General features: G+C 50.7%; 3 protein-coding genes across 5 annotated transcripts in view; 1 reads left to right on the plus strand and 2 right to left on the minus strand.

Moving 5' to 3' along the window:
- The first annotated feature begins 6,981 nt into the window (after window positions 1–6,981).
- On the plus strand, window positions 6,982–8,636 carry GP9 (glycoprotein IX platelet). Of its 3 annotated transcripts, none has more exons than XM_025885745.2 (4): window positions 6,982–7,081; window positions 7,780–7,874; window positions 7,971–8,516; window positions 8,557–8,636. In XM_025885745.2, the coding sequence occupies exon 3, from the start codon at window positions 7,982–7,984 to the stop codon at window positions 8,513–8,515; it is 534 nt and encodes a 177-aa protein (XP_025741530.1). In that variant the 5' UTR covers window positions 6,982–7,081; window positions 7,780–7,874; window positions 7,971–7,981; the 3' UTR covers window position 8,516; window positions 8,557–8,636. The 3 variants fall into 3 exon arrangements, with proteins under 3 accessions (XP_025741530.1, XP_025741532.1, XP_025741531.1); XM_025885747.2 differs by having other exon boundaries at window positions 7,847–7,874; XM_025885746.2 differs by lacking the exon at window positions 7,780–7,874.
- An 11,644-nt stretch (window positions 8,637–20,280) lies between these two features.
- On the minus strand, window positions 20,281–56,267 carry RAB43 (RAB43, member RAS oncogene family). The gene is made up of 3 exons (XM_025885736.2): window positions 55,923–56,267; window positions 26,637–26,820; window positions 20,281–24,491 (listed from the first exon to the last, which is right to left on the minus strand). The coding sequence occupies exons 1-3, from the start codon at window positions 56,124–56,126 to the stop codon at window positions 24,241–24,243; spliced, it is 639 nt and encodes a 212-aa protein (XP_025741521.1). The 5' UTR covers window positions 56,127–56,267; the 3' UTR covers window positions 20,281–24,240.
- Window positions 56,268–62,807: 6,540 nt separating this feature from the next.
- The window catches only part of ISY1 (ISY1 splicing factor homolog), a 24,702-nt gene continuing 17,382 nt past the window's right edge, over window positions 62,808–70,127 (minus strand). Inside the window, exons 8-11 of the mRNA XM_025885734.2 lie at window positions 68,511–68,633; window positions 67,357–67,481; window positions 63,910–63,996; window positions 62,808–63,547 (exon numbers count right to left, since the gene is read on the minus strand). Coding sequence (XP_025741519.1) covers window positions 63,440–63,547; window positions 63,910–63,996; window positions 67,357–67,481; window positions 68,511–68,633 — 443 coding nt within the window. The 3' untranslated portion in view covers window positions 62,808–63,439. The remainder of the gene's footprint in view (window positions 63,548–63,909; window positions 63,997–67,356; window positions 67,482–68,510; window positions 68,634–70,127) is intronic.

Raw genomic sequence — 70,127 nt, forward strand, 5'->3', positions numbered from 1 at the left:
TTGAGAAAGTGAAAGATGCTAACCTTAAAAATAAAACCACCGGTTACCTTGCCAGCAAAAATGGGTTTATTCGGGAATAGAGAACTAGGCCCCAGACAAGCAACGCCCTGGAAAAACCATAACCCAGCCCACAGAATAAAGGAGAAGTGGGCTCTTTTATAGAGGAAGCGGACGGGGAGCTGGGAGGGGCTGTTAGAAACAAAAAGTCCATTGGAGGAACCTGGGAGGTCAAAGTGTGGCGGTTTTTCATTGGCTGAGTTGTGGTGGTCGCTCCTCGGCTGGGCTGTTGCAGGGCCGGGAGAGGGCGGCCAGAAACCTTCCTTCCACTTACTGGGATAGTAAAGCAGCATCCAAGTGCAAGGTCCCTCTCTTCCTGCCGGGTCTGCAATCGACCACGAGTGGTAGGGCATGAGAGCTCCCCCTGCCGGCCTCCCCGCTCCGTTCTTTTTTTTTTTTTTTTAAAGATTTTATTTATTTATTTGACAGAGACAGCGAGAGCAGGAACACAAGCAGGAGGAGTGGGAGAGGGAGAAACAGTCTTCCCGCTGAGCAGGGAGCCCAATGTGGGACTCGATCCCAGGACTCTGGGATCATGACCTGAGCCGAAGGCGGACGCTTAACGACTGAGCCACCCAGGCGCCCTCCCCGCTCCGTTCTAAACAAGATTTCCTTTCATTGGTTTTCACAAAGCGGATAGATAGAATGCGCAGCACTGGAGCCGGGTTTGCCCTTCATATTGGTTTTCTCTTGCTGCTGTAAGAAATTACCGCAAACGTAGAGGCTTACAGCAACGCTCATTCCTTATCTCACACTTTTCAAGGGGCAGAAGTATAGGCACAATGTGGATCTGGGTTCTCTGCTTAAGGTCTCAAGAGGCTGAAATCATGGTGCGCGCAGGGCCGTGTTCCTTCCCAGAGGCTCCGAGGAAGAATGCACTTGCTGGCTCACTGCAGCCGTCCGCAGCATCCCGCTCCTGCTTTCTTTTCAAAGCAGCAATCACGCATCAAGTCCTTCCTGTTGTCGAATACCGACCTCTGTGCTCTGGAACCGACATATGACACGAAGACTGAGTTTGGGCATCAAGAGGAAGGACGGTTTTATTACTTTGCCAGGCAAAGGAGGCTGCAGCCGGCTAAAGCCTTCCAAACTGCAGACCCGCCAGGGGTAAAAGGCTGAGGGGTTTTATAGGAAAGTACAGGATCTGGGAGGTTTTGATAGGAATCCGGTACGTTCGGCCCGCCACGTTTGTCATGTCTCCAACGTGCTCTCACACCTGGCACTGGCACGCGCCACCCGAGTCTCCTTACTAAGTATCCATACCAAGTTCCTGGACCAAAGGATTCTACAGAAAAACAAGTGAAGGGGAGGGGGAGGCTCAAGAATGCGGAAGAGAAACATTTTTTCAGTTTGAAGTCAGGCCTTCCTGAAGCGTTAGTGTGTCCGTCTTCGTTTCCATCCACCTTTCCGTTTCTACAGAGGTTCCATTCTCACGCTCCAGACCTCTCCAACTTCCCTTTCTGCTGCGTCTCTCTTACTTCCTCTTCTGCCAGCAGCCACAGAACGTTCTCTGCACTTAAGGGCTCACACGTTTAGATCAGGTCCTCCTGGAAAGCCGCCCTTTTTAGAGGTCAGCTGTGCCGCAGCGCACAGCACAACCACAGCAGTGATATCTCATCACATTCAGCAGTTCTGGGGATTAGGGTGCAGGATCTTGGGAGGCATTCCTGGGAATTGCGCCCACCCGTAGCAGCAGGACATTTTTGTGCCGAAGCAGGTGGGAAGGCAGAATGTGTGAGGACACACCTACACTACAGGCAGATTGGCCGGTTTGCCCTCAGAGGCACATGGGCTGCTGTAACAGAAACCTGAAAAGACAAGGTTCAACAAGATAAAATTTCTCTCTCTCTCTCTCTCTCTCTCTCTCTCTGGAAAAAGTCCAAGTAGCCATGCTTGAGCTAGATGGCAGTTCCAGAACCATCAAGGACCCAGGCTCCTTCTATCTTTTTGCTCTACCATCCCCAAGTCAGGGCTACACCCCAAGAACCAAGATGGCTTTCCCAGCCCCCTGCAGCCAGTGGGAAGCGGAACCGATCACTTCTTCCTCTTTTCCTATTAGCCTACGCTTGGTCACACGACTACATCTTAAGGCAAAGGAGGCTGGGAAATGTAGTCTTTAGCTTGAGGGCCACATGTCCAGCTAAAATTCTATTTGTGTGAAAGAAGGGAAGAGTGGACACCGAAGGACAGTGGTCATCCCCGAATCAGCTTGTGAGGCCATGACGCTGAAAATATACAAGTACAGTGATAAGACCACTGGCCCAGAGATCTCAGTGAGGTTGGAGAAGGACCAAAGTGGGTATGCTCGAGGACTTGTGCTGGAATGGGGAGGTGTAGTCAAGAGGTGGGGTGCTTGCACGAAGGCTTCGAGGCAGAGCAGTTGCTGATGATGGCCAGTCTGGGGTAGGACTGTGAGGGTGAGTGGCTGGGGGGGACCCGAGGGCAGGAGCACAGTTCAGGAGAGGCCAATGGACTGTGAGGCCAGGGTGACCAAGGGTCATCCACATGAATGCTGGAATTACAGAGAGGGAGGACAATGTTCATGGTGGACAGAAAGGCTTGTGCCCAGGGGTCACCCACAAGAGGAGTGACCAGGATGGGGAGCAGCAGGCGGGAGCAGGTGGCCTGGCAGACAACATGCATATCAAAAGAGCTGAGGTTTGCGTGAGGAAGAGAAATCACAGGGAGCAGCAAGAAGAGGCAAGAGGACAAGGTCCTGGGGGAGAGCTGGGCCCCATTCTAGATGTGGAGGAGGATGTCAGAGGAGAAAGGAGGGGTGAGGGTTGCTTGACAGAGGTGGAAGACAGGGCCAGAGGAGGGGACATTGAGTGAGCAGAGAACCACCCCAAAGGGGAGAAGTCCGCAGATATGCAGAAGGCAGTTGGCCAACTTGGCAGCTGATGGGATATGGCAGTGGGGGAGAGAGGACATCCCTAATGGTGCCCCAGGTTTCCAGCTGGGTGACTGGGTGGATGCAGCTGGCCCTCCCTAAGGCGGAGAACACTGAGGAGGGCTGGCTTTTGGGGGAAAGGCACCCAGGTTTAGGTCATGGTGGGTATGAGCCTCCTGTAGGACACTCAGAGGGCATGTCCAGGGAGAACAGGATGCCCAGGTCTGGGCTGGCGTTGGAGATGGGTGGGCAAGCGGGTGCAGCTGGACTGGAAGCCAAGAGAGAACATACCTGACTGAGATAGGACTTGGAGCCCGCTGGAAGTATCCACTGTATCTGGGCTAGTTGTGAACTGAAGGGCTGAGGGGAGTGGGCAGGGAGCATGCTGTGGTGTTCAAAACATGCACACATGCGTGCACACACACAAGATTTTTCCGGAATAAAGGAGATCATAAGCATGTTTACAGACTGAGAAGAGGGAGGGGGCCCAGACAGAATGGGCCTCCACATATAGGGAGTGGGAGGTGACCTAGTAAGTAGCCTGAAGGGGCAGGAAAGGAGAATGTCTCAGTTTCTCCACAGGGAAAATGGTGTAGGATAATGGGCCAGCCAACTTGGGCAGCCCTGGAAGGAGGAGCCTCCCCACCTCAGGAAGCCCAAAGAGCTGCCCCTCTCCCACCCTCTGCCCCCACAAAGGCCTGTCTGACTGAGATAAGGAGAGCAAGGCATGCTCTTTATGGCCAGAGATTCCTTAAATAAAAGCTGCCATATCCATACAATGGAACCATGGCAAACACGGGTGGCATATGTGGGTGTATTCACAGGTGGAAAAAGGAGGTTCCAGAAGAGCATGGGCCCCAAATGACCTGATTTGGGGTAAGAAAAAAAAATACACACAGGAAAAAAATAAAAGGCAGTCTTGCTTGATACTGGAAATGAGGGAAAATTTTATTGTCTTCTTCCTGCTCATCTGAACATTCAGTTTTTCCACAACAAAAATGAGTTCCCATGTGTGCTGTTTTTTGTTTGGTTGGTTCTTTTTTTTTAAGTTGTACGTGCTAAAAATAAGAGGGAAATCTCAGAGGCCCAAAAGGAAGAGTATGTGCCCAACTAGGTCAGGTCAGGTCAGGAAACACAGCCTGGGGGCTGGGGGACCGCCACTCACCAGGACTCCTTCCCCACCTGCTGTAAAGGCATGAAGGCAGATGAAGATGAGACAAGGCCAGGCGTCCACAAGTGGGAGAAGGGAAGGTCCATGGAGGCTGAGGTTCCTGGTCTGGGGTCCAGGTTCTGATGAGAGTGTTCACCAAGTACCTGCCAGGTACTGGAGCAAGCTGTCTTCACAGCAGGCATGACTCCAGAGGACCAAATGACACCTTCCCTCCCCACCCTGCTCTGGGCCAGGGATCAGAAGGTTGCGGAGGCTGGCCCTTTGGGCACACCGGGCAGCCTCCCTGGGCTTCACAGGAAAGTGAATGCGCAGCTCCTTCCCAGAGGGCAGAGCTGGGCCGAGCGGAGGGCGAGAACACAAGCCCCGCTGGGCCTGGCAGGAGCGATCCCGGCCTCCCGGCCACAGGGGAGGACAGAGGCTGGCCTGAGAGGGGCTCACGATAAGAAATAAGGAGGCCCACATTCGCAAGTCATCCTGAGCAAGGATAGTTTATCACAGTTTGTTTTACCAAAATGGGGTATCACTTTACTCTCTCGTGCATTTCACTCTTGTCACTCAACAACACAACGGATATTTCCCCAACACAATTCATGCAGTTTTATTTCATTTAACATAATGTCCGTATAATACCCTGTGGTGTGCAGGCACCAGTAACTATTCCTTTTGTTTCCAGCTTTTTGCTTTGCTGTTAGCAACGCTGCAATACACATCTTTGGGTACTTAAAAAACCAAGCCAAACCCAATCCCAGGTGACCGAGGAGCAGCGGGCCCTTGACGGGGCCACGGGGCCACGGTGGCAAGGGAGCCTCTCAGCGAGTCAGTGAGCGACCTGCTGGCATCTGCACAATGAGGAGCTGGGTTGGAAGAGGACCAGGGTCCTCCCTGCTGATGGAGTCTTTCCGGGGCAAAGCGTCAACTCCCTCCGGCAATCACCCGGCACAGAGTAAGGAAGGACCTGCGAGGTGCGGCCGCTGACCTAGTCCCCATGGCTTGACCACGGACACAGCCCTCGGGGAGCTGCTGTGCTGTCGCGGAAAGCAGATGACAAATATACAGATGAACAGGAGCGTGCCTCGAAGGGGGCTCCGAGTTGCAAGATGCTAAAAAAGTAAAACACCCATACTCTGTATGAACGCAAGGCATGCTCCTATGGGTCTAGGGTAGTGTGTAAATGGGGTGTTTAAAGCACCCCTCAGGGACGCCTGGGTGGCTCAGTCGGTAAGCGTCTGCCTTCAGCTCAGGTCATCTCAGGGTGCTGGGATCAAGCCCCGAGTCGGGCTCCCTGCTCAGCAGGGAGTCTGCTTCTTCCTTACCCTCTGCCCCTCCCCCTGCTTGTGCTCTCTCTCGCTCTCTCCCCCTCTCATTCTCTCTCTCAAATAAATAAATAAAATCTTAAAAAAAAAGCCCCCCTCAGGCCTCTGCCCTTGACTTCTGCTGCTGTCACTGTGGGTGTGGCGCCCAGGTGCCCTCCATCCTGGCCAGGGTACCACCTGGCGCTGCTCAAGCATCAGGGGATCCTCAGCCGGCAGCATCGCGGGGGGCCCAGGACCCTCTTGTCAGGTTTGGCGTCCAGGGCTGACACTGGCCATGACCACAGGAATGGCCCAGGGGACCCCTTCCTCTCCTCAGTGGCCCCTCACTCTGGGCTCCTCTCCCGGGGCCCTCTAGCAAGGGCTCTGTTTACTTCAGTTGCTAGAACCCCTCTACTTGTTCCCAAAGCACTGCTATACCCCAGGGGTTCCCCCACTTCAGTAGCCCCCCTCACACTCTCCACGGGCACGAATTGTGCCATCTCTGCAAGCCCTTTTCTGACTGATTTGATATTTCATGAGTGCAATTTTTATAACTTATTATAAAATGACTACATGAATGTTCTAATTTTATAATATACTTTTGTATAATATTTTACTGTTAGGCTTGATTTTTATTAATGTTTTTTTAATATAAAAAATAAATAAACTGAAAATCCATTTCTCTTTTAAAGGGAACTCTTTATCACTAACATAAATGGAAAATTGATGTCACTCCCTTAGGTAAAATGTAGCTATAGAAGTAAATATAATGCAAATTAAAAAAACAATCTTAGGGGGCCTGGGTGGCTCAGTCGTTGGGCGTCTGCCTTCGGCTCAGGTCATGATCCCAGAGTCCTGGGATCGAGCCCCGCATCGGGCTCCCTGCTCGGCGGGAAACCTGCTTCTCCCTCTTTCCCTGCCTGTGTTCCCTCTCTCGCTGTCTCTCTCTGTCAAATAAATAAGTAAAGTCTTTAAAAAAAAATCTTAAATTCTAGCTAGAGACCAATGACTGATGGAGACCAAGCCACAGGCCCTCAGCCTCCTGTGAAAGGAAAGGATCAGGAGGTTTAGAAGGTGCTAAAGATGCAGTGGCACCGAAAAGGGACTTTCTCCTTGACCTATTCAGAAGAACCACAGAAATTTTAAAACGATGTCATTCTCCCCCCATAGGATTCTCAGCCCACAGGAGCCGCCCCACCTACACCCTGCGTATGCAAGCAGGACAGGGACGATTGCTTCCATTTTACAGATGAGGAAGCCTCAGATTTGGAGGAACAACCAGCAGAGCCGCTCAGCTCCAAGGCCTCCCCTTCCTGGAAGCCTTCCCCACCTCCTGGGACCTGGTGAGGGGCCGCCTTGGTTTTCCCACAGACCCCATACTGAGGCCCAGCGAGGCACTGGTGGTCCACAGGGATGCACTGTGGGACCCCCTTCTGTAAACAGAGGTTGACCTACCATTCAGGGCCCAAGTCCCCGGGACCCTGAGGGCCCGCTGCCTCCGGAGACGGCCCCCCAGGGCTGCACGTGGGGGATAAGCCCGGCTATTTTCATCATTTCCTTCCTCCCACTCAAGTAGCGGCCACCACCGACTGCCTCGCAGAGAGCTGCCACCTCAGCCTCAAGCAGGACAGTTCAGGCCACAGAAAGGGGTGCCGGCTGCAGGCCTCACAAGTAAGTGGCCCTCTTATTACCCAGCACCACCTCCCACAGCGCACCACCACCCGGGTGGGACGGCCAGCCACCAGGCCCACCCCTGTCCCACCTTCAGCTTTCCCCTCCAGAAGATGGGGTTGGGTGGGGGCACTGGCTCTGAGACACTGGCGTCTTGGTTCATTCAACTAATATTCACAGCCTGCCATGGGCCAGGCCCTGGCGGGGAGAGCCTGTGTTAGGAAGGGGAAGCAATCGTAGGAAAGTCGGCAAACCAGGCAAGAGCCTGGAGCTCATGAGGCCTGGGTTGGAGTCGGTTCTCTGACACAGACCGCTGGGTGACCCTGCACGAGTCACTCTCTGTCTCCAGGCCTCAATTTCCCCAACTCTGAGTATTGGCCTAGATGCGTGTCTTTCCAGAGGGAACCCCTTCTGGGCTGCCTCCTGTTCCCCACCTCAGCACCTTCATTCTGCTGTCTTCCACATCGAGTCTCACCTAAGGGTTCACTGGGCCGCAGGCGAGCTGTGGGAGTCGATGGGAAGAGGTGTGGTCTGTGAAGTCCACACCACTGGCCTGACCCCAGGCTTGGGTGTGGGGGCTGGGAGCAGCTTGGGGGCCAGGGGCCAGGACTAGGAAGCCTCTAGCCGGCATCTGCACCCCTCCCCACCGAGAAGGGGCTGGACCTCCTGGCCCCTTCCTAAGAGCGTTCTGTGTCCAGGGAGGCTCAGCTAGGCCTGGGTTGGGCACACTTCACTTCCTGCCGTCTTCACTACCCCATTTCACAGAGGAGAAGGCTGAGGCCTGAGAAGGGAGGTGAGTTGTCCTTTGTCCCAGGTCAGTCCCACCGGCCATTGGCAGGGGGTGCGGACTGCCAGGCCCTCCCTCACCTCACGGCCACTCTCCCCACAGCCAGCCTGCCAATGCCTGCCTGGGGGGCCCTGTTGCTGCTCTGGGCTGCCGCAGAGGCCACCAAGGAGTGCCCTGCAGAGTGCACCTGCCAGGCCCTGGAAACCATGGGGCTGTGGGTAGACTGCCGGGGGCGGGGACTCACGGCCCTGCCCGCCCTGCCGGCCCACACCCGCCACCTCCTGCTGGCCAATAACAGCCTTAGCTCCGTGCCCCCTGGCGCCTTCGACCACCTGCCCCAGCTGCAGGTCCTCAACGTGACGCAGAACCCCTGGCACTGCGACTGCAGCCTCACCTACCTGCGTCTCTGGCTGGAGGACCGCACGCCCGAGGCCTTGCTGCACGTCCGCTGCGCCAGCCCCGAGCTCGCCACCGCCCGCCCGCTGGGCCAGCTGACAGGCTTCGAGCTGGGCAGCTGTGGCTGGCGGCTCCGGGCGTCCTGGACCTACCCGGGGCTCTGGTGGGATGTGCTGCTGGTTGTCGTGGCCACGCTGGGCCTGGCTCTCCTGGCTGGCCTGCTGTGCACTGCTACAGAGATCCTCGACTGAGGCCTGGGCTCAGGCCTGGTCCTTCCGGGCCAGGCCCTGAGCCCCTCCCCAGACCCCGCCAGGCCTGGGCACAGCCCGAGCCACCAGTAACTCAAAATAAACTGGCTGCTCAACCATTTTATCCAAGCTCAGATTTTTGGGTTTTTTCCTCTCAGCACCCACGTCTGGCTCTTTCTGCAAAACTGGGTCTGTTTTGTTATAACCAGATACCAACTGGGCCTTCTCTGTCCCCCCGGTTCCTAGTAAAATGGGCTGTCCCACCTCCTCCACACCAGCCTCCCCCAGTCCCCCAAGTCTGTGGACATCCTGAGCCCTTCCTCCTTGCCCGACAGGTCCCAAGACTCCGGGCTTCACGCTCTCCTCTGTCCTGGGCCCTTCTTCCCGCATGCGCCACTCCGGAGGGCCCAGGCAAACTTCACACTAGCGTTCAGCTCCCCTCCCAATTCCGCAGAAAGCGTGCTCTCCCAACACAGCAGTGAGCAGAGCAGGAGACACGGAATACCCTGGGTTGGGGGGAGAAGAGCCATTTCCATCTCTCTGACAGACATACCTTGAGAGGCACACCACTGTTTCCAAAACGGCCTTTGGCCACGAAGACACCGGCTCACCTGGCCCCATCCTTTCTCATCTTCTCTTACAAGCTCTCTGTCCCTTTCCTCCTCTCTAGCCCTCTTCTTCCGAAACAAAACAACAAATTCTTCCCTTTCTCATGGAAACAACTCCGGGTGCTGACATCAGACACCTGCAAACTGGAGTCCCACTTCCACCCCCAGCAATGGCCACCAAATTCTTCCAACAAGACACCTCTCTCCCTCAGAGGAATTCTGGTGCCAGCTGTTAAACTAATAAACTGTCCTCCACCGCATGAGAGAATACTTCCAGGTCTGTTCCTGGTCACCCCAAATCCAGATATAATTACACCGAGGTCCTTCCCTCGAGGAGGTCCGTGCGGTGGACCTGTGGCTCGGAGGGTGGCACAGGAAAGATCAGGTGGGCATAGAGCACTGCTGGAGGACACTGAGCCACAGAGGTGAGGCTGCAGCCGGGGGCCCAAACTCAGGGGAGGGGAGGGGCTGTAGGGAGAGGTGGAGCCTGCGGCAAACCAGAGAGCCTGTGTTCCACCTAATGCTGCCCTGTGGAGGTGGGGACCCAAGCACCCAGTCTTCCCATTCTTCCAGGGGGGTTGGAAATCTACATCTGTGTGTGAAATCTCTGACTCAAGTGTTGGCAACTAAATAAAAAAAAAAAAATGTCGCGGAAATATCAACAGCACACATAAAACGTAGTAATCGGCTGGATGGAGTCCACAGGCTGGGAATGTGTGATTTCTGCAGTCGGAGCCAGCAGCTACAGGGCTGCCTCGCGAGAAGGGGAAGAGCTGGCATCTCCTCACCAGGCCCTTCGTATGTGCACGGCCCCGCGTGAAGCACCGGCCGTGGGTCATTCTTCTGTACCCCGTGAGGAAGGCACTGCTCCCCCACACTGGGCGGAGGACACAGGCCCAGGACCCCTGACAGTCACTTCGCAGGCATGATCCCAGACAGCTCCCCCTTCACACTTGGAAAGTGCCCCCTTGAAAGCTTCTGAAACTAGGGTCCTTCAGCCCACCAGTCTCCGTGTGGGGTGCCCCTATATTCTGCTCCTGCTCCTTCCTGAGGCCAACACATGCAGCCACAGGTCTGGGCCCAAGAGCGCTCATAAGCCTTGACTCTGCTGGCTGAGGGGCTGGTCCCGTGAGAAGCTGCCAGGAGCCACATCACCGATGCGGAGGACGACAGCGCTGCGGGCAGAGGGGAGCGGAGGGACTGCCAGCGGCCGGGCAGGGATCGCCCCCGGTGGATGGCGGATTCAGACGGGAATCCCCAGGGAAACAGGTGCACTGGGAGATTCAATTAGCCTCCTCCATTGTCCCCACGGTCTTTGTCCCAGGCCAGCAAAATGGCCACCACAGAGCCATGTACCCAGTCCCCACTGCGCCACAGCCACCAAACCAGCAACCACAGATCCCGCCGCCACCACCACCGACCATCCCCCGCTGGCCGCCGCTGTCCCCTGCAGGACCGCAGGTCCCCACCACCCCCGATGGCCAGGAGCACCACCCCCAGCACCGCCACCGTTGGCGCCCACGTGGCCTGCTCGCCGGCCTCACACTCATCCATCCTCTCCTCTGCAGCCACAGAACAGCAGTCCTGTGAGGCGACCCCGCCCCCCAGCCCCCTACCACCTCTGTCACCACTAGCACCAGACAACCGCAGACCGTTGCCCCATTATAAGCAAAATGCCATCTCTGCCACCGCCGTCCCACGGTCTCCGTGACCTCATCCTCATGACCATCTCCCTCACGAGCATTTTCAAAATCAAGCTGCACGTGCAGAATTTGTCAAGGCGACTTGGACCGGCTGCTGTGACCTCCCCCACCTTCCCGGCAGCTGACCCCCTCCACTGGCTGCCGTGGCGGGCCATTCCCCAGCAGGCCTTCTGCTCCACTCCAGGCTCCTGCTGAGCCCGGCTCCCGGCGCCTGCTCACGGCCCTCTGCTGGCCCTCTGCGCTCCTCTGGCCAGAGGAGCAGAGAGCGAGGGGGGGAAGCACGATGTTCACGGCCCGGCCTAGCAGTGGTAGCGATGGCTTTTGCAAGCAGCCGTCGTCTGGAACCAGGAGCCGGCCCTGCCCTGACCGCGGGGAGCCCTGGCACCCACCACAGCAAGCAGGGGGCCATCTGGCCACCATCGGCCCCGCGAGGTCTAGGTGAAGCTGATGGCGCTGGATCGGAAGGTGGACCCGCTGTCAAGAGGGCATTTGTAAAGGGTGGGCCCTGGGGGGCACATGCTGAGTCTTGGCCCTGAGCCACAGCCACACCCAGCCGCTAACACAGTGCCCGTCTCACGTGTTTTGCATATACACTCAGCCACACCTCCTGTGAGTGCATGTGTGCGCGCAGTCTCCCAGCCAGGACCCTCACCATCTCCAGCCCCTGCGGATACACGTCAAACCAGATGAGAGCTAATTCCTTGTCAAGCGAAGAATGCACTCCATCTCTTGAAAAGGACCTGAGCCCGCCCTGTGTGTGTGTCCGAAATGGCAGAGAGCAGAACGTGGAAGCCTCTGTCCTCACCCAGCTCTGCCCCAGCGAGGGAACAGTGAGTCCGTGGCCTGGGGAATCTTCAGAGAACAGCGTCTGACTCGACAGACACCCCTGGCCTCTGATTGGCAGCTTTCTAAACAGCTTTGGAGATGGAATCCTCATTTTCAATCACTACAGGTAATAAGCAGGGATGACTTATACCATAAGTATAAGTTCGCTTTGCGAAGTGTCTCAAAATCTTGGGAAAGTCTTATTTTTTTAGCTAGATCTCTAGGAAAGTGGGTTAAATTCAGAGAGGAAAGCTAAACTGTATTACCTTCTTAATTTAAAAAATTAAAATACCTCAGGGTTGTCAGGGCAACAACACAGAAGTATCCAGATGGAGTCCCTGATGGCCCCGGGGGTCCTGTTTTTGTTCAGACTGTTACAGGGAATGTAGATAAAATCCTATTCCTTTCTTTTAGGTCTGCGTATCCCTACTAAGCAGGAAACAAGTAAGGTTTACAAAGACATCATGAAATGACAAGTGAGGCTCTGAGGTTCAGCCAACCTGCTGACAAGTGAGGCTCTGAGGTTCAGCCAACCAGTCGGCCCCCTGAAGCATTCGTTATCGAATGCTTCAGGGGGCCGACTGGTGAGTAAAAGCAAAAGCAAGAATACGTGCATTTGATGCTTTCGGTTCTAAAATAACTCCCTGCACCTGAATCACAACCTGAGTAACTAGTCCTTACTTTGAGTCCAGAAAGTGTGAATTATCTTATAGAGTTTTTTAACCAAGTCTTTGTATATTTATGTAGTATCCTTCAACAAACGCGGATCATTTTATTCTGTAACTGAAGCCACCCATTCATTTTGTCTTTAAAAAGTCTGGAGTGGAGACTCGAGGGAGGGAGGGAATGGGGAGCTTTTTGACAAGTGTCGAGTTTTAGTTTTGCAAGAACTAAGATGAAAAAGTTCTGGAGGTGGATGGTGGTGATGATTGCACAACCACTTAACACTACTCAACTGGACACTTAAAAATGCTTAAGATGGTAAATTTTATGTATATTTTATCACATTTTTTTAAAAAAGTCTAGGGTGATGGTTTTCAAACCTTTTTAGCAGTAAGACCTTTTTTCCCCCACAAAGCCCTAGACAGTACTTGGTATATGAAATAAAGTGGCTCAATCTGGTTGGACGGGGGCTAACTGCCGCCCTTCCCTCCTTCTCCATCCCTGCCCTTTGTGGGCGATTGAAAAGCTTCAAGACTCTTAAAAAGCCCACTTATGACATACAGATCTAGAGTTTTAGTGGGGTATTAAAATTCAGTTTAAAAAAACAAGTATGACAAAGTGTCACTGAGAATATAAGGTCTGAAAAATGGAAAGAGGTACCCATTTGTGAACAGCAAGATTCAGTCTTCCCTTTATTCTCTAAATTCAATTTCATCCCAATCAAAATGTTGGCTATAGAACCTAACAAATAAGGGATGAGACCGACACCACCTGAAACTCCTTATCAATCCTCATGAGGGATTTAAGCAGAAAGCCAGATAAAGCCAGGACAGCAGCTTGGAGAGGCGTCGGTGGTGCCTACAGAACCTTCCCCAGACTCTGCTTACACTGGGCATACTGCCCGAGTGGGATAGTCTCCTCTCCCTGCCCCAAGCCCCACTGAAATTACTAGGGGATTGTAAAAAAGGGATAAATCCACAAGGACCAGGTTAGTGGAGGAGACAACAGCAGGAAAGTGATGCCCACAAGCTTATATAAGACAGAGAGTTGGGCAAAGGATCCACAGCTGTCTGAGCAGCTGAGAGAAGCCACCCCCACCCCCCGCCAACCTGCAGAGGGAGCCCAAGGAGGGGCAGCCCCGTGGCTTCACAGAAGCCCCCAGAGGCTCCACGCTCCCTTTATGCAATTGGGATATGACTTTTATTCAGAAAGAAACAAGAATTTTTTAAGGTCTGCAAGATGATAACACTTTACATGATTTTCAATCACAATAACAAAATTCAAATATAACAAATCAGCCCAACAACACTAACGACACAGTGCTCCTTCAAGCAGCAAGGGCATACTAAAGCCATCATACAGATCCTAAATATATTTCTATTATGCCTAGTTTACAAGCTCTTGTACAAAAGCAATCGGAATAGTTCACATCCAAAAAAACACACAGAACCTTTAAAATAGAATTTATCCTTTTATTAAGCGACTTTGTAAAAAAAAACAGGATATTTAAAAAGTAAGACTTTTTCATAGCACCAACCACTTTGTATTTTAAAAAGTGAACACGCAAACAGGAATTTGCTTTCATTGCTAGGTTGTGCAGATTTTAACAAGATCAGATCATGGGGGAGGCTAGGGGTTGAGAACCAAGCACTGGCTGAAAATTGGGCTCAGAGCACTTGGAACCCACAGGTGTCCTCCCCAACTTCCATCTTGACATGACCACCACTTTGCCCCAACCCTGCAGAAGAGAGGAGATGTGCTTTCAGAGACACGGAGAAGAGAGACTCCAAGCCTGGGACAGTAGGCAGGGCAGTGAGGTTCTGCCATCACCACCCGCCCCCAGAAGGAGACAGAAGATCCTTACTGCACAAACAGAAAGGCCTGAGAGAAAAGACCTTCAGGCACAGACATCTGAGGACCCTTCCCTAGTGGAAAGGCCAGATTGGCCCCAATTACCTTATAGGAAGAAGCCCACCAATCATAGGACCCATGCATCCAGCCAGGCTCCCCAGAAGCTTTCAATATAGGAGACAGTCAGGGGTAACCAGGCTGAGAAAAGCTCCCAGCATGTTCAAAACAAACAACAGGAAAAAAGGAACACTGAGCAAAGAACAGGAGAAAACTTAAAAACTTGTTTTGGAAACAGCAAAACACCCACTGGCTCCTTGGAGTAATGAATGACTCTAGGTCTGGGGCAGAAAATGCACAATATATGCCAGAAAGCAAAGAAGCACTCAAGACCAATGGGTCATGGCAAAGAACTCAGGAGCCTGCTTGAAAGGAGTCTCAGTGTCCAGAGATGGAATAATTGGAGCATTAAAAAGAATGATGGGCTTCAATGGATTAACCCACTAACTATGTTCCTTTGTAGAAGCACACACACACATATTCAGTATGTTTTTATCTTTTTTTAAGATTTTATTTATTTAGGGGCACGTGGGTGGCTCAGTCGTTAGGCGTCTGCCTTCGGCTCAGGTCATGGTCCCAGGGTCCTGGGATCGAGCCCCACATCAGGCTCCCTGCTCGGGGGGAAGCCTGCTTCTCCCTCTCCCACTCCCCCTGCTTGTGTTCCCTCTCTCACTGTGTCTCTCTCTGTCAAGTAAACTTTATTTATTTACTTGACAGAGAGATAGAGAGAGAGCACAAGTAGGCAGAGAGGCAGGCAGAGGGAAGGGAGAAGCAGGCTCCCTGCTGAGCAGGGAGCCCGACGCGGGTCTCGAGCCCAGGACCCTGAGATCATGACCCAAGCCGAAGGCAGCTGCTTAACTGACTGAGCCACCCAGGTGCCCCACATATTTGATATGTTTTAATCCATCGAAGCCATTATACTTTTGTTGGCTCAAATAATCCCAGCTAGTGTATATGGGAGGGATGACTTTAACATGAAGGATGAGCAGAAGGAGTTAGAGGGTGCCATTTTTGCGACCCCCTGATGAGATGACTGATTCAGGCAGTGATGGTTAACAGATGGTAAAAGCATTAGGTGAAAGGCTGATGAAAAACCTTATAAGAAGGCCCAAGGTGGGCACCACCTGACCCCCTCAGATCAATCCCAACACATTAAAAGTGGGACGCCCTGCCACTATGTGCTTCCTGGCATGAGCAAAAGGTAAAAATCACACCATCCCTATTCTTGCCAAGAATCCAATCGAACCACCAGTTTCTAGGAAGTACAGGGGAGAGAAAAACATGCTAAAGAACACCATCAGGGCGTAATCAGCCAAACCCGAAACCTGAGAGGGGATGCTACAGGCAAATGACCCAGTTTCATCAACAAGTAAGTGGCATGAAAAAAAATAAAAGAAGGGAATACTATTCTAGATTAAAAGAGACTTAAAAAGAGATACACACCCAAATCTGATAACCATGAACAACAACCAAAAACAAAATTAAAAGACTTTTTTTTTGAGCACTTGGTGAATTTGCACATGGACAGATCCAGGATGACTTGGAGGAATTATGATTACTTTTATTAGGTGGGATAATGGCATTAAGGTTCTGCTTGCCTGCTTGCTTTTAGATTCATAGTGACCAATTTGGACGAAATGCCTCCTGTCTGTGATTTGCATTAAAATACTCCAGTTGGAAAGGGGGGAGGGGTAGATGTGGCCAATGTGGCAAGACTATGAGGGTTGTTGAAGGTGGTCAGTGGGTACACAGGGCTGGGCTGCACTCTCTGCCTTTGTGGGTATTTGGAAACTCTCAGAATTAAAGCAAATATCATGTATCACATATGTGATTTTTAAGTAAAAAAAACAAACAAAAAACCCCCCACCAAATAAGTAAGAAAATCCATGACCAATTATCAATCCACCATGCCAAAGTTCTCCCTGAAACTGCTGAACGAGGTTATAAGTGATGAAAACTGAGTAAAATAATTTCCAAAAACCCTTATCAGATGTATTACTTATTTCCCACATGAGCATGTATCTGTATGTATGTGTGGATGTCTATGGCTCGATAGAGATCTGTAGTTACACACGCTTATGTAATATATATCAACAGGATATATATAAAATACGCTATATATTACTCAAAAAGCAGCATAGTTCCATTTTTAAAGATTTGTAAAAGAGAGAAAAGAAGGAGGAAGTTCTTCATAGCTCCGTTTTAACACAATCACCCTTAACATTTTCATGTCCAGACCCTATTGATATTATGTTAATCATAACACTTCTTGACTTGGGTATTCTGAATCCTTCGATGAATATAGCATCACATTTTTTAATGTTATGTTGTTTTCATGACTCTTCTGAAGTGTACTGTGTCTTTCTATGACAAACGTAGTAGATGTTGATCATAGAAGACCAGAAGTGTAGAAAGGCAAAAGGAAGACCCAGCCCTTCACTGAGAGATTGTCCTTCACCTACAACGCTCAGACATACTGTCTAAAATACTCTTCAGCGAGGAATGGCTGCCTCCCAGTTTCCCCTTGTACAGAAATAAGGCTGTCGTGGATATTCCTATGCATCGAGGTTTTATTATTCTTAAGATTCATTCCTTCAGCTAGATCACCATATGGTTTCTGTTATTTTCAGAAATGTCCACTTAGAACCGGGTCCCTTTTGTCGAATGTATACCTGAGTACATAGCAGGCTGTCAGTCCAGCCACAGTCCATCCCACTAAATCCAAAGGTCCGTCCCAGGATTTCAGGGGGTTAAGGAACAACTGTGGAGCTCAACATCCAGGGCTCAAATCTTCTCTCTGCTGTTCACTGGATGTGCATTTGAGGCGAGGCCTTAAACTACATAGAAACCTTTCAATAAATTTCAGACTCTGCCATCTTAAGAGGCTGTAAACAGTATTCCAATAGAAGTTTCAAGATTCCAGATTCGGAAGGTGGGCAGGCTTCCCCTAACTGTCTACTCACCCCCCCCCCCCGGACAATGGGCCACATTTGGGTGCAGATGTGAATATAGGTTTTTTTCTGACTAAAGGGTCTACAGCTTACAGTGGTCAGAGATCCAGAAAAGATCAAGAATCCCTGTCACACACGATAAGCTCAAATGTTACCGGATGGGGTTGGAGTTTGCTGGATGAATGTTGGGTGTTAGGTGGGCCCAGGTGACCCCCCGGGTTCTGACTCTGTCAGAGTCAGAGCCTTGCCAAGGAGCCAGCCACCAGCCCTTTGCCCTTGATGTCCACAGATCGAGTGGGTGCCTCTGCGGAGGATGGAAAACACACTTCAGGGGTAAATGGGCAAGAACCTTCAGGCCTTCTTTTTTAGGAAGAACCTAAAAACTTCTGAGACATGAAGGCCTGCCCAGGGGCCACCTGCGTGGAGTGGGCAGGCTGTGTAGACCAGTGTTCCTCAAACTGTAACATGCACCCAGATCCTTTGGGGATCTTACTCCAATCCAGATTTTGAATCAGGAGCTCTGGGGTGGACACTGAGATCCTGCATTTCTAACCAGCTCCTGGATGACGCTGGGCTGTGAGCAGAAGGCTGGAGCATGCCGGCCCCACTTACCAGCTTTCAGGAGCTAACTCGCCAGCCCCATGACTGCCCTCTCTCCTGGCCTCCTTTGCCAGGTCCATGTCTCCTGATGTCCCCTCAGCTTTGCACACAGACCCTGCAGCTCCCTCGTAGGTGCTGTTGACACGTGCTGATGAGTAAGCAGCTTTGAACTGGGAACCTCTATGTCTGCAGCGTGGTCCCTGGGAACCATACTGAGGCGACGGTCGCCTCGGGATGCCAGGTGCAGAGTCACCGCTGGGGACAGAGGCCCGAAGCACACAGCCCAGGTGTGGGAGGGATGGGACCCGTCCCAGGCTCCCTCTCAGAGCTGAGAGCTGAGGTGGGCGGGCAGCGCTGTCCTCACCAAAGCCCCGAGTGGCCTGGGTCAGAGCACACAGGGATGCCCAGGAAGCACCGGTCGGGGCCAAGCCTGAGCCGACAGCAGAGACGGGACACAGCAGTCTCTGGAGCTGTGTGTGGGGGGGGGGGGGGCTCCACACACTCTGGAGGGCTCCTGGGAGCGTCTGGGGGTCAGCATCAGGACCCGGTGGTTGTCCTTTGGGGCCGGGCCCCAACTCGGACTGTATGTCAACAGGAGGCCCTGCTTGGAGAAGCCCAGGACACAGCGGGGAGCTGGGCTCTTCGGGTGGGTCTGGGGGTCTGCCTGTCAGGGGAGCAGCGGGTCAGGGAACGCAGAGCCCCGTGTGGCTGGGGGTGGCGAGTGTCAGGGGAGAGCGTGGCCAGGCCGTGGACGGCGCTGACGGGCCCCTTGAGGGAGCCTGAGGGCAGGGGGGAGCCGGGCAGAGCCAAGCAAGGGGGTGACCCAGTCAGCGTGTGACCTGCTTTAGGAAGCCGGTTAGCCGGTGTGGAGCCGGATGTGGAGACAGGAGGCAGGAGCAGTTGGAGGCTGGCTGGCGTGGGGTGTGGGGAGTGGCCGCACGGGAGAGGTGACAAGAGGGTGAGGAGAGATGTGACTGGGGTGGGGCCACCCTGCATCCTGGCTTCCCTGAAGGAAGGGCTGGCGCAGTCCCTCCTCAGCCCAGCCCCTGGGTGAATGTGTGCAGGGAGCAGGGGGGAGGCGGGGTTGCGGCTTTGGGAGCCCCTAGGGGAGGGGCAGGGCCAGGCTCAGCTCTGGGACCTAGGCCCCTGGCCTCAGTTTCCCTGTTTTAAAGCCCAGGACTTCGTCCCAGGGCCTCTGGCAGTGCCACGGTGTGGGCAGAGGCAAGAGAGGACCCTCATCACAGCCTCCGTGGGGGCGTGTGCGGGCCCGGCTCAGACCACCCACTTAGGGGTTTTTCTTCCAAGGGGCACATGCAGGCTTGGGGGCTGCCCTGCATTCAAGGACAGCAGGAAATTCAAACCGCAGGCATTTCTTCTCCCTGGAAAAGGTGATCGGAAGGGCCTGGAGCGTGGCCCCTCTGGAAGGTCCAGGCTCCAGGCCTTCATCATTCAGTCAGTGGAATTACCAGGATTCTAACCTCTGGGACAGAGCCAGAAACAGGAGCCCCTGCTCCAGCCCTGCAGTGTACAAAGCCTCTCCCAGCTGGGATCTTGCAGTGGCTTGCCGGGACGGAGGCAGGACAGGAATTAGTGTCCCCTATCCGAGGAAACCGAGGCTGGTGGAAAACCAAGACCGAGGGCCCAAGGTCACGCAACTAGTCACAGCAGACCTGGGATTTGGATGGAGGTTGGTCTGACATCCACGATGTCAGTTCGTGTCAGAGCAGGGCGTGGCAGACAGAGTACAGCATGATCCGGCCATGGTAAGCAGCTGTGCCGTGCAATCCTCATCTGGCCCCCATGTCAGCAGAGGCCCCCTTCTGAGAATGACCAGGAACAGACCCCAGAGTACCTGGGTGGGCTACGGATTCGTGCACTTCCTGGTGCCAGGGGCCCAATCAGGCACTATTGCCTATTATGTGCCTAAAACCGTTCTCTGCCCTGGGAATACAGCAGTGAGCAGGACCAGTCTGGCCCTCGTGGGGGCTCTCCTGACTTGGAATAAAAGCTCTAACTTGTTATGGCTTCAAGGCTGGGGCAAGGAACTCCCAACCCCTGAGCCTATTGGCTCATCTGCAAAGAACAAGGATAGTAACACCTTCCCACAGGGTTATAGATGAGAGATCCCAGGCCGGGTGCCCCTGGTCATCAGTGAATCATACTCAACCTGCCTCAACTCAAACCCAACTGAAGGAAGCTAAGGCCCAGAGAAGTGCAGTAACTTGTCCAAGGTCACACGGGTATATCCCTGGCAGTGAGGACCCAATCCAAGCTCCTTCCTGCCCCTTAGGCACTGACTGCTTCTCAGATCCCACATTGGTCTGGGGCAGAGAAGTCTTAACAGGGCTCCCGGCAACAGAAGGGCAGTGGGCAGTGTGTAGGCCCGCCCACCCACTCTGGGCCTCGAGACTAGTCGGGGAAGCCAGCTGGGCAGGTGGAACCGCCTGTGGAGACATGGCCACCTGGGCCAGCCCTGGGCTCAAAGGTGAGAGAACCAGTCTTGGGCACCATTGTCTCTTTGCAGAAATCTGTTTAATGGTTTAGGAATGTGTACACTCTGGCTCTGCTGTTTCCATAAAGGCAACTTTTCCATGTTTCAAAAAATAGATTTGCTATAAAGATTTATGTATCATAAATAGGTAATGTGAAAAATCCCCAAATGCAAATGGCATCACTGGACTTGGCTGAGGCCCTCCCCACAGCCAAACGGTCCAGGCCAGCAGGGTGCAGCGGGTCCCTGAGGCCCCACCCCTGGCAGCCCTCCTAGGAAAGAGTAACTGAATTCAATATGAATTAGGAGCTTCCTCTAGCTCCATGCCTGCTGCAGCCTGATGTCCTTGAACCCCGCTTCCAGGACAGGAACCCACCTCTCCGGCTTGGGAATCACAATCCGTGTCCCTTGCCTGCCCCGCTGCTAAAACACCAGCCTTCTGGTTCTTTAGCCCGTGTCATACCGGCCCCACTCAGGCCACAGACAGTGCTCTCCCTGGGCCTGCTTGCTGCCAGGACACTTCCTGGCCCTGTCCCCCGCCTCCTCTCCCACACCCTGGCCCCTGACCCCACCTGTTCCTGCTCTTGGGTAATTTATAAACAGAGGAAGAGATTAGGCTCTCTGGCCCCAGAAGCCCTGGGCCTGCTGCGGGAGAAAACAGAGGTGGGTCGTGTTCTGTCTCAGCACTTCCCCATTTTCTCTTAACCCGAGTTTGGGTCCCCAAGTGACAGAAGACAGAGACTCAGGAGACAGTGAGGGCCCCGCCCGACCCGGCCCTACAGACAGGCAGCCCAGCTGGCATGCGGTCAACCCCCCACACCAGCGTCAGGCCCTGAGCACTAGCATTTGAATTTGGGGCCGAAGCTGGGAAATGGGTCTGTTTGAGCCTTGTAGGAAATGGCTCCCGCTGAGGAAGAGGGGGACAAAGAACTCATTCTTGCCAGGGGGTACTAGGAGCAAGGGGCTAGCTTGGGATGGGGCCAGTTCTCAGGGGTGTCCAGGTGGGTCATCTGTGGGACTCTAAACGACAGGAATAAAGGCTGGGTGAGTGCGGGGGAGGGTGGGAAGGGGGCAGCCTGGACAGAGGGTGCTCCGGGGGGACAAGGTGCTGGGGAGAAGCCAGGGCAGAGCTGTGGAGGCCTTGGACATCCAGACTGAGCATGGACCGTACCCCGAGGACCCCAGGCACCCTGGAAGGTGAGGGGGCAGCATCAGTGTGACCTTTTGCCACTGCCACGCTGACTGCAGCGGGAGGGGGCCTCGGTCTGCACAGGCTAGAAGCCCAGGGGCCAAGGAGGTCCAGGAGGCGTCCAGGGGAGCAGCGTGGAGGTGGGACCCCAGCACTGCGGTAGGGTGGAGAGAGAGAGAGAGGAGCCTAAGACAACCCCTGGATTTCTAAGCTAAAATCCCTGGTTGCCGTGGTACCTGGAGGATGGGGTGGCAGGAGGCCACTCAGCCCAGTGTTCTGGACACCTTGGAACTGAGAAAGACAGGAAAGGGAAGTGTTTCGTGGTTGCTGGGCGAGCTAAAGGCTGCCAGTGGGCAGAAACCTCCCTGGTCCTGGCTGGGCTGGCTGCTCCCTTCTCTTCTCTGCCAAGCCTCTGCAAGGTTTCAGGCCTCCAACCCCGGGGTCTGGAGGAGGAGGGGGGTGGTTTGGAGTCCAAACCCCTGTCACCAGCCAGCTGCCTGTTGCTGTGCCTGCCCTGGATCCTCAGGGCAGCCCAGGGCGTCCCTGTGAAGGAGATGGAATGAAATGGCCTCCCGCATTCCCTAGCCATCCCAGCCCTAAGGCAGAGAAGGACAACAGGTAACAATGGGTAGGGCTCAGTGGGAACTGAGGCTGCAAGTCAATCACGGGGGGCGGGGGGCGGTTAGGCCCAGGCCTGTGCCCCAAGACCCCCTGCATCCCCGCCACCGCCCCCCAAAGCAGCAGATCTCTGCAAGGTCAGGCTTCATGAGGTTTCTCTTCCAGCTTGGGCCCAGGTTGAATGCTCAGCTCTGCCCAAACATCAGCCCCCAGCAGAGGTCATGGGGCTGGAGGACCCTTGCCCTTGGCCCAAATGTGCCTCAGTCATAGGCACGTTCTACTTTGCAGGTAGAGCCCAGGCACTGCAGTGGAGGGGCCCGGCAGACACCAGTTCTCCCTGCCAGCAGCTGGGCCCCAGGCCCCACTCACCCCATCCCACCGGCAAGGCCAGTGAGGAAGGAAGCCAAGTGGCCTTCTTGCTCCCAGGTCCCACCCCACCCGGCCACCAGTGGGCTGCTTCCCCTCAGTGCAGGCCCCTGCTCAGTAGCTCCTGGTCCAACCAGGTCAACATCCTTCCTCTCCAGAACCAGGCTCAGCTGTCCCAGGGCTGCCTCCCTGCCCAAAACGGAGTCCCCAGCCCTGCCTGTCTCGGTCTCAGCCAGGGAAGCCCTCCGTGTCCGACCCTGCTTCACCAGACGCCAGCGATTCTAGAGCAGCTGGATAAAGTCCAGACCCACAGACCCCTGCTGTGGGTCTGGCTGCTGCAGAAGGTCTGGCTTCTGGCTCTGCAGACGGGCCTGCCTGGGCGAGGGTGTGATGCAGGCCAAAGGGTGGGAAGTACAAGGCAAGGGAAGTTAGCTGGAGGCCTGTGGCCCACCGCTGGGCCCAGGGCTGGGCCAGGGGCGCTCCCTGGGCTCCACCTTCATGGTGTGGCCTTGCCCATGGCTCTGACAGCAGTGTATTTCCTGGGGCCCCACACGGAGGGGGGCCTAAGGAGCTAGACTGGGCTGACACGGAGGGCCTGGGTGGTACAGGAAGATCACCTGCCTCCCCCAGCTCCATCCCTGTGATCCCCTGAACTACCCCCAGAGGACGGTGCGCTTCCAAGAGCCCCGGTGATGCCAGCCCCCACCTGCCTTCTAACCTCAGCACGCAGCACACGCCGAGGCCGTTAAGGGCAGGTGGGCCCAGGAGGATGAAACGGCCAGACCCAGGACTGCTGGGGCCTTGCCTTCTTCTTTCGGGAAACCGTAAGCTAGACTGGAAGCAGTGGGGGAGCTGCTGCTCTGAAGGTGGCAGGAGGGGCTTCTGCACAGGTCAGACCAGGTGTCCTGAGGGTCCCTTTCAGGACCTTAGCCTCAGGGACACCAGCTTTTACTTTTCCCTTAAATGTCCACATTCCTATCTCATTCCCCAAGCCCCCCAAATTCTGAGAGTAGATGCTGAAGAATCAGCTGGTTTTGCAACCTGAGTGGCAAAACTTTGGGCCCCAGGCCAGCAGACAGTCCCTGCTTGGCTGTGGGCCATGACCCCATACCTGTGCTGATGAAAACAAGAAGCTACACGGGAAACCAGAAAACTTGAGAGGTCTTGCTAAGGCAGCAAGCCAAGCCCCAAGCTATCTGCGAGCTTAGAGCTGGCAGTGAAGAAAGGAAGAAGGCTCCTCGCCAGGAAGGAGTTAGGGCTTCCCCGGGGCTGTGCTCAGGAACCGAGTCTGTCGGGCTAGTTGCTCTCACTCTCTGGGGCTATGCACAGAGGCCCTGGAATGACCCGGAAGAACCCAAGGCACCAGCCACATCCCTGGAGGGCAGCAACCTGCCGCCACAGCCACAGCAAGACGCAAGGTGTGAAATGGTCAGAACCAGTACTTGCGGCGCAGGGGAGGCACATCCTGGCCCCTCTCCCGCTGTGGTCCACCCAGGCAGGCCCGGGCCAGTCCTGGACCGTGAACGACGCAGAGGGGACAGCCACCGGCTGGCAGGATGGGCCCCACACTCTACACCCTGTATGACACCAGGTCTCCCTCAGAAGGTACCCCACTTCTTCCTTCCTCGAAGGTAGCTTTCCCATCAAGTACCCAGGCCACGGAATGGATAATTCCAGGACTTTATCCAGCTGCTCTAGAATCGCTGGCGCCATGGATGGCCAGCTCTGGAGGGGTGGGCCCGACAGGCCAGAGAGAGAGAGAGAGAGGAGGTGGGGCGGCCCCTGCCTGCCTGCCCTGCACCCTGGTCAGCAGCCACAACCCCAGCTCTCTCCGATGTCCTTGCTATCCAGCTGGATGTGGTCGGTGCCCTTCTCACTGAGCAGAGGGCCGCCGTGCCTGACCACCAGCTCCGTGGCCACCCTCACGAAGGCCTCCTCCACGTTGCTCGAGTCCTTGGCAGACGTCTCGATGGCGCACAGGATATCGTAGCGCTCCGCCAGGCTCTGCGCCTCGGCCAGGGGGACCTCACGGAGCTCGCCCAGGTCCGACTTGTTCCCTGCAGGGAAAGGCCGGGTGCGGCTTGGTGAGGCCCGCAGGCGCCAGCAAGCCCTGGCCTACCTGGCAGGGCCAAGCTGAGAGATGCCCTGCCCGCCACCAACGAACACCATTTGGCATGGCTAGCTCTCTTTTTAAGGAAAAAAAAATAAAAAGACCTTTTTAAATTTTAAAGTGCTTATTCTAACCTTTCGTCCCTGCTTTTTTTTTTCTCTCTTTATTCTCTATGCCAGAGGCTCGTGTATTTTATTGCTTCTTCCCAACAAGTGGGAGCAGTAGAGTTTGGCCAAGAGTACTTTAGAGCTGCAAGCAACTTCAGCTCCCTTTCACTTGCTGTGTGACCCTCGGTAAGTCACTTCACCCCTGAGTCTCGCTCCCCCATCTCTGATGCCACCTTCGGCATAGGGGGGCTGGCTGGGCAGGAAGCTGGCCCACGGTGGCGTGAACAGGGAGAACTAGCGTGGCGAGGTCTGTTCTTTGCTAACATCTTGTTATGCTTATTATTTATTCTCTCCTATTTTCCTCTGGAATTCTTTTATTCACTGTGAGATCATGGTTTTCGATTATTTTGCTCTTCTGCGCAGAAGAGCACAGACTACCAGCTGACCTGAGAGCACACTTCTGGCTTCTTCTACAAGGTGTCAGACGTTTCATTATGTTCCCAAAAAATCTGGTCAACGGCTCCTTGACCTAATTTCTAGAAGAATTCTTCTAAGTCTCTAAATGGTTGACTTTTGTAGTGTGACTATAATAGGGAGGACAGAAAAAAAGATAACCGTCTAGAAAGATCTAAACTGTCTTTGGTAGTCTTAAATGATGCAGTAACCAATTGCAACGTGGGGAGCTTATTTGGATCCTGCTTTCAACAAACTGAAAAAAAAAGTATGTGTGATATTTAGGAGCAATGATAAATCTGAACGCTGATCAGCTACTTGATTATATTAAGAATTTTCAGATGCGAAAATGGTCTTGTTAGGTACTTTTTAAGTGTCTGTATCTTTTATAGATTCATGCTGGAATATTTACAGATGAATTAGTTACGGTGCTGGGATTCGCCCCAAAGCAAGACAAGGGAGGGGAAGAGATGAGGCTAGAGAAACTGGCCAGGAGTGGCTCAGAGCTGAAGCTGGGGCATGAAGATCCAGGGTTCACTGCACTATTCTATTTTTTGTATTTGTATAAAATGCTCTATGGCAGAATGTTTTACTCTAAATGTCCTGGATAAAAGGGAAGTGTAAGGCCGGGTAAGGCGAACTCCACTCCTGCCGGGGGAGTCCAGCTTCGCTAAGCACTTCCCCATCCTGGGCCAGGCAGGCTGGGTAGAACCAAGCACCACCCTTTCCCCAGCTGGAGCTATGTCCAGGCCCCATCTGTACAATCTCGTCTTGGAAGAATCAGCCTGAGGGCTGGAATGAGGACTCCAGGGACCACACAAATGGTCCAAAGCGTCTTAAGCCCAGGTCTGGGAAGCCGATTTAGGAGGAAAAGGGAAAATGGAGATAAGAGCAACAATGGTTCTCAAAGTGGGGTCTCTGGGCCACAAACATGGTGCCTCCTGGGAACCTGTGAGAAATGCACATTCACGGGCCCCACCCAGCCCTCCTGAATCAGACATGGTGCCTGGCATCTGTGCTTTCACAAACTTCAGAGTGATGGGGAAGCACACAGATGGTTGAGAAGCCCTGCTCTGCAGTGTGGTGTGACAGCAAGTCACCGAATGACAATCGGCAGGGCTCAAGTTTCCTATTTATATGCTCACAGGCTGTGTGGACTGGGATAAATTACTTTTCTGAGCCTGAGCTCCAGCCCCTGACAAACAAGGAGTAGCCAGGGTTATGGGAACTAAATCCAACGACCCAGTGAAGGTTTAACCAGTGTTACCACTGTGGGGATACACGGTAACTACAAAGCTCCCTTTCTTCCTCCCTCTAATTCCAATTTTGAATATAATTGTGTAAGTGATTGGCGGGATCATATTTGGAAGATCACAGTTCAAGTTCTGGCTCCCTTCCTGCCTGGCCAAGTTCAGCCTCTCTCTGTGCTCCACTTGCCTTCTGTTTAAAAAGGAGAGAGACTAGGACAGACAGAGAGACAGATCGTGGCCCTAAGGAACCCTGCTGGGCCTGCCCCATCCCCCCCAGCTCACCGATCAGCAGCTGCACGATGTTAGAGCCTGCGTACTTCCTCACGTCCTCGATCCAGTGAGGCACTGACAGAAAGGAGCTCCTCTTCGTGATGTCGTACGCGAGGATGGCCCCGTTGGCACTGCGGTAGTAGCTCTGGGTGATGGTGCGGAATCGCTCCTGGCCAGCCGTGTCCCAGATCTGCAGCTAAAGAAATAGGGGGCCTCCCGTGAACCTGGTGGTGTGACCAAGCACAGGGGATAGGCAAGGGCAATCCCACAGACCCACGCCCAAAGTGCTGGTTCCACTGCGCAGGCCACCAGCCTGCACCTTGGCAGGAATCACACAAGAGGGGCTAGAAGGTGGACAGAGAAAGAAGTACTTCTGCACCCTTAGGAAAAAACTCAGTGACCCAACTCTGAGGGGGACAGGAGGATGCAGAGGGAAGGTGGGGAGCCCTCATCTCTGCTCGCTAGAGTCCCCAGCGAAAGGTGGCAAGGGGACATTCTGCACTGCAGCAGGACGTACACTTGACCCAGGGTCCTCCTTGTGCCCTCTCTCCCCTACACACTGGGCTCACTGCTGGGAACAGTGAACCAGAAGAGCTCCAGCAGCTCACAGTTCCAGGTGTGCTATGATGCTGGCTGTGTGTACATGTCCTGTGCCTTCCCCTCTCTGGGCCTGTAAATGCACCGCTATACCCAGCTGTGTGGAAGGTTCCTCCAGCATTCGGGTTCCTCTACTCCTGCCTCAGTGATGCCTGGGAAGATGCTCACAACCTGGTGATGAGGGGGCCTGGGTTGTGGCAGTGAGGGCCCGGGGAGGCAGTGGATAGGGTCCTCCCGTAGGGCCTTTACCACCAGCTGGCCCAGCTTGGCCAAAGGCAAGAAACCTGGGGTTTTTCCTTGCCATGTCTTCACTTAGCAAACACCCATTGGTGCCCACTGCCAAGCCCTTCTGGACACTGGACATGGAAGAGAGATGCCCATGTGTAGCAGGAGCTCCCCTGGTTTCTGTAGAAGCAGCAGTCTGCCGTGACAGATGCCAGATAGGGCAGGGGGAGGGGCTGCACCCGGAGAAGACCTGGACCTTCACTGTGCCCAGGCTGGGTGGAGGTCACCAGCTCTGGGCCTGGGAGAGATGGGCTGTCGGGGGCCATCAGAGTGGGCAGATGCCAGGGCTCTTAGGGGCTCAGGGTTTGTCTTCTCTGCTCCACAAATCACAGGTTCTTGGGGCTCTCTGAAGATGAACATGAGCCTTCGATTTCCACCAAGCTGTGGGTCCATCCATCCTCCTTCACTGGCACAAGCACACTGGGCGCCTCTTTATCTACTTCACAAGGTGTGGGAGACCCACTGGTCTGTTCAGGATAGGGAAAAACCCCAGAGGCCTCAGACAGTTCCTGAGGGCAGGGCTGTGGAGGTGACCACCTCTTCCCTAGGCCCCACCGACAGAAGTCTAAGAGTTAACAAACTCTGGGACATGCCAAATGGAACCCTCCAGTCCTGAGACCTCCTATTTACTCCTTAACCATAAAAGGCTCCAAGGAAACCGGGTGTCTGCTAGTTCATGCATGGGGTGAAGCGAAAGGCATGAACTCTGGCAATACACAAACCTGGAATCCAGATAACCAAGAAATTCATCTCCATACCCCAGAGGAGGGCACATAAGACAGAGGCCAAATGAACATAGAAAAAAAGTGACTTGAATGAAACAAAAACTATGCAGAGGCAAATTTTTGTTTACCAAAAACAAACATCAGTATTTTCAGAGATAGGAAAAGATCTGTAAAACAATAACAGAATACTATATCTTAAAAAAAAAAAAAAAAAAAAAAGTTGAGGGAGTATTCAAGAAAAGAAAATAGAGGGGCGCAACTCTTGATCTTAGGGTTGTGGGTTCAAGTCCCATACTGGGTGTAGAGATTACTTAAAAATAAAATCTTAAAAAAAAAAAGAGCTTTTGATAATTAAAAATATAACATCAATGAAAAATGCAATCTAAGGGTTGAAGAAATCCCTCCAAAATAAAGAAATACAAAGAGATGGAATAGAGAGGGGAAAAAAAATTGTAGAGCCAGCCTAGGAGGTCCAATAGGGGGATAGCAAGCATTTCAGAAGAAAAATAACAGTAAAATCAAGGGGTGGAAATCAAAGAAAAACTTCAAGAACACTCCCTCTGCGTTGAAAGAGCCCACTAAGTAGCCACACAATGGAGCAAAACAGATCCCCACAAAACACACCACATGGGAATTCCACAACAATGGGGAAGAAAAAAGGTCCTAAAAGCTTCCAGGGAGGAAAAGAAAAAGAAAAAACAGGTTTTAACATTATAGTTTTACAAAATCCACATGGCATTAGACAGTCAATGAAAAAAATGCCTAACATAATAGGATAGAAAATTATTTCCAACCTAGAATTTTCTACCCAATTAACCATCAGTCAAGTGTGATGGTTTAATAAATATTTTCAGATATACAGGCCTCAAAAAATTTATCTTCCTGTCACCCTTTCTCAGGAAGCTACCGGCGGTTCCTCTAACTAAAGCAATCAACCAAAAATAGGATGTGGGATCCCGAAAACAGAGAAGTCCACTCAAAAGAGAGGCAAAGGGAACCTCAAGATGGTGGTCGAGGGAGATCCCAAGGCAACAGCTGAGCAGCGAGCCTGGACATCAACCCATCTGCAGCAGGCCACGGGGCTCCAGGAGCAGCTTCCAGCTCTGATAGAGTAATTCTGGCAGATGAGCCCTCCCTCCACAAACAAGGCTGAGAAAAATAAGGGAGGTTGCTGTTTTCAAGATGTAAACAACAAGCAGCACAAGAAATAATCCTGAAAGACGCAAAACTTGTAAGATGCGCCTCCTGATCACCACAACTCTCTCTACCCGGGGATGGCTTCCTGACTGCCAGACAATGGGCTAGAATCCAAGCAAAGCACAGTGGTCCCACATGGCCGGGAGGCACATATCAGAGTCTGGAGCAGCTGATGGGACTGGAATGAGGAGCGATGCAGGGGTGGGAAAGCCTAACGTCTGGGTATGCTGTGGGAGTCGTTGGAGACTCCTTCCCTGGGGGCTCCATGCATAGGGTGGGACTACCAGAATTTTACCAGACAGTGACTCCTACAGGGTTGAGAAAAGACCAGAGATAGAGGCTGAGCAGTGCTAGGGGGATGCTCCATGCATAGGGTGGGGACTAGACAAAGGCCTCCAAAAACCTGCCCTAACAAAGCCTAAAACCAAGCTGCAACACGAGTCTCAGGTCTGGTGGCTGACTTCTGTCAAGTCAGAGAGGCTAGAGAAACATCCTTGGACTTCCACCTATTTGCCCTAACAAAACATAAAAGCAAGCCTACACAGGTTCAAGGTGATCGGCCAGCAAACTGAATTGACTATTAGGACATGAATCAATGGGGGCGCCCGGGTGGCTCAGTCCGTTAAGCATCTGCCTTAGGCTCAGGTCATGATCTCCAGGTCCTGGGATGGAGCCCCGCATCAGGCTTCCTGCTCAGTAGGAAGTCTGCTTCTTTCTCTCTCACCCTCTGCCTCTCCCCACTGTTTGTTCTCTCTCTCTCAAATAAATAAATAAAATCTTAAAAAAAAAAAAAGGACATGAATGAATGCTCTTCAAAAGAAGAGAACAGAATCCAGAGTCTCAATAAGGTATCAACCACTATTTCCAGTATACAATCAAAAATTCCTAAACATGCAGAAAACCAAAAAAACAAAAAACCCTAAGAAAATTTGATCCACAAAGAAAAAAAGCCAATAGAAAATGATGCCAAAATGATCCAAATACTGGATTTTAGTAGGCAAAAATATTAAAGCAGTTATTTTAAGTATGATCAGAGAATTAAAGGAAAATATGATCACAATGAGTAGGCAAATAAGGAATTTCAGCACAGAAATGGAAATTATTTTTTTAAAACATACAAAAAAAGTCAAAACTCTAGAACTTAAAAGTACAAGTGACGTTCTATGAGCTGAGCTGCAAAACGGAGATGGCACACACACACACAAATCTGAACCTGAAGAAAAATCAGTAGAAAGTATTCCCTCTGAAGAACAAAGAGAAAAAAAAAATATTGAAAAGCAAGAGAGGTACAGGGACATGCAGGACATCATACAGTTCCATATTGACATAATTACAGTCCCAGAAGGAGAAAATGGTGAGAATGTGGCAGAACTAATGACCAAAAATTGCAAATTTAATGAAAATATCAATTTAATGATCCAAATAACTCAGCAAAACCCAAGCAGAAGAAATACAAAATATACCATGGGAGACTACAGCCAAACTGATGAAAACAACGGTAAAAGAGAAAAATTTTAAAGGAGTCAGAGAAAAAGACATATACAGGGTAACAGTAACAAATGACAAGTGACTTCTCACCAGAAATAATGCATGTCAAAAGACAATGCTGAAAAGAAAAGAAAAGAAAAGAAAAAAAAAGTACTGAAAGAAAAACCTTTCAACACCAAAGTCCCTAACCAGGAAAAAAATCTCTCTCAAAAATGAGAGTGAAATAAAGATAATTTCAGACAAATGAAAGTAGAATCTCCCTGGAAGACCTGCACAACAAGAAATGCTAAAAGATGTTCTCCAGGCTGCAGAGGAATGATACTAAATGGAAACGCTGATGTACACAAGGAATGAGAAGCACCAGAAATGGTAAATAGGTAGGTATATCTAAAATATGATTTTTGTTTCTTATAATTGCCATATAAGACAACTGACTGGAGGGCGCCTGGGTGGCTCAGTTGGTTAAGCGACTGCCTTCGGCTCAGGTCATGATCCCAGAGTCCTGGGATCGAGTCCTACATCAGGCTCCCGGCTCAGCAGAGAGCCTGCTTCTCCCTCTGACCCTTTCCCCTCTCATGCTGTTTCTCTCTCTCTCTCTCTCTCTCTCTCAAAAAAATAAAATCTTTAAAAAAAAAAAAAAGACAACTGACTGGAAAACTATAAATAATGATTGTAAGGTGGGATTTATAATGTATTAGAAATAAAAAGTATGACAATAATAGCGCACCAAAAAAGGAGGGCAGTTAAATAAAATTATACTGTTGTAAGGTGACTACACTTATGAGGTTTCAGATGTAAAGTGAGAAATGAGAAGTGTTAAGTGTCAGTTGTAACACATGAAGTGATACAAAACTAACTCTAAAGAGACTTTATAAGTTAAGGATGCATAGTTAGCCCTTCATCTGGTAAGAGAAATAAGCAGGTCAATAGAGGAAATAAAGTGGTATTCTTAAAAAAATTTTTCAATGAAACCAAAAGAAAGTAGGAAAGGAACAAAGGAATAAAAAACGGAAGAGGCAAATAGAAAACAAGGAGCAAATGGTAGATTTAAACTCAAACAGATCAATAATTACATTAAATATAAATGGACCAAACATTCCAAGTAAAAGCCATAGCTTGTCAGACTGGAAAAAAGGCAAGACTATATGCTATCTACCTGAGATGCACCTTAAATATAAAGACACAAATAGGTAGCCCATAAAAAATTGAAATACATAAAGTACATGTAAAGAGTAAGCATAAGAAAGTATGACAGTTATAGGAATATGCAAGTAGGCTTCTAAACAAAGAATTACAAGAGATAAAGAGACATTTCAAAATGATGAGGCAATTATCAGAAAGACATAATGATACTAAGTATGTATCCACTTAATTACAGAGTTTTAAATTTCATTTAGTTAAAACTGACATAACTAAAAGGAGAAACAAATCCACAATCGTAGTTGGAGATTTTACCACCTCTTTCTCAGTAATTGATACAATAAGTAAAAAAAAAAAAAAAAAAAAAAAAAATCAGTGTGGATAAAGAATATCTAAACAACACTACTGATCAAATTGACATTTCTAAGAACACTACATCCAACATTGCAGAACAGCACTTTTTTTTTCAAGTGGACCCAGACTATTCACCAAGGTAAACCAGACATATGCTGGGCCTCAAATAAGTCTCAATAAATTTCAAAAGGCTGAATTCTTGTAGATTATTACTCTACACACACACACACACACACACACACACACACACACAAACTAAAATAGAAATCAAGAAAGCTCTGAGAGAAATTTCTTCAAGAAGACAGAACTGAGAGGTGCCTGGGTGGCTCAGTCAGTTAACCATCAGACTTCGGCTCAGGTCATGATCTCCTGATCCTGGGATCAGGCTGTGTCAGGCTCCCCACTCAGTGAAGAGCCTACTTCTCTTTCTTCCTCTCCCTCTGCCCCTCCCCGCCACTCATGGTCTCTCTCGTGCTCTCTCTCTCGCTCGCAAATAAATAAATAAATAAAATAAAATAAAATAAAATAAAATAAAATAAAATAAAATAAAATAAGACAGGGCTGAGAGAAGGCCATATATTGAGAGGCAAGGTATACAATATGTTGGACAGATGGGGAGGAAAGCTCTAACAATTGGGATCTTCTCTAACTGGGGAGATGAATTAATGGTAAATACATAAGACACCTAAGCAAGACAAAGATGATTACTACTTCCAGGAAAAACTGTAGATTGGTGGAGCGTGTGAGTCTTGATCTCGGGGTTGTAGGTTCAAGCCCCAGGCTGTGTGTAGAAATTACTTAAAAATAAAATCTTTTAAAAAAATAAATATACAGGGGTGCCTGGCTGGCTCTGTCAGAAGAATGTGCAACTCTCGATCTCGGGGTGGTGAGATCAAGCCCCATGCTCGGTATAGAGATTACTAAAAAATAAAAGAAATTCTCTTTTATTTATTTATTTTTTTTATTTTTTATTTTTTTTTAAGATTTTATTTGTTTATTTGACAGAGAGAGACACAGCAAGAGAGGGAACACAAGCAGGGGGCAGTGGGAGAGGGAGAAGCAGGCTTCCCGCAGAGCAGGAAGCCCGATGCAGGGCTCGAACCCAGGACCCTGGGATCATGACCTGAGCCGAAGGCAGACGCTTAATGACTGAACCACCCAGGAGCCCCAAGAAATTCTCTTAAAAAATAAATAAATAAATAATAAAGATGTGGAGAAAGTTAGCTAACTATGCAAATGTCTGGGAGACAAGCATTCTAGGAATAGAGAAGAGCAAGCGCAAAGGCCCTGAGGCAGAGACAAAGCAAGCAAGAATATTGGGGTGTTTGGAGCAGAGTACAAAGGGAAAGCGTAATAAGGAATGACAGAGAAGTATCAAGGGGCCCAGGTCACACAGTGCCTTCTAGATCATAGTAAGAACTCTGGACTTCATTCTGAGTCAAAGTGGGAAGCCACGGGAGTTTTGAGCCAATCAGGCTTAATTGTTAACAGGCTCTCCCTGGTTGCTGTACTGAGAAGAGATCAAAAGAGGTCAAAGGCAGAAACAGGGAGACAAGTTAGGAGGCAATGGCCATAACCCAGGTAAAAGACAGTGGTTGGACCAGGGTGGTAACAGTGGAGGAAGGGAGAAGTGAGCAAATTCAGAATACATTCTGGGAAGAGGGCTGAAAGGAATGTAATCCTGATCTAATCACTATTGCCACACAACTCTACTGGGAGGATGCAAAATGTGTACGTGTATGATGGGGGCTGGGGGGAGCACTGAGAGTTAGTTAACCATCACCTTCCAAAGTCAGAAGTCAACAAACTATGCCTATAACTGGGGGGGAAGGGGGATGGGTTGCGATATAAGCAAAAGAAACAGAAAAATCCCATCAGCTGAAAAAGAGCTGGAAGTGATTACCCCTGCAGGCTGGAGGTGGGGGTATCAGGAGACCTTTTTGTAACAAGCCTTGTTGAACCTAATGACTCTTTAAACCATACACATGTGTAACTCTGATAAAAATAAAAACTAAGTTAAAAACCAACAAAATAGCTCCAGATTAAGGTATCTAGGTCAACCAATTGGTGAAATTTGGGCAGCAATGGAGGAGGTATTTCTGGAAAGTAGGTCCTTCCCATGACTAGTAATATTCTCATCCTACTCTCCCACATTAGAGGAAGGGAATGAAAAGAGCAGTGTCAGTGCTCTGGGGTCCAACAGGCCTGAGATTGTAAACCAGTTCCATCAATTTCCAGCATAGTGTCTCTGAGCTACAACTTAATTCAGTTTCCCATCTGTTTAAAAAAAAAAAGGTACAGTAAGGGCCAAATGATAGATTCAGTGTGTACGGTGCCTAACACAGAGAAGGTGCTTGGATAAATGCATCCATTTAGGGGCGCCTGGGTGGCTCAGTCAGTTAAGCAGCTGCCTTCAGCTCAGGTCATGATCTCGGGGTCCTGGGATGGAGCCCCGCATCGGACTCCCTGCTTGGCAGGCAGCCTGCTTCTCCTCTCTCTGCCTGCCTCTCCCCCTGCTTGTGCTCTCTATCAAATAAATAAATAAAGTCTTTAAAAAAAAAAAGCATCCATTTAACAATATTTACTGCGCTAGTACAATTTTTGGCTAGTGTTTTAAATATAAGAAAGGAGCTTTAATGCGAGGTAGAAGATATAAAATGCCCAAAGAAAACTCTATCAGGCTGTGTGTATGGGTCATTGATTTCTTCGTCTACTATGTATTACGTTTCCGCCATGGGCCAGCCTTTGTTCAAGAGCTGGGGAGACTGCAGGGAATAAAACAAAAACAGAGCTCACATCCCAGCAAAAGAAGACAGACAAGAAGAATGCAAACGGGACCCTTGCAGAGAAGGATAATGAGCACTCTGCAGAAAATAAGGATAATGGGGAGAGACTCCCTGGGATAGGGACCTCCTGGGGTGGTCCCAGAAGGTGACACTCAAGCTGAGGCCTGATGATGAGAAGCCAGGCATGGGGACAGTGTTCAGGCAGAGGGAACAGTGCCACAGTGTCCAGAAAGACAAAGCTCGCCGTGTTGGAGATACAGAAAGGGCAGTGTGGCCAGATGGCAGTGAAGAAGGCACATGGAAGGAGATGCGGTCAGTGGCAGCTGAAGCCAGAACATGCAGGATCTTACAGGCCGACGTCGAGTGCGGATTTTATTTTTATGGCAATGGGAAGCCACTGAAGACTGTCTGAAGCAAGGAAATTTGTATTAGACATCTCTTTTATCCCACCTCACATTTCTTATCTTAGCAGCACCCCCTGAACTTATCTTAGCAGCACCCCCTGAACTCCAGCCTACTGCAGCAGCAACCAGCCCACACAGTTTAACAGCCTAAAGAGCCTCGCTGCCTGCCTTGGATCCTCTCCGATTCCAGCCTGGGAGGCCTGTGGGAAACCACCAAGCATTCATGCATTCATGACCCAGAAGTGAGAGGGCCTTACCATGCTACGGATCAACCCTTGGCCAACAGGGAGCAAGGGATGCCCGGCCAGATCAAGCCCTACTTTCCCGTGGCAGGGACCAACTTGAGGATGCAGCCTTGTAGCATTTCCTTCCTCCTGTTTACTCTCTCCGGTCACCAAAACAAATGAGCTGCATGTAAGCCTATGTCTCAGGCTCTTATTTTCCAGAGGGAGCCCAGGCTGAGACGAGTGGCACTTTGACTGATGTTTGCCAAGTATCACCTGGGTTGCTGAGTGGAGCGGGGGTCCTACTGTGGGATCGCAGGGAAGGTTTCATAGAGGAGGCTCAATCTCTTGGCCCAAATGCTCTCTGTGTTCCAAAACAGGTGGGAGAAGCCAAGCCAGGTGAGGGCCTACTTTCCCAGCAGCCAAGCAAAGCTCCTTTGTTGGAGCCCCACGCCTGCTGTAAGGCAGTGCCCCGAGGGGGTCTGGGTGAAAGTTTAATAAGTGTGATCAGCCACCTTAGCTACTCCAGAGACAGGCAGGTGAGGAGGCAGGCAAGCACACTGGGGCCATCCAGAGCCGTCCATCGGAGAGGACAGCTGCAGGCTCTATTTCTCAGAAGCCAGAGCAGAATCCCCCGCATGGATGCTGTGGGGTCCTGAGGCAGGTCCCGTCAGAGCCTGCAGGCAGAGACCACCAGCCCAGTGCACAGAGCAGAAAGGCAGGCTCCCACAGGGCCATGACTGGCCAAGGCATCAGAGCGTGATGTTGGGCCCACGCCCATCTGTCTGTCTGTCTGTCTGTCTACTTCCCTGCTCCCTGTCCTCAGCAGGGCCCATGGGCGCTGAGTCCTTTGCTGCTCCCTCCCTTCCACACTGGTTGTCACCAAGCCTCACACCACAGCCACAGCAGCCAGCCTCAACCCTGCCCCGGGCTTCCGCCTGCACTGCAGTCCATTCTCCACACAGCAGCCGATGTGGAGCCCCTAAAACAGTGTTAAGTAGGATCTTGTCCCTCCTCGGCTCTCCACCCCGGAAAGGCCTCAAGGACCTGCAGCCTGGACTTTATCTGCCTTCATGTAACTTCACTTCAGCCGTATTTGCTCCTGGCCGGTCCCTGAGCACTCAAAGGTCTCTATACCAAGAACCCTGCCCTTGACATTCCCCTTCCTGAAGTGTTCTTCTCCCAGACCCGCACATGGACTGCCACCTTCCTTCACTCCAGGCCACTTTCAAGTATCAATTGCACTCACGGGTCTTTCACGATCCCCCTTTCTTAAAAGAGCAGCCCATCCTGTCCCCTCACCCTGATTTACTTTTCTCCAAAGGCAGCACGCACACACATGCACTTTTTAAATGTTTCCTGTTCTCTTTCATAGGAGTTTCACGGGGCAGAGCCTGGATGGCTGGCTTTCCACATATGCCCAGAACCCAGCATACTGCCTGGCATGTCGAGGGTGCTTGATTAATACATGCTAGATGGATGAGTACCCTTCCTGCCCTTAGAGCCTGTGGGGTCCTGAGATCCCGTCGGATCTCCATCTAGCAGCTCAGGCTCCAGGCCCTGGCTTAGGAAAGCGAACCATTGGGTCTTCGCATCCTAATGAGACTGTGAGTATCCGACATCAGCCTGAAACTACCGAGAGCATCTACCAAGTTGAAAACACCACCCCACCCGCTGGAAGTCCTCTGCCCGAACACTCACTTGACAAACAGGCAGGGACTTTGTACTGTGGGTTATGCCCCAGCCCGCCCTCCCTAACTCTCCCACTTCCTGCCTGGCATGCTGCCTGCCTCCTCTACCTTCCCCAAGCCAGGCCTTCTTATCTTACATCGGACTTTGGGGAAATTTTTAGAGCTGCTGACATCTGGAGTGAAGTTCAGAAGCATCTGTTGGGCACGGAGAGTAGGAGTGAGCCCCAGTTAGGATGGAGAAGGGCTCCCAGAGCATTTACACTCAGAAGAGGGGAGCTGCCCCCACTCCCACTCAGCAGAGGTCAGTCAGGTAAGTTTCAAATGGATGCGGGTGGGGGTGGCTCCCCTCTTCTGAGTGTGGGGGTGGGCATTTCCAGGCTGCAAGGGTTCTGGGTCACGTTCAGGTCCTTCTTCTGTCTTGGTGACAGGAGGGCTCGGGCCCATGGATCGCTGCCTCAATCTGGGAAGCACAGTCTCAGGGTAAGAGATGAAGCTTATTTTCTCTTCTAAGCTTCACAGTTAATGACTCCTTGTTTACACCGTCCCTCTGAGTCCCTACACCCGTGACGGCATATTCTTGTCTTTATCTTCTTTTCCTAGGATAGATTGCATTCATCTTCATCTTTTGGTGAACTCCTACCTAACCTTCAAGACCCTGTTCAAAAGTCACCTGGTCAGGAGCTTTCCCTGACACACAGGACCAAGCCCCAGCCCAGAGCAGAATTCATTTCTTGCCTTCCTGTTCCCTAGCATCTGTGTTCTTGCCTCTGTAACAGCACACACTGCAGAGTATGTTCAACATTTAATTCAAATGCCCCAAACTAAGGTGCATTTGGGGGCAGGCAAGGAACATGAAATGGAGCAAGACAACAGAAAAGATTATGCAGCCTAAAGGAAATCCAATTAAAAACAAAGCAGCACATCACCATTCTGTAGGCACCAAAAAACAGGTTTCTTAGTGGGAACTGGCCTAGGGCTGTCTGTGTGGGGCTCCTGGTTTGTAAGTCTCTCTCTTGCTATCGAGAATGGGCTCTTGAGGGGAGAGACCCCATCTTACTCCTTTGTGCCACCAGCAACAGGGCACAGAGCCAGGTACTCAATAATAAAGGAACCCTTCTGAAGGCAGGGCCTGGTAGTCAGGCCAGTGAGAGGGAACAAGAGGAGGACAAGAGATACGGGGGGAGGGGGTGCGCCTGGGTGGCTCAGTTGGTTAAGCGACTGCCTTCGGCTCAGGTCATGATCCTGGAGTCCCAGGATCAAGTCCCGCATCAGGCTCCCTGCTCAGCGGGGAGTCTGCTTCTCCCTCTGACCCTCCCCCCTCTCATGCTCTCTCTCGCTCTCATTCTCTCTCTCAAATAAATAAATAAATAAAATCTTAAAAAAAAAAAGAGGTACGGTGGGGCTAAAGCTGCTTTCCAGGGATTTGTGCCTGCTGTCCCTAAGGAGTGGCTTCCTATGTGCCCCAGTGGAAAATCAAGTCTGCTCATTAGGTTAAAAGCGCCATTAGTGGGGTGACTGCGTGGCTCAGTTGGTTAAGTGTCCAACTCTTGATTTCAGCTCAGGTCATGATCCCAGAGTCATGAGATCAAGCCCCGTGTTGGGCTCTGTGCTCAGTGGGGAGTCTGCTTGAGATTCTGTCCCTCTCCCTCTGCCCCTCCCACTCGTGCTCTCTTTCTCTCTCTCTCAAATAGATAAATAAATCTTTAAAAAAAAAAACCAAAAACACCATTAGTGGTTCAGTTCCCAAAACCTATGTCCAGCACTGTCTCCACCAGTGGAAATAGAAGAGGATTTTATGTGAACAGTCTTTCTCCTGCATGACGAAACAAACAGTGGAAAGTTCCTTGTTTCTTCATAGTAGAAAAAGACCTTGGAAAAATTAGTTCTCAGGACAAAACTCTGAAAACTGGTCAGACTGACCCAAATACGAGTTCTTGAGCTATTTTTCATCATGTCTTGGGATGTGGTGAGCTGAACCAGGAGGTGGAGTCTGCAGGCCACTCCTCTGGCCAGCCGCTGTCACTTCTCCTGCCTCAGTCCTCCAGGGAAGAGCACAACCTGGGGCTTCCCAACAAGCCAGAACCGAGACACGGGTTACTCTTAGGAGCAATAGTGAGAAGCTGCCAAACGCCCAGGATGTTAGCTGGCAGGTGGGCAGAGGCCAAGGGAGGGAGAGCAGGGCAAGAACACGCTGGGCTAGTGACCCAGGGAGGGGCAAACAACACGGTCCTGAACACAGACGGCTTCTCTGCAGCAGGCAGTAAGGGCTGCGGGTGTACTCCTGAGCTCAAGACTCCTCCTGCCCCCTAAACACAGCTGCCCAAGGTCCCAGTGTCACAGATCTCTCTGTGTCCCTTGTTACAAGGCAGCCCTCCTTGGCAGGTTATCTGTAGCTGGAAGTGAACGAGTGATCAGGAATCTCAGGTTCCCATTCTACTCCATCAGCAGAGGGGTCAAGGATGGTTCCAGTAGTTGCCAGGAGTCGGCATTTCCTCACCAGGAACTTGGGAACAGCGGTGACCAGTCCCACTCTGCAGGGCTGGCGGGAGCACAGGGCGCAGGAGGGGTTCTAACGTGCTTCGAGAACCTCTGGGTGCCACCTGTGTTAGTGTTCACCTCTGCCGGCCCGTTTCATCCTCACAACCCTAGAAGGTAAGTCTTACTACTTTCTACATGAGGGGTCACAGGGAAGCAGTGGCAGAAGAGCTTTGTCTGACTCTAAAAGCCCATGCCCTTTACTGTGTGCAAGCCTCCTCCAGAAACCTTAAATGCTTTGTTTTGTTTTGTTTCTTCTGAGAAACCTCAGTAATGATTCATACCTCCTGCAGGAATCAGTCAAACCCCTTCCTGAACAGTCTTGGTGGGGAAAAGACGAGATGTTGAAGAGACCAAAGCCTCTGATCAAGGAGTCTTGCCTCGGTCGCTCGCCAAGGGCCACCGGCTCCCCAGGGATGCCCCTCCTCCCTCTCACAGGGAAGCCGAGATCATCTAGCACAACCCAAGTCCTTCCTCTGTGGCCTCCTTCCCTGCTGCCACCAAACCACACTCACAGGCCCCCTTAAGCACTATGGGGCAACAGAGAGTGACCCGACCGAAGCAGGGTGCCAGAAGCCCCCCTCCCGGATTCAGTGGTCAGGCAGGCCCACCAGGCTGGGAAGAGCCCATAACTAACAGGTGGACTGCCGGCTCCTCGTGGCAACAACCTATGCCTACCAGGAGAAGCCAGGAGCAAGCGATGACAGCATTCCTAAAGCCACAGCCATGAGCTCCGACTTCCTGGGTAAATGGTGTCATGGAGCCCTCGCTGCCTCCACACTAATTCCCTTATGCCCATCTGCTTCTCTTTTTCCAAAATTCCTCTGCAGCAAGGACCCAGCCTAGAGAGGGATCAGATGCGCTAAGTCCCAAAATGAAATCTGCCTTCCCTCACACTGTCCCTCCTACACCCTGCCACCAGGGTTAATGGAGAGTGCGCCAAGCTGGGAGCCCCGCTCAACCGTGACCCCTTGGCCGCCCCTCCGCTCAGTCATGGCTGGTGGTGCCTCCAGCCGGCATCAAGCCTCAGGGACAAACAGTGGGTCTCCCACACAAAGGGCTACCACAGCCCTCAGGACACAGGTGACGCACCTTCCACGATCAGAAGTCTGGCGCTGAGCCCCTTGCATCGTCTCATCTCCCCTGACACTCCAGCTACGCTCGACTTGGACAAACACCCACACTTCCTCTTCCACACCTCCCTGACTTTACACATATATGGCTTTGGTAGCTAAAGCCCCTTCTATCTTTCCTCACTGGGAAATTCACGTTATCTTTCAGGGCCTACGTAACGTGAAACTCACTGCCTCCGTGACCCTGGGGAGAGCGGATTGCTGCCTCCTCTGTGCCCCCTCTGGCATTCAGCAGACATCCCCATGATGGCCATGGCAACCACAGGGCCCTGCTTTGCAAGGACGGTCCTAATTTTCAATATTCGGTCTTGCTGTCGCTAAAATAAACACACACATATTGTCAGGCCATGTGTTCCAATTCCTGGTTGAGAAACTGGGCAACGACATTAATAGCACCACACGCTAGCTATCTGTTTACCTATCTGTGCCCCCGACCAGTTACGAGCTCCTGAAGAACAGGGACTGTCTCTTACTCACCTTTTTTTCTCTTGAGCTTAGAACGGTGCCTGGGAAAGAGAAGGTAGTTACAGAACGGACAGACAAACCATCAACTAGTCGCCATCTAATGATGTCCCCAATATGCAGTTTATGTCTCAGGGTGTCAGATGGTCACATCTACCAACAACTGTAATTAAGCTGGACAGAATACTTTCGAAGTTCCAGGCATTTTCCCCTTGGAATCCCATTTCATCCTGTCTACTGTTCCAGGCAGAAAAGGCCAGCTTAAGGCCACAACTCTTAAGTGATATCCCAGGAAACAAAGTTAACAGAGCAAAAAGGAATCTTTTAACAATAAATGTGAATAGAGAAATCTGGTAGACACGACCCCAACCAAGTGATCAAACCAAGGCATCAGTACCAATGTGGGCACCTGGCTTCCTGTGCCACCTGCCATGTCCCACCCAAGTCGAAGTGAGCTCTAACTCAACCTCCAGCTTACAGGAAATACAGAAGACAAAGGAACAAGTGCAAAGACACCACAAGGGAACCATAAGACAAATCCAGGAAGTGAATCAGTATCCAAAATCAGTATCATTAACAACAACAACAACAAAAAGTCATTAAAAAAAAAAAAAGCAAGGTGTTGCTCTGGACCAAACTTTACTGGACTCTGGTTCAAAGAGGAAAAACACTGCGGCGCCTTGGGTAGTTCAGTCAGTTAAGCGTCTGCCTTCAGTTCAGATCATGATCTCAGGGTCCTGGGATCGAGCTCCACATCGGGCTCCCTGCTCAGCTGGGAGTGTCCTTCTCCCTCTCCCTCTGGCCCTCTCCCCGCTCGTGCTCACTCTCAAATAAAGTTTTTCAAAAAAAGAACAAAAAACAAAGAGGAAAAACACTATAAAAAACTTGAGGGAGAAAGTTGGAAAAACTTAAAAATCGACTAGACAGTAGATGCTATTTTATAGAAATACCAGTTGACCCTTGAACAACATGGGGTCAGGGGTACCAACCCCCTGGGCAGTCAAAAATCTGTGTATACTTTTGACTCCCCAAAAACTTTACAATAGGCTACTATTGATGCAAAGACTTGTAGATAACATAGTCGATTAACACATATTTTTGTATATTATATGTATTATATGCCATATTCTTACAATAAAATAAGCTAGAGAAAATGTTATTAAGTCATAAGGAAGAGAGAATACATTTACAGAACTGTACTATAAAAAATCTGCATAGAAGTGTACCCAGCTGTTCGAGGGTCAACTGTACTGATTTACTTAGGTGTGTTAAAAGTATTGTGCTTATTCATATCAGGGAAATAAAAATCAAAACCACAATGAGATGTCACCACCTGTCACCTGTCAGAATGACTAAAATCAAAAAGACAAGAAATAGGAAGTATTGGGGCACCGGGGTGGCTCAGTTGGTTAAGCATCTGCCCTTGGCTTGGGTCACGATGCCAGCGTCCTGGGATCAAACCCCACATCAGGCTGTCTACTCAGAGGGGAGTCTGCTTCTCCCTCTCCCTCTGTCTCTCCCCACTGCTCACTTTTTTTTTTTTTAAGATTTTATTTATTTGACAGAGAGACACAGTGAAGAGAGGGAACACAAGCAGGGGGAGTGGGAGAGGGAGAAGCAGGCTTTCCCACCGAGCTGGGAGCCCGATGTGGGGCTCCATCCCAGAACCCTGGGATCATGACCTGAGCCGCAGGCAGACGCCTAATAACTGAGCCACCCCAGGCACACCCCCGCCCCACTCATTCTTTCTCTCTCTCTCTCTCAAATAAATAAATAAAATCTTAAAAAAGAAAGAAAGAAAGAAATAGGAAGTGTTAGCGAGGATGTGGAGAAAAAGAAAGCCTTGCACACACCACTGGTGGGAATGCAAACTGGTGCAGCCACCGTGGGAAAAAGTATGGAGGCACCTCAAAAAATTACAAATAGAACTACCCTATGATCCAATAATTCCACTCCTCGGTATTTACCCAAAGAAAATGAAAACACTAATTCTGAAAGATATATACACCCCTATGTTTACTGAAGCATTATTTACAATAGCTAAGACATGGAAGTAACCCAATCACCCAACCACAGATGAATGGATAAAAATGATGTGGTAAATATATTCAATGGAATATTACTCAGCCATAAAAAAGAATGAGACCTTTGCAACAACATGGACAGACCTAGAGGGTACAATGCTAAATAAAATAAGGCAGACAGAGAAAGACAAATACCATATGGTTTCACTCATATGTGGAATTGAAGAAACAAAACAAATGAAAAAAAAGAAAACAAATGAGCAAACAAACGAAAAGAGACAACAAACAAACAACCTTAAATACAGAGAATAAACTAGTGGCTGCCAGAGATAGGAGTGGGGATGGGTGAAACAGATAAAGGGCGTTAAGAGTACACTTATCATGAAGAGCACTGAACAATGTATAGAACTGTTGAATCATGATACCGTATACCTGAAACTAGTAACACTGTATGTGAACTACACTGGAGTTTAAAAAATAAAAAAAAAAAAATCATGCCTATTCTTAAAAGTTGTATGTTGAGCTATGGGGTGATATATCATGTTATCTGCAACTTATTTTCAAATTAAAAAAAAAGGTATATTACATATACAGAAAGATGAAGCAGAGTAAAACAGAACAACTGCTGAATCTAGGTGGAGGATAGGTTTCGGGTTTATTGTGCTCTTCTTTCAGCTTTTCTATATGCTTGACAGTTTTCATAATAAAAAGTTGGGGAAAATAAGAGTATTAATATCTGCAGAATGAAAATATTACTGATATGAAAAAGAACCAACTGGAGATCGTGGAAACTAAAACTGTAATTATCAAAATCAAACAAGAGATGGAATGAATGGTCAGAACAGATTCAGCTGGGTGCCTGGGTGGCTCGGATGGTTAGGCGTCTGCCTTCGGCTCAGGTCATGATCCCAGGGTCCTGGGATCAAGTCCCACATCGGGCTCCCTGCTCGGCGGGGAGCCTGCTTCTCCCTCTGCCTCTGCCTCTCTCTCTCTGACTCTCATGAATAAATAAATAAAACATTAAAAAAAAAAAAGAACAGATACAGCTGAGGGACGCCTGGGTGGCGCATTTGGTTAAAGCGTCTGACTCTCAATTTTGGCTCAGGTCATGATCTTGGGATGGAGCCCCGGGTTGGGCTCTGCGCTCAGCACTGCGCTCAGCGTCTGCTTAAGAATCTCTCTCCCTGGGGCGCCTGGGTGGCTCAGTTGGTTAAGCGACTGCCTTCGGCTCAGGTCATGATCCTGGAGTCCCGGGATCAAGTCCCGCGTTGGGCTCCCTGCTCAGCAGGGAGTCTGCTTCTCCCTCTGACCCTCTTCCCTCTTGTGCTCTCTCTCATTCTCTCTCTCTCAAATAAATAAATAAAATCTTAAAAAAAAAAAGAATCTCTCTCCTCTCCCTCTGCCCCTCCCACTCATGCTCTCTCTCTCTCTAAAATAAATAAATCTTTAAAAAAAAAAAAAGGAACAGACACAGCTGAAAAGGAAATCAGTGTGCTGGAAGGTGAAGCCCAGGGTTTGTCCAGAACACAGCACAGTAGAGCACCATGCTGTTGAGATGGAGAAGATATGAGATGTGAAGAACAGACCCTAAATTCCAGCTCCTGTACCATGCAAGCTCCAGAGGGGAGAAGAGGAGCTAATCAAATGCATTTTTAAAAATTCCTTAGACCTTTAGGGGTGCCTGGGTGATGTAGTAGGTTAAGCATCCAACTCTTGGTTTTGGCTCAGGTCATGATCCCAGGGTCCTGAGATCGAGCCCCACATCTGCTCCACGCTCAGCGTAGAGTCTGCCTGGGTTTCTCTCGCCCTCTCCCTTTGTTCCTCCCCCCACCATGCTTGCTTGCTCTCTCTCTCTCTCTCTAAAATAAAGAAATAAATCCTAAAAAAAAAAAAATCCTTAGACCTTTAGAAATACAGGAATTTTCACTCTGGTTATACCTACTGAGTTCAGAGCAAGGTGAATGAAAAAATATCCCACAACCTAGGTACACTATGGTAAGATTTCAGAACATAAGAAATCAAGGGTCACTTGATTTCAAGAGTCACTTACAGATTCTTTCTGAAAGAATCACTTGAGGAACAATTCAGGCAAAATGCAAATGAACTAAAATAAAGTAATAAAAAACAGTAAGTCAAAAATAAATAAATAAAACTTGGAATTAAATAAATCAAAGGAATTAAAATAACTGTTGATGCAAAATGTCAAAAAAAACCCATCAATAATGATCTGGCCCTTGAATCCCAGATGATTTCAATGTGGAAACTGGGGGTGGGGAGGCAATGAGGAGGGAGGGAAAGTGTGCCGGCGTTCTTGTCCTCCTAGGGTCAAAGAAATAAATACTAATTCTAGACCACGGGTAGGAAAATGTAAATTTGAATATGTATTTAACATTTAACAAGATGAATAGAGACAGGACATATGTATTTCCAAATTACTAAGAGGACGGCATGGGAGAGAGATCCAACAGTGGCCAAGACATACTTTGTGATGCAGAAAGTCAGCACTGAAAAGTGAGGGGCAGAGGGCTTCATGTAGTTCATTCAACAACAGCAGAGAGGGTGCAGTGCTAAGTGCTGGTACACAGCAGAGCTCACATGCCCTCCCGGGCCTGGGAACAAACAAGTGAGCAAGACATGGGGTGGTAGTAAGTGCTAGGAAGGAAAAAACAAAGCAAGGGATATAAAGTAACTCAGACCTCAAAAACGTTATGCTTGGTGAAGGAAGCCGGACACAGGAAAACCCACAATACTGTAGGTTTCCATTTATCTGGAATGTCTAGAACAGGCAGCCCTGTAGAGACAGAAAGTAGACAAGCGGTTGCCAGGGGCTATAGGGAGGTAGGAACGGGAATGACTGCTCAAGGGTAGCAGGTTTCTTTTGGGGGCAGTGAAAATATCTGAAAATTGATTGTGGTGATGGTTATACAACTCTGAGAATACAACACCACAGTGAACTGAACACTTTAAATGGGGGAGTTCTACGGTATATGGATTATATCTCAATAAAGATTTTTTTTAAGGAACTTGGCAGAGTGCTACTTTAGACAAAATTGTCAAGTAAGGGGGCACCTGGGCGATTCAGTCAGTTGAGCATCCGTCCGACTCTTAATTTCAGCTCAGGTCACGATCTTGGGGTTGTGGGATCGAGCCCCACCTCGGGTTCTGCACTCAGAGCACAGTCCGCTTGGGACTCTATTCCCCCTCTGCCTTTCTCCCCAGTCACATTCTCACTCTCTCTAAAATAAATTTTAAAAATCTTTTAAAAAATGACAGTCAAGGGGCGCCTGGGTGGCTCAGTCATTAAGCGTCTGCCTTCGGCTCAGATCATGACCCCAGGGTCCTGGGATCAAGCCCCGCATCGGGCTCCCTGCTCGGCAGGAAGCCTGCTTCTCCCTCTCCCACTCCCCCTGCTTGTGTTCCCTCTCTCGCTGTGTCTCTCTCTGTCAAATAAATAAATAAAATCTTTAAAAAACAAATAATGACAGTCAAGTAAGGCCAACTCACGTAAAGCAAAATAATAATCTCTTGATGTATACATACATGTACACACGCAGAGCAAACTGCCCCAAAACATCTTAACACACCACGGCCTTCCATCCATTATCACGCTCCTGCTCAGAGGCAGGGGAACCCCTGAGTGGCAAAAAGAAGAAGCTAGCTGGAATTCTATAGCTTGGAGTCCTTTTAATACTTAATGAGTTTTTCACACTAGGCTTGAAAATACCAACCACGACTGTTTCACATCAAATTAGCCTAACTTTGCCAGTTACATTTTAAGAGATTAGGCTTTTCAGCAAACCAGTCTACAAAAACTTTGCCCATCAACTTGCGCTATGGTGACACTATTTCTCAAGTCATAAAATCAAAACAAAACAAAACACCGAGTTCCTATAAGGTCTCCCATTTTCACCTGACAATTATCTCCCCTCCCTGGCCAGGAGCCCTTAAGCTCCTGCATGAACCCAACCCTTCAAGCAGAGGTTCACTGATACCCTTCCCTGCTTAGAAGGCTCTCCCTTCTCCCTCTTTCTCTCCCTCCCTCCCTCTCTGTCTCTCTCTCACTACTTGCTAGTTCATTCAGCCAACACTTACCAAGGGCTTATTCTGGGGAAAAGAACCCAAAGAAAACCCTAGAGTCAGAGTTTACACTGAGGTATTTACCTTGTGATCTCAATAATAAAACAGACTTTTTTTTCTATGTATTTCAAAGAATGTTCATGTATTTTATAAAACTGATCTTTATGTAATTATCTATAATGTCAACAGGGACGATATTAACAATTCATAGCTAGAAACTGAAGTTTATTCTGACAGCTAAGATCTACTTTTTTCATCACGAAATCATATTTGTGTACCCATGAGAGTTAAAACCCAAGAATAAAAAAACAAGTTAAACAAACAAAAAAATCAAAGCTTTTCATTGGAAAATGTGAACGGAACATTTTTCATTTTTTTTAGATTATTTCTTTACTTATTTATTTGAGAGAGAGCACAAGTTGGGGAGAGGGGCAAAGGAAGAGAGAATCTCAAGCAGACTCCCCACTGAGCATGGAGCCTGACCTGGGGCTCGATCTCACGACCCTGAGATCATGACCTGAGCCAAAATCAGGAGTTGAATGGTGGGGCACCTGGGTGGCTCAGTCAGTTAGGCGTCTGCCTTTGGTCATGAACCTGGGGTCCTGGGATCGAGTCCCACATCGGGCTCCCTGGTCCACAGGGAGTCTGCTTCTCCCTCTGCCTCTGCCTCTTTCTCTGTCTCTCATAAATAAATAAAATCTTAAAAAAAAAAAAAAAAGAGTTGGATGCTTAACCAACTGAGCCACCCAGATGCCCCAGAATATTTTTCATTTTAAAAATATCTAATTTTTATCTTTCTCTGGCATCAAAATGGCAGGAGTTGGGATTCCCTGGCTGGAAATTATAGGATTTTTTTTTTTTCAGTGAGTGATGGGATCCTTCAGTGAGGAAATGGTCCAACACCATCCACATCAGCTAACCTAACCCACTAACCATGAGCTGTGAGCTGGTAGCCAACCTTTTGGGCCTCTCGCATTAAGATGAACAGCATCCCCTTAAAAAGCAGTCGCCTCAAGAGATGACACACTCCAATGACCTGTCGCTGCCCAACACACACTGCAGTTGCTATCAGGGCCCTTGGGCAAGCCCCCTGGACTGACATGCACCAGAATTGTGACTTTATGCTTAGACTTCACTTTGGACCAAAGAACGCTACCACTATGGAACACTCTCAAATACACCCCTGAAGGACCTGCCAGAAGGAAGAGCTGCAGGCTCTGAAGAATGTGAATAAGGATCGTCACAGCTGATCAAACATTTGGGAAATAACGCACACAATTTCTCAAGGAGACGATTTTGAAAGGGGCAGCACCCATGGACACATCAGGTTCTAGGTTGCTATTTTTTTTTTTTTTTTTACAAATTAGTCACATTACTCCTTAGTCACACTCCAAATTCGGGATGGTGTCACCTCAAACACTAACGAACAGGTGCAAAAACCTCGAAGAACTCACAATGTTTACATACCTCATGTAGGACTAAGTTCCTGTTTTTCCAGTCCAAGAAAGGGAGGTTTACAAGGCAAAGGAGTACAAGTAAGATCAGAGGAATCCATGTATGTCATGGTATAGATATAGAAGCTATTAATGAGCAATGGTCCTTGCTTATCAATTTATCACAGCAGGTTGGAGAGATTCTCTCTCTAACAGCACTAGCTCGGGTTCTGTTGCTCTATGTTCAACAGAACAGCATTTTGTAAGCCATTCTAGAAGATGGGCTTTTTCGTTTGCTCACACTAGCCATATGTACCAATTCACCCAATTCATCTGAATGAATAAGGATTTGTTTGTTTAACCAGCACCTGGCATTAGGATGCTGATACGGTACTGCTAATCAAAACACACAAAAAATGTAAAATGTAAGTGATATATGACGGCCCAGATATTAGACTCGTCCCAAACCTTTCCGCGCGTGTGTGGTGTTTGTGCACGTACTACCAGTGGGAGAAGGCACAGCACAGCAGTGAGAATAAGCACCAGACCAGGAGCCAGAAGGCTAGGTTCTGTTCTAATCTGCCACATACAAGCCTTCATGTCCCGCTCTGTAAGATGGTGGTCCTTCTCACAGGGTGACCTCAAGCAAACCCTGTGTGGGTAGGTGAGACAGGGATTCTTTCTGCAGCTCACTGATGGGAGTAACAGATCGGTGAAGTGACTTGCACAAGGTCAGCTGGGCACCCAAGCTGAGAAGCCCCACGCCACTCTCTCTCCCAGGTGATTTTCACACCAATGTCAGTCCCCATTTCCTAACGATCTGCAATGGGCCAGGTTCCTAAAGCTAAGAGGTTTGCAGAGAAGCAGATTAGAAGCAGTGATGTCACATGCCCAAAGAGCTACATGGCAGAGTCAAGATTTTAAGATGGTGCCTCATGGGTCCAACACTGGCCCTCCTTCCACTGTCTTTCCACAACCCGCGCTACTTCAGGACTTTTAGAAACCTCAGGAGGCAAGGTTTATTTTGCAACGGATGGCTGTCATTGGCCTCAAGAACAGATTTCTCCAGACAATCCGCATGACCCAGAACTTCTTTCTAATCTAACAGTCCTTTAGCTATTTCTGATCAAAACTGAAAAAGTCAAATCAATAAGATCCAAATCAGAAAAGCACCTGATCCAAACAGCAAAATCAGACCCCTGATTGGAAGGACCAAAGATGCAAACTTTAAAAAGAAGGCGGTTCCTATTTCCCTGCCTGCCCCCTCTTTGGGAAGTGCCAGGAGCAGCTACAAAAACAAAGGTGACTTGTAGGGCCTAGGGAAGCTTCAGAGCCAAGGCCCAAGGGCATACACTTTACCTCAGCGAAGGAGAGATCTGGCAACATCCTCAAAAAGGGGAGAGTGAACCCGACAGAGAGCTGAATAAAGGGGGTACAATTCGACAAGGCTAACCTCTGTGTGTGGACTTGAGGCCTGTGTCCCCAGTGATCTGCAAAACGAGTTTACATAACAGGCCTTTGTGTTGTCCCAGATAAGAGAGAGTAGAGGAGCAGTAAGAATGTTTTAAGGATTTAGAACTGGCTGAGATTTCCTGGGGGATAGTGAGGTTGGGGGGCAGCGGGGGCGGGGAGCAAAGAGTGGGGAAGGGTGAGTTAAGAAATCATCTGTCTGAGATAAGGAGGAAAAGGGTAACAACGGCCATAATAATTTAAGTCCTCATATTTGTAATTCCTTGGTTTTATTCGCAATAGCACTCTCAGGATAGAAAAGAAACCAGTAACACCAATTGATTCTTCTTAGAGGGCACTGCGGGGTTGGAGGACGAAGGTGAAAGGGAGATTTTTTTTTTTACTGTCTGCCTTTTTATACCTTTGAAATTTTGAAATTCTGGACCGTGTAGACGGATTATCTATTCAAATATATATAAAGGGAATTTTTTATACTAGTTTAAGCATGTCCATAGTTTTCCAACAACCCTAAGAAGTGGGCAGAGCAAAGATCATTAGTCCCAACTCACAAATGCGGAAGCTGTGGGGTCTAAGAAGGGAAAAGGAATTGGCCACGGTTGTGGTGAGGCCGGAAGTAAGACTCGGACCTTCAGACTCCTAAGCCAGTGTTCTCTTTCAGAGACTTCACAGTTTGGAAGATGCAGCCCCCCACCCTCCCAGATTCGCTCTTAAAGTTCAACCTGCATAGCTAGAGCTATGTGAATCCAAATGGGGTGGGCACAGGAACCCATCACCCTATATGGAGCCTTACTAACCAGCACAGCAGGCTAGGTGAGCTGTTCAGAGCTGGCTAGACGTTCTGGTAGCAGACAAACATCCTGAAACTTGCTAGGGCTTCAATCCTTATTACTGAAAAATCTATAAAATGCCCAAGTCCACGTTGTTTCTCAAAGTACGGTGGCTGCAACTGCATTTTTACTAGATTCATTAACTTGTAGATTCCCAGGGTCATCATTCTGAACTCAGAGGGACTCAGACGGGTGGCAAGTGTCAAAATGAGCCCTGGGCTTAGGACCCAGGCAGACCCTGGGTTCAAGTCCTGGTTTTGCCCCTGATTTGTGTGTGGCCTTAGGCATGCTGGTCACACTTCACTTATTTTGACCTCAGCTTCCCCTCTATTTTTTTTTTTAAAGATTTTATTTATTTATTTGAGAAAGAGAGAATGAGAGATAGAGAGCACGAGAGGGAAGAGGGTCAGAGGGAGAGGCAGACTCCCCGCTGAGCAGGGAGCCCGATGTGGGACTCGATCCCGGGACTCCGGGATCATGACCTGAGCCGAAGGCAGTTGCTTAACCAACTGAGCCACCCAGGCGCCCCAGCTTCCCCTCTATTAATAAAAATCAATTCCCAGACATGTTCTGTGTGCCATATGTCTAACACTGTTGTAGGTGTGGGGGGACTCACAGGCCCACAAAGCAGACTAAATCCCTGCACTTTCGAGGAGTAGACAGACCTTGTACAGGAGACCAACACATGAGGTCATTTCAAGTCCTGATAAGTGCTATGAACTTACCCCTGAACTCACCCTGTAATGGGACAGAGGGTCCAGAAGGTCAGGGAAGGCCTCTCTCTGAGGAGGAGGCATTTGCAGTGGGAGCCAAATGATGAAGCAGCAGGGGGATGTAGGGACATGCTATGACGGGGGCGGGGAGGACAGATACAAAGAGCCCAAGGCAGGCGTGTCTGAAGGACAGAAAGGGCTACCGAGGCTAGAGCGCAGTGAGTGAGGGGCAGAGGGAAGGAGGTACACCGGCCAAGGGAGACAGGGGCCCACCTCTTCAGGTGAGGAGTCTGGATGTCATTCTGGTTGCAACAGGAAGTGACTATAGAAATAAAGGGGTTTAATTAGATCTGTGATGTTGCAAACTTTTTTATTTTTTTTACCAGCAGAACCTTTCAGCCAAATAAAAACAAGTGGAACCTCAATATAGAACTGGATAAAAGTGGTTCTGCTCTGGCTGGGTGGGAAGTTAGTTAAGGCCCTTCTGAACTTGTGGCCTCCTGGCCTTCCCCCTTGACCCCCACGGCACCCCCAAGCACTGGGGCTCAGAGGAGCTGGAAAAACACCAGGTGATCTATCTCTGGGCTCGTCAAGCTCTAACAAAAGCCGCAGAACAAGGAGAGGAGTTTTGGGGGATCATGCTGGAGCCTTGCTCGGCCCCAGATAGCCCCTGGAAAGGTTTTAAACAAAATCCCTGATGTGGTCACACTTTCTGTAGGAACAATAACAATAAAATCTGGCTCCTCAAAGGTTCCAGTTAAAATCACATTGCCGAGGGCGCCTGGGTGGTTCAGTCATTAGGCGTCTGCCTTCTGCTCAGGTCATGGTCCCAGGGTCCTGGGATCGAGCCCCGCATCGGGTTCCCTGCTTGGCGGGAAGCCTGCTTCTCCCTCTCCCACTCCCCCTGCTTGTGTTCCCCTCTCTTGCTGTGTCTCCGTCAAATAAATAAACAAAATCTTAAAAAAAAAAAAAAATCACACTGCTGAAACTATAGGGACAGAAAACAGATCGGTGATTGACAGGGGCTGGGGTGAAGGGAGGACACTGACAAAAAAGGACACAAGGGAACTTTGTGGGTTGCTGGAAATATTCTATACTGTGACTGTGGTGGTGACTATGGGACTGTATACATTTCGTCAGAATTCACAGAACGGGGGCGCCGGGGTGGCTCAGTCGTTGGGCGTCTGCCTTCGGCTCAGATCATGATCCCAGGGTCCTGGGATCGAGCCCCGCATCGGGCTCCCTGCTCAGCGGGAAGCCTGCTTCTCCCTCTCCCACGCCCCCTGCTTGTGTTCCCTCTCTCGCTGTGTCTCTCTCTGCCAAATAAATAAAATCTTAAAAAAAAAAAAAAGAATTCACAGAACGGTACACCTAAAATGGGTGAAGCTTAAGGAGTATCAATTTAACTCTAACAAACCTGAAGTTTTTTTTAAAAAAACCAAGACACCTCCGAGGCATTTTATGGATGAGGAAACAGACCTGGAAAGCAAAAATGACTTGCTCCTGCTGAGTCAGTAGAGCCCCAAAACTGCTGTTGATGGACTGTTCCCCACCCACTGCTGCTCAGTTTCAATCCAAAGCCTCTTTAGCACTCTGGGCCCCAGGTTTCCCTGACTGCAAAATGAGGAGGTAGATAAATGCCAAAGACTTTCCCACTCCAAACAGATTCTAAGAAGCAGTCTGGCATAGGGGAAAGCCCTCAATGCTATGGAGTCAGAAACACTGGAAGAAAAATGCCCACTTCGGTCAGTGACTGGCTGTGTCCTGGGGCCAGCCTGTCCTATGCCAGTACAGGGTTAATAAGAACACATCTGCACATCAGCTGGCACACAACGGCCTCTCAAGAGGGGCAGCCGTTCTAACTACCGAGGGGTTTTACCATCCCTACCCCGTGCTGATCACAATCACACACGGCGGCCTCCTGAGAACGTGGAGGTGACCATAAGGTACAGAAATCACGAACTGCCTGCCCCGCATTGCATAACCTGCGCTCGGGTACACAGCACACCCTAGGCTCCACTGGGGCACAGGCTGTTATCTCGCCAGGTCAACAGGAACACCCTGCCCCCTCCTTGACCACCGTCAGCACCCAGCCACCACAAACACTCGGGTGCAGGAGAAGGCCGACAGCTTGCAGGAACACCACTGCTATTTTTTTTTTTTTTACACCACTGCTATTTATGCCTATATTTTAGGCACTCCGCTTTCCCTGTGGCTGCTGGCATCATCACAGGGCACAAACTCATCCATAGACACACTCCACCCATCCTACAGCCCTTCCCTCGCCACCTGTTCCAAAGGGGTGGTCCCAAAAAATGACTCAAAGCTGCCTGCCACACCTTGCTCTTTTTTTTTTTTTTCTAAGCTAAGGAAACCAAAAACACAGAGAAACCGAAAAGATTCTTTAAAACAAAACAAAACAAAACCCTTCAGGCAGGGAGTCTCTGTTTCCTGTGGCACATGAACTCACTGTGGTCATGTAAAGTTTGTTGGCTTACTACTTCTCCATGGAGGGACAGGAGGTAGGCAACACCCAGAAATTATCCCAATTTTACAGAAACAAAGAGCTAAGTACCCTGGCAAAAGGCAAACATGAGCAGGGCTACAGCAGCCCAGGGACGCAAAGCATCAGAGCATTCGGTCTCAAGGGACTCCAATACCCTGGCTCAGCTTCTAGAAAACACAGAGATAACAGGAGATAACACTTGCCCTGTGCTGCCCCTGCCCCGTGCTCTTAAGAGCTGTCCTGAAGATCATGTGAACTGAAAACCATGAAAGAATGGAAAAGATTTCTGCACAGCTCAGTTAAGTTACTGAGCAAAAACAATGCTCTGCCCTGGCCACGGTCTCCTAACTCTATTAGGTAGGGCTGGTAGCCAGGTTAAAGAAACTCTGATTCATTAATCACAAATATTATTTATCAAACCATTGCCAGGACATTGTGGCAACTACATCCTGCTGTTTCTATTCAGAGTCATTGCCAAAGTTTGGTCCTCTCCCCCACCTTCCGGTATCTGTGAACTTTTCAGTTTCTATCAAACTCCAGCTGGGGGAGGGGACCCAGGGCTGGCCCTCGTCGAGTAAAGTTCCACCACCAGGTCCACAAAGAGACTGCAGGGAGGCGTGGCCAGGCCGGAAATTCTGACAAAAAGTTTTGGCCCTCCGGTCCTAGAAACAACTACTTCCTGATCCCTCCTAGTCGTGGGGGGGTGTAGTTTTCTGGCCGAGTTCCCCCCACCAGGGCCGAGCTGGGGGCTTCGATCGCGGTGGGGAAGGGTCAGGCCAGCCAGGCGGCCTTCTGTCCCCCGCACTCCGAGGCGCTCTGCTGCCTTCCACTGGCGAAGTTATTTTGGAGAAGTGCCCCCAGGGTGTGAGCTCCGGCGGGCAGGGCCTCCTCCCGCCGCACTACCCCCAAGACAGACAGACAGACAGACACACACACACACACACACACACACACACACACCCCAAGGCCGGCGCTCTGAGGACTGAACCTGACTCAGACACCGAGGCCCAGGCCTGCTCCGACAGGAGGAAGGGAAAGGGAATCGAAAGAGATTTGCCAGAAACCTCAAGACAATCCAGGGCGCTCGCTGCGGCCTGAGGCCGCCCCCGCTGAGGGAGCGTCTTCTAGGGGCCTCGGTCGACACCCGGTGCCCGTCGGAGCCCGGGCTGCGCGGCAGCCAGAGGGCCAGGCCACCCCCGCGCGGCGACCCCAGGCCGGGCCTCCCACCTTGACCCGCTTGCCCTGGATCTCCAGCGTCTTCATGGTGAAGTCGACGCCGATGGTGCTGCCCTGGCGCTCCGAGAAAGCGCCCGTCTTGAAGCGCTGCACCACGCACGTCTTGCCCACGCTAGCGTCGCCCACCAGCACCAGCTTGAACAGGAAATCGTACTGCTCGTCCGGGTCTCCCGCGCCCGGGCCCGGCCCCGCCATGGCCGCGCGGGAGCCGAAGGGCCGGCGCTCCGGACACTGAGGGAAGCCTGAGCTCACGGAAGCAGCGGACCGCCTGGCGACGTGGAACCGCCGCAACACCTGAAGTAGGGGCGCCGCCGACAGCCGGCCCCGGCCCGGCTCCGCCCCGGCCCCGCCCCGGCAGCCCCCCCGCCCCCTCCGCCCCCCCGACCCCGGCCAGCCCGGAGCCCCGCGGGCCTCCGCTCAGCCCGGGACTCGCCTAGTCCCGCCTCCGTAAAGCTCCGCGGCCGGCCCTCTGCTCGTTCTGGGCCAGTCCGGCCCTCGCGCCCGGCCTCAGCCCCGCCCCAGCCCGACTCTACCCTCAGCACCTTGGGCCCGCCCCATCCCCACTCTAACCTCAGCACTTCGCGGGACAGACCCCGCCCTCAGCCACACCCCCGATCAGACTCCGCCCTCAGAACCGCCCCCAGCACCGCCCCGGCCAGACTCCGCCCCCAGCACCGCTCTCGGCCCCGCCCCCAGACCGACTTGCGGCCCTCGGCCCGGGGACTGTCCGCTTCTCAGCCCCGCCCCTAAGCCCGCCCACAACCCAACTCCGCCCTCGGCACCGCCCCCAGCCCTCGCCACGCCCCCCACCGCCGCGGGCCAGGTTGCCTCAAGGGTGGAATGAGGAGCGGACTCAAGGGTACGGTGGAGTCTCTGGGTGGGCCTGCAGGCCTGGGGCCATTAACCCAGCCCTTGCACCCAGAATGGCCTCCTCTAGAATGGATCACTGGGAAGGGGACAGCCACGGCAGAATTCCTCCAATAGGGGATGGGAGAGGTGGTAGCATCTTCCCACACAGAAGGCAAAGGCATAGCGGCCCACTACAAGGAACGATGAGGCTTCAGTGAGGCCGGAAATTAAGTCACCTACAAAACTGGGGTGAAGACCAGAATCCCAATGGGGAAAGGGACCTGAAGGCTGTGTCCTCAAGGTGACCCCCCTTTCAGGACTCTCAGGAGAAGGGATCTAGAGAGCGCATTTGGTGGAGGGCAAGGCCAGAAGGAGGAGTTGGGAAATCACAACCCCCAAAGGCAGCCCAGCAGTGGTTGAAGCAGCTGTCCAAATGGCTCAGGGTGGACTGGCTCAGCTGGGGTTATGGGTCTACTTGGGGGAACTGACCCAGCCAAACAGCACCGATGATTGGCCTGCGCAAAGGAACATGAAAGGTCTGTGGGAATTCTGTGGAAGGTCAGACCAGCTTCTGCCAAGATAATCCATAAATCAAGGGTCCTTGAAGAAATGCAACCCAAATAAGCTTGAAATAGATCAAATGGAACCTCTCCCCACAAAGGGCTTCCCAACTACCCGGCTGGGAGGGAATTGAGAACATTCCTGCCCTCTGCAGACTCCAGTTATACTTGGTTCAATAAATTTTATTAATGCCTACTATGGTTCAGGTACTGTTCTAGGCCCTTGGAACACATCAGTGAACAAAGCAGACAAAAATCCATACCCTCCCCAGCAGAAAAGAGGAGAGGGCTTTCCCATAGCTTAAGGAGACCATAGAGGGCAAGTCCACCAGGATCCCTGACCAACCTTACCAGCCAAGTGGGGAAGAGACTGACTGGATGAGGAGGCAAAGACAGACCCATGGAGAAGATGGAGGAGCAATCTGTTCTGGAACAGTGTGAACTCTTCTCCCATGGGAAGTACCCAACAGTGTTAGACAGGAACCCCCAAAGTGACACGGAAAAGCAATTCTGGGAGCCCAACTTTATTACATCAGATTGGAGGGGCAGGAAATAGTCTCCCATTCTGAGCTAGAAGGAGACAGAAGGAGATGGGATGGAAGGCTTCCATAGGCTGGGGTTGGCTCTGGGGCATGTCAAAGCTCAGAACCCCAGAAAATAACATCTGTTCCAGCCCAGAGTGGCTCCTCACAGCCACTGGTGGAGAGAGGGAAGGAAAAGGTGAGCCCAGGGGCCAGGATGAGCCAAGACTCAGCTATTGGAAGCAAGGGGAGAGGAAGGAAGAGTGTAGACATTTGCAGGGTGGGGTGGACATGTGGCTGAATAATTGAACGGGCTTTTACATTCGACTTGCCTGGCATTGGTTTAGGGTGGGATGGGGGCATGTTGATCTGGCTATGGATTTTGCCAGAAAGCCCAGTTACCACTTGTCTTTATGGGGTGATGGACATGTTCTGAAACTAGACTGTTGGGTCACTTGGGTGGCTCAGTCGGATAAGCATCTGCCTTCGACTCAGGTCATTTTCTCAGGGTCCTGGGATCGAGCCCCTTGTCAGGCTCCCTGCTCAGCAGGGAGCCTGCTTCTCCCTCTGCCCCTCACCACCCCCCACCCCCACCCCCCTCCCTCAAATAAATAAATAAAATCTTTCTAAAAAAACAAATCTAGACTGTCATGAGGGCTGCATGACTCAGGAAAGTTATTAAAATCCTTAAATTGTGGGCGCCGGGGTGGCTCAGTCGTTAAGCGTCTGCCTTCGGCTCAGGTCGTGATCTCAGGGTCCTGGGATCGAGCCCCACATAGGGCTCCCTGCTCCGCGGGGAAGCCTGCTTCTCCCTCTCCTACTCCCCCTGCTTGTGTTACCTCTCTCGCTATGTCTCTCTCTGTCAAATAAATAAATAAAATCTTTTAAATAAATAAATAAATAAAATAAAATCCTTAAATTGTACACTTACAATGGATGGAGTTGATGGTGTGTAAATTATACCTCAATAAAGCTGTTAAAAAAATATCTGCATTTCTTCTCTTTTGGTGGTAGTACAGTGGCATTTTATCTGAAATTGAATTATGCTCATTTGAAACAGAGCGATTCAAATTCAAAACTGTTTATGATATCTCACTTAATGCCCCAAGTTTGAAATAATGCATATCCCAAATTTTTAAAAATGTGTCAAGAATTTAACATTCTTGGGGCGCCTGGTGGCTCAGTTAACCAGCTGCCTTTGGCTCAGGTGGTGATCCTGGGGTCCTGGGATCAAGCCCCAGGTCAGGCTCCCTGCTCAGTGAGGAGCCTGCTTCTCCCTCTGCCTCTGACCCTCCCCCCCCCCCACCATGCTCTTTCCCTCTGTCTCTCAAATAAATAAAATCTTTTTTTTTTAAGATTTATTTATTTATTTTGAGAGAGTGAGAATGAGAGAGAGAGAGAGTACATGAGAGCAGGGAGGGTTAGAGGGAGAAGCAGGCCCCTCGCCGAGCAGGGAGCCCGATGCGGGACTTGATCCCGGGACTCCAGGATCATGACCTGAGCCGAAGGCAGTTGCTTAACCAACTGAGCCACCCAGGCACCCCAATAAATAAAATCTTAAAAAAAAAAAAAATTAACATTCTTAAAGCTAGCAGTGGGTGGGCTGAGTTTAAACTGTGTTTGTGCTGTTGCCACATGGGGGCACACCATCCCAGTTAATAAACTGAAGCATCTGCTGTTAACTCCAACAGTCTGTGGATCAGAACTCCTCCAAGCGGTTAGAGGGACAAATGCCACCTTTCTTCCCCTTCCTTGGTTCCTCCCTCCGTTCCTTTCTTCCTTTCTTTTTTCATCTTTATTCTTTCTACTGTCACCATGATTAAAATATACAGCCTCTAACAATATCATCTGAGTTTTATTTGGCAGCGCCCAGGCTTGGGGCTAAAAATGTGCCCCCATCAGACCCATCAGACACGAAGGTGAGAAAACGCTGTAAAGAACTGAAGACCAGACATCAACCATGATATCCTGCATTCTTAATATAGAAGAGTGCTTGCTACGCAATATTAGAATGGTGCGATTATAGACTTAGGTGCCCTGGGTGGGTGCTGGCTGAGAACTGGGAAGGCTCCCTCCCAGGGGCCAGCCCTCAGCCCACCTGAAGGCCAAAGAAATGCCAGCCATCCGACTCTCGCCTCACTCCCAGAACCCCAAAACATCATAAACACGGGTCAAATGAACCCCAGCCCTCCCTGCTTCTGTTGATGGTACCCATTTCATGCTTGAGGCTCTGCCTGAAAATAAGGGATCGAATGGCTCTCAGCACCCCTACTCCAACCTCTACCAACTCCATGCCACCCTCCGCCTGGCACAGTGCCCCCACCCAGGACTGCCCAGGCTTCCTCCCATCAGCTTCCAGTCCCCACAGTCCCCCTCCCCCACCAAATGGGCTTGCCGGAGGGCTCTGATGAGGCCACTCCCCAGCTCAAACTTCAGTGATAAGCCCCAGACCCTCTGGAACACCCTGTTCCACCTTACTCCTCCAACATGATCTGTTCAACCACCCCTCCTTTTCCCCAGACCCTCCAACTTGCCAGTTTTCACAGAATCCTCTGTGGCCTAGCCAGAGGGACCGATGGGGATCAGCCCTGCTCTCCCTGCCTGCCACTAGTCTCCCTGGGGACCCGTCTGCTCATTAGTCAAGTACTGCCTGCCCCGTTAGGGAAGGCCTGATGTACCCAGATGGGTTCCCGCTGTCACCGCTTCACAGTTCCTGTGAGCAGGGGCTGAGACACTCCCACGCATCCTGTCTTGGGGCTTTGGGAGGAGGCAGTGGGATGCTGATGTCTCTTCTCCAGTTCAGTTGTTAGCAGATGGGGTGGGCTGGCAGTGGGGCAGTCTGCGGCAACATAACCAGCATTTCGCTTCCCTGTGACAAGCTTGTCCCTCTCATAGCTGCCCAAGGTCAGAGGAGAACGACGTTAATCTCTTCCTTGTTTAGACATTGCTCAAGAGCAGGAACACAAGCGTCAGGGGGCAGAGTGCAGGTAGGGGGAGGAAGGCCGGCCTAAGGCCTGGGTGGAGCTGGTCTGATGAATCTTAAAGCAAAACAAGAAGACTGATGTTTTACTCACAGGAAAACCAGTGAGGTGAGCAAAGGAGAGGGGAGTCTATGGAAATATATCTATGGAAAGTCGCCTTTTTGGAAACTTCGGACAGAGCCAAAGCTAATATAAACCGTGAAACAGATTTTGTCAACAAACTCAAGTCTCCCAAGACTGGTTCCTTTGCCTCTGAGCAATGAACTGGGCCAAGGGAACCACATCCCCACTACTGGTGACACCTGCCAAGCCGACTCCTCTGCTGTTCCAGGCCTGGAATGGGAGCCCCGCAGAGACGTTCCCTCTGGGGCCCCTGGCAGGCAGGCAAGCAGTCAGGGCCTCCAGGACAGGAAGAAACCTGGGGTTGGGTCCATCTCTGCCAAGGACACATGTAGGACATGGTGCTAGGTGCTTTTCCACCAGTCTCAGTTCCCTCAGATAGGGGACACTAATTCCTGTCCTGCCTGCGACTCGGCAAGCCACTGCAAGATCCCAGCTGGGAGAGGCTTTGTGCACTGCAGGGCTGGAGCAGGGGCTCCTGTTTCTGGCTCTGTCCCAGAGGTTAGAATCCTGGTAATTCCACTGACTGAATGATGAAGGCCTGGAGCCTGGGCCTTCCAGAGGGGCCACGCTCCAGGCCCTTCCGATCACCTTTTCCAGGGAGAAGAAATGCCTGCGGTTTGAATTTCCTGCTGTCCTTGAATGCAGGGCAGCCCCCAAGCCTGCATGTGCCCCTTGGAAGAAAAACCCCTAAGTGGGTGGTCTGAGCCGGGCCCGCACACGCCCCCACGGAGGCTGTGATGAGGGTCCTCTCTTGCCTCTGCCCACACCGTGGCACTGCCAGAGGCCCTGGGACGAAGTCCTGGGCTTTAAAACAGGGAAACTGAGGCCAGGGGCCTAGGTCCCAGAGCTGAGCCTGGCCCTGCCCCTCCCCTAGGGGCTCCCAAAGCCACAACCCCGCCTCCCCCCTGCTCCCTGCACACATTCACCCAGGGGCTGGGCTGAGGAGGGACTGCGCCAGCCCTTCCTTCAGGGAAGCCAGGATGCAGGGTGGCCCCACCCCAGTCACATCTCCTCTCCTCACCCTCTTGTCACCTTTCCCGTGCGGCCACTCCCCACTCCCCACGCCAGCCAGCCTCCAACTGCTCCTGCCTCCTGTCTCCACATCCGGCTCCACACCGGCTAACCGGCTTCCTAAAGCAGGTCACACGCTGACCGGGTCACCCCCTTGCTTGGCTCTGCCCGGCTCCCCCCTGCCCTCAGGCTCCCTCAAGGGGCCCGTCAGCGCCGTCCACGGCCTGGCCACGCTCTCCCCTGACACTCGCCACCCCCAGCCACACGGGGCTCTGCGTTCCCTGACCCGCTGCTCCCCTGACAGGCAGACCCCCAGACCCACCCGAAGAGCCCAGCTCCCCGCTGTGTCCTGGGCTTCTCCAAGCAGGGCCTCCTGTTGACATACAGTCCGAGTTGGGGCCCGGCCCCAAAGGACAACCACCGGGTCCTGATGCTGACCCCCAGACGCTCCCAGGAGCCCTCCAGAGTGTGTGGAGCCCCCCCCCACACACACACACACAGCTCCAGAGACTGCTGTGTCCTGTCTCTGCTGTCGGCTCCTGTTCTTCTGGAAAGAACAGACCCCGCCCAGAGGGCAGGCTTGGCCCCGACCGGTGCTTCCTGGGCATCCCTGTGTGCTCTGACCCAGGCCACTCGGGGCTTTGGTGAGGACAGCGCTGCCCGCCCACCTCAGCTCTCAGCTCTGAGAGGGAGCCTGGGACGGGTCCCATCCCTCCCACACCCGGGCTGTGTGCTTCGGGGCTCTGTCCCCAGTGGTGACTCTGCACTTGGCATCCCGAGGCGACCGTCGCCTCAGTACGGTTCCCAGGGACCACGCTGCAGACATAGAGGTTGCCCTTTCATATAAAAAATCTTTAATAAAAATAGCTCTCTTCAGAACGAGTCGTAAGACAGAAGTATCAAAGTGAAATTCCTGCCACCTGGGCAGGAGGGAATGAGGCAGGCTGAGTGGGCCATGGAGAACTTGGAGTAGTACCCGACCCAAAAGGAACAGCTCGGGCTGGCGGCTGACACGTGGGACTGTGGGCCCAGGGTTGACACATTTTCTCATTTTTCAAGAGGAGGTAGCAGTATGTCTTTTTAGGAAAAACTGCCATCTTTTTAATGGTAGTCATAAATTGACCTCCCTCCCCAGCAAATGACAGTACAAAGCTAAGTAAAACACAGGCAGCCTGTTTTACACACTCTAGATAAAAATAAATGGGTTCCTACAATAGCAAACATTTGTACAAAAGTGACAGCTGAGGGTTCAGTGCAGACAGCCTGCCAGGGAGGCACGCAGCCCGTCCCTTCAGATCAGGAGAGGGGGTTAGAAAAGGTAAGGGAAGTAGCAGGAAGACTCGCAGCACGAGCCAGCCCGTCTGCAACCCCAGGACAGCGAGTCCGGTGGGCTCACCAAGGGCCAGCGGGGGATGACAGCCTCCCGGCACATTTCCAGAGCCTGAGCACGTCCCAGCTCAGCCCTAGTAGCCCAGAAGTCTTTTGGCCTCTTCACTCTGGGCCTGCAGGGTCTCACTAGCGTACTTCTGGAGGAGTTCCATCTTCTTCCTCCGCACAAGGGCCTCCTCAATCTGTGGATGGCACGAAGAAAGGGTTCATGCTTTACTCCGCGGCGAGGCCCTCCCTGCCCTGCCGGAAGCCAGCCAGGAGGCGGTTCCCGGGACAGAGACCACCAAGGAGCCAAAACCCAGAGGCATCTCCCAGAGCCCCATTCTTCCCCACCCTAACGCAGACGAGATCCTGCCTCCCCCGGATCCCACACCCTGTTGTGAGCAGAGCGACCAGGCGCGTGCGGTCCGAGTCAGAGCTGCCCTAAGGGATCGGAAGGACGAGGAAAACCCGCTCCCCCACTCTGTGCAATCTCCTTTAGGGGCGAGGCCCCTGGCACTGGGGAAGCCCCACAGCCAAGGGCAGCTCCCCGCCTCTGTCCTACCTCTTGCTGGGATGGCACTGGGACGTGGGCGATGAACTTCTGCTGCCCGTCTTCACCTCCTTTCTCCTGGCTGCCTTCCTCGTCAGACTACAAACAGAAGCACCAAAAAGTCAGTGAGCAGGAGCCCGTTAAAACACAGGCTGGGACCACTACAAAAATGCACAACTATGCAGCTGTTTAAAAGGAAAAAACAAAAGGAATGAGGAAGTTCAGTGCTCAGAAAGACACGAAGACACACCATTAACTATTTAAAACGCAACAAAGCACTGTGTAAATTATGCCACCTTTTGTCTGAGGAAAGATAAGAACAGAAACTAGCAAGAGCCGTGAGAACCAGGTACATCTCTGCACCTAGAGAACTAGAGAACCTTTGTTGATCTTTATGTATTTTTGTGGCTTTTGAACCTTGTAAATGTTATCTATTTTGTTTAATTAAGATTTTAAAATGTACCACATACAGAAAAAAGATCAACTCAGAGTTTGCACGTGAGTCAAAAGAGATTACTTATCACCTAAGGAAATACTGTGGCCTTGGAAACCTGAGAAGAGGACTCCTGTGAGGTGCTGGATGCCCCGCACCAGCCTCTCGGCACACCTGCTGCCCAGTGGAGCTGGCTGGAGACCCTTCAGTGGAATGTCCTGGATGCTGCTGGTAGGAGGGCAAACCGGACCCTGCACTTTGGGAAACAGTTTAGCCGTTATCTACTGAAGCCCAGCACGAGCCTCCCCTATGACCTGATAATTCCACTCCTCCGTGTACAAGCAACATAAACGGCTGCCTATGAACAAGAAAGGCCACAGCAGCCTTATTTGGTATAGCCCCGAAATGGACGCTAAACAGACACCCACGATCATTAGGCACCAAAGAGTATGCATGATTCCACCAGCTGACATCAAGTTCAGAAACAGGTAAGAGCTTAAGGGTTATTAGAGGTCAGAAGAGTAACACCCAGGAGAGCAGGAGCAAGCTTCTAGGGTGCTGGTCATGGTCATGTTCCATTTCTTCACCTGGTATTTGCTCCATGGGGTTGTTTGCCTTGTGAAAATGCACCGACCTGCCCACTTAGCACTTGCATACTTCTCTCTATATGGAATACTACTCAGCAATAAAAAGGAATGAACTTTTGAATGCAACAACTCTGATGGATCTCAAGGGCATTGTGCTGAGTGTAGGGACCATCCCCAAAGGTGACATAAGGTATGATTTCACTTATGAAACATTCTCAAAATGACAGAATGAGAGAGATGGGGTGAGGGATGGGGGAAGGAGGGAGGTATGACTGTAAGGGAGCAGTGCATGGAGGGAACAGTTGTGTATCTTGATTGAAATGGAGGTTACAGGGGCGCTTGGGTGGTGCAGTCAGTTAAGTGGCCAACTCCTGGTTTCAGCTCAGGTCATGATCTCAGGGTCGTGAGATCGAGCCCCACGTCAGGCTCCATGCTGAGCGCAGAGTCTGCTTAAGACTCTCTCTCCCTCTGTCCCTCCCCACCACATGCGCTCTAATAAAGAAATCTTTAAAGAGAGAAAGAAACAAACAAACAGTCGGTGGTTACACAAATCTACACATGATAAAAGACACTGAACTCTATACACTCATTACACCAACTCTGTTTCCTACTGTGGATATTGTACTATAACTCTGGAAAATGTAACCATTGGGGGAAACTGGGTGAAGGATGCACAGGACCCTTTGTACTACCTTTACAACTTCCTGTAAATTATTTCAAATTTAAAAAAAGACCCACAACCACCTCTGGTGGCTTGCCATTGCTCTCTGGATAAAGGCAAAGCCTCCTCCCGGTGGAGCTGGGGCGCTTGCCCTGCCTTGCCCCTCTCTCCCGCCTCCTCTCCTCTCCCCACCAGCAGCCCACACTGTGCTTCAGCCACACTGGCCTGTCCTCTGTCCCTCACACTCCCACGGCGTCTCTCAGTACATGCTGCTCCCTCTGCCTGGAACACTCTTCCCTCAACGCCTCTCACTTGGTTAACTTCTCCTGATCTTCCAGGCCTCAGCTGAATGGTCAGTTCCCCAGGAAAGGCTTCACGGGTTCTCCCCACACCGTGTCACTATCTCAGAGCTGCTGTGACAGCCACTGTTTTCCATCGACTCTACCCACTGGTCTGTCTCCCCACTGACTTTAAGCTATAAGCAGAGCTTGTTTACTGCTGTGCCCCTGGCATGGGCCTGGCTCACAGTAGCCACTAATTAAGCAAATAGCTGCTGAAAGAGCAAATGAATATTTGCAGCTAAAGAAGACCTTCCTAGGTAAGGGTGCCTGGGTGGCTCAGTTGGTTAAGCATCTGACTCTCGATCTCAGCTCAGGTTTTCATCTCAGGGTCTTGAGTTCAAGCCCCCACTGGGCTCCACTCAGGGAAAAAAAAAAAAAAAAGGAAGGAAGGAAGGGAGGGAGGGAGGAAAGGAGGGAGGGGAGGGGAAGAGAGAGAAGAGAAGAGACGAGACCTTCCGAGGGCATGCGGCCAGCTTACTTCAAATGCTTCACTGTCCCCACTGCTCATCAGCCAGACCTGCACAGGAACCTCAGGTCGGCTATATCCTGTGTGATGTTGACCAAGTCACTAACCTTCTCTGAGCCTGCTTCTTTGCCACTGATATCATAGCAAGCTCCTCACACGGGACCTGACCTACCACCCATGCACAAGTAATCCCCGTCCCCTTCTCAGCCCAGCAAGTCCATTTTATTCTTTCTCAGTGCGTCCAAGGAGTGAGGCCTGGAGAGCCTGAAGCTAGGACGCTCTGCCAGAGAGGCAGGATCACAGCTCCACCTCAGCCATGACCTTCTACATCAGTCCCTTGTCTGCTCTGGGCTGGTTTCTATCTCTACCATGGGGGTGTGGGGGTGTTAAGACTGCAGAAGAGCTACCGGCACTGCCATTTAAAAACAAACAAACAAAAAAAGGAAATGATGAGACCTTCTGCTGACACCTTGATCTCAGACTTCCAGCCTCTAGAATTCCAAAGTAAATCCATTTCTGGTGTTTAAGCCAACCAATCTGCGGTACTTTGTAAAATATAAGCAATAGATCTATAATTGAACCTGAAATCATGGTAATAATAAATAAATGAATAGATAAATATAAAGAAACGATGGGGACAGGGGCTATAACTCATATGGCTTCAAATGTGTTTAGAAGTCGGACAGCAGTATGTTCAGGAGGTAAGTGATTCTGGGTGTAAAGCACAGTTTACAAGGTGCTCCCACAGCCAGTCCCTTCTGGAACCCTCCCCAGGATGCTGCGAGGTGATCCTCATATCCATCTGCCAGGTGAGGAAGCGGAGTTCTCACCTGGAGATAGGGGCAGAGCTGGGCTTTGACCCTGACTGCTCACCAATGAGCTAAGTCCTCCTACCACTCCACTGATTCTCCCCAGGCCCAGGCTTCGTGGCTCGGAGCAGTGAGCACCGGGGCCCCCAGTGCCCAGAGTACCTCCTCCTCGGTGACAGCGTATATGTTGATCTCTTCCTCTTCCTCCTCCTCCTCCTCTTCCTTTTCTCCTCTTGCCAGCCGGGCCTCTCGCTCTGCTTTCCACTTCTCCACCAATCCGGCCCTGACTGGACAAACAGGTGCTGCTTAGTCAGGCCTCTGAATTAGCTCTGCCCACCACGCAGGGCTAGGCCCACGTGTCCACCTGAAGAAGAGAGCGCTCCACTCTGCCCTGGCAGGCAGGACTGGGGTATGAGGGGTAGTCTGGTCATACCACAGCTGTAGCTGGAAGTCACAACAAGGCAGCTTTTTAGCGGACGTCCCCAGATCATCCCCAGTTTAGCAACCTGAGTAGCTTCCTGACACGCCCACATGACAAGGGAGACAAAGTAGTATATGCTGCTGGGAAAGGGCTCAGGCTCCTGGCCACCTGCCCCCAGAGCCCTAGCTCAACACACCACCGGAAGATCAGCACTAACTATTCCTCACAGGGCCATCAGGAGGCTTCAGGACGGGGTCCATAAAATGCTCAGCACAGTGCTTGGCATGGAGGAAGCACTCAGAAAGAGCCACCCATCTTGCTCTACACTGATAACTTATTAGCTGCGTTTAAAGCAGATTGTAAAGCCACTTAAGGGGTGCCTGGGTGGCTTAGTCGGTCAAGTGACTGCCTTCGGCTCAGGTCATGATCCCAGGGTCCTGGGATCCAGCCCCACATCGGACTCCCTGCTCAGCGGGGAGCCTGCTTCGCCCTCTCCCTCTGCCTGCTTCTCTGCCTACTTGTGCTCTCTATCTCTCTGTTAAATAAATAAAATCTTTTAAAAAAAAGAAAAGAAAAGCCACTTATATGGGCACCATCTCCTGATTTCAAGAAAGGCCAACGTGGGAAGGAATCCAGATAATAAATTCCCCATGGACAGGGAAGAGGTCCAATGTCGCTCTTGGGCATCCTCCACGTGCTGCTTCTGGCCCCACACAGCCCCAGACTGCATCACAGTCACGGAGGGTTAGGTCATTAGCAGCCCATGTCTTCTGAAGACCATCAGCAATAAAACAAACTCGCTTCTGGTATAGAGCGCTATGTAAAAACCCATTTTCAAAGGACAGAACAGAAACCAGATGCCATCTATAATGAAATAAATTGCTCATAGACCTACATTTCTTTTCATATTCCTGTTCCAAAGGCACGATGACACCATCATCTTCATCGAGGTAACCATAGTATTCAAAATCGATTGCTTTCATGAGCTCAGCACGTGTCTTTCTTGGAGGAGGAAGAGCTAAAAGAAACCACACCAACTTAGCTAAACATCCCACCACAATCACACTTGAGCCAGCATCCTATACAAAGTTACACAGCTAGGGAGTGCGCTCAAGAAAACACCATGACATAGACCCTTCCTATACTAGCCACAGAATTACGTAAGTGGTACAACCCTTTTTTCAATCAGTTTTGAAACCTTTAATCCAATTAGTCTACTTAGAAGGCATTTATCCTAATTTAAAAAACAAAAACAAAAACAAAAGCAGGCAGAGAGATGTGCCTTGTTGAGAGTGTCGTGAAAACCTGGAATAACCAGGGCTGTCAACTACAGGATGTGTGGGGAATGGGGTACCCTACGGCCCCTCTACAGCTATTTCACAAGGTGTTTTGATAACACAGGAAATGTCATGAGGTTTAATTAAAAAAAATATGATGGAAAAATGTAAATATAGAGATAAGACAAAAGAAACTATAAACAAACCAAAAAGATAAATGAGAAAGTCCTGAAGAAAATATTTTCAAACTAAGGGTTACTACTCAGAATATTTAAGTAATTCTTGAAACTCAAAACGGAGGGGCACCTGCCTGGCTCAGTCGGTGCAGCGTTGGACTCTTAATCTCGGGGTCATGAGTCTGAGCCCCACGATGGGTGTAGAGATGACTTAAAACTAAAAAATCTTTAAAAAAAAAAAAATCAAAAGGGAAATGACAACCCAACAGTTAGGTGAAAGAGTGAAAGCTGATCGTTTCAGAAGAAAAAATTCATATGTATAAAAATTTCAATTAGTAATTGAATTCAGGGCACCTGGGTGGCTCAGTCGGTTAAGCGGCTGCCCTCAGCTCAGGTCATGATCCCAGGGTCCCGGGATCTAGTCTCACATCGGGCTCCCTACTCAGCAGGGAAGCCTGCTTCTCCCTCTCCTCTGCCTGCCGCTCCCCCTGCCTGTGTGCTCGCTCTCTCTGTCAAATAAATAAATAAATAGAATCTTGAAAAAAAAAAGTAATTGAATTCAATTATCAATTTCATTAGTAATCAGGGAAATAAAAAGTAAAAATAATGTATTTTCAACCATCAGATCAGCAAAAATTTTATAACTACAGAAAACTAGAAATAGCTAAAGGTCTACCAATGGGTGAATGGTTATATAAAGTTAATTCATATCCTATGCTTTAGTTCTTCACATCCACTCACAGAGTTCTAAGCAGAACGATGGGAGGACATCAATGCAGAGCACAACACAACAGGTATGGGAGGGCCACTGGGTCTTCGCAGGCCTCCACCTATCACCCTGATGCTGGTAATGGCGAGTCTGTCCACCCCTGCACCACTCTTGGTCCCTGTCCTGTGATGATGCTGGCTGCACCCAGCACTGGGTACAGGGCTTAAAACCTGGCTGGCTCAGAACACTGCATCCCTCCCTGTCACAGGGACTGGTTTAAGGATTGAACTATGATCTGATCAAAGCCAAACAGCTTCAATTCTAGGAGTTTCGCTTGAACCACCTGGGGG

The sequence above is a fragment of the Callorhinus ursinus genome, unplaced genomic scaffold, assembly GCF_003265705.2.
Source record: "Callorhinus ursinus isolate GAN/ISIS: 27379988/994484 unplaced genomic scaffold, GSC_fseal_2.0 scaffold15, whole genome shotgun sequence".
NCBI classification, from domain to species: Eukaryota; Metazoa; Chordata; class Mammalia; order Carnivora; family Otariidae; genus Callorhinus; species Callorhinus ursinus.

Coding starts and splice junctions, on each gene's coding strand:
- RAB43 (XM_025885736.2), bottom strand. CDS start 56,126: ATGGCGGGGCCGGGCCCGGGCGCGGGAGACCCGGACGAGCAGTACGAT. Junction 26,821..55,922: donor TCCAGGGCAAGCGGGTCAAG/GTGGGAGGCCCG, acceptor CTATTTCTTTAG/CTGCAGATCTGGGACACGGC. Junction 24,492..26,636: donor CATCGTGCAGCTGCTGATCG/GTGAGCTGGGGG, acceptor CTTTCCCTGCAG/GGAACAAGTCGGACCTGGGC.
- GP9 (XM_025885745.2), top strand. CDS start 7,982: ATGCCTGCCTGGGGGGCCCTGTTGCTGCTCTGGGCTGCCGCAGAGGCC.